The following is a 50,523-nucleotide window of genomic DNA, read 5'->3' on the forward strand; positions in this document are numbered from 1 at the left end:
TAGGAGACATTTGCCAATGTCTGGAGACATTTTTGGTTATCATAATTTGGGGGGAAGGAGTGTATTTCAGGCATCTAGAAGGCAGAGGTCAGGGGTGCTGCTAAAATTCTACAATGCATGGAGTAGCCTCTTAAAACAAAGAACTATCCAGACCAGAAAGTCAAAAGTGCCAAAGTTGAGAAATTCTGCTTCAGAGTGACCCAAACTAGTTATTTAAAAGCAATGCAATTTTTAACAGAAGTTGAAAGAAAGGTTCATGCTATTGGCCTAACACAGATTCAATGATATTATTTGTAGAATGCTCTGATCACCAACTTTATTAGATTTTAAATAATATATCAGTATTTGTTTACATGTGACCCAGGATTAAGTGCTTCACAAAACAGTTTAGAAATATAAAGTTATAACTCTAAGATCATTTCTTGAACCTTAACACTAGAAATCAGAATTATATCTTGCCACCATAATATCGAATAATTTATATGCCTATGTATATTTTTATATAAGAAAAAGCAGCTTTATCTTGAAGTGAGTTCAGAGAATTGGCAGCCAGCCGCCTAAGTGAATCACACCGTTTAAAATTCAATTTAAAACAGATTCAATAGAACTCACTGAAATTTTTATACAGCTGATGATTCAATAAATATAGACAATCATAAAGATACTTTGTAAGAAAAGGGCCTGTGAAATTTGTACCTGGGTTCTAGGCCCACTGGGGATACAAATTACCTACAACTTCACAAAGTTATTTACTTTTCCTGGCTTCAGTTCTTTGAACCCTAAGTGTACTGGCCCATATGACGTGTAGTCTCTCCTAAGCTTTAAAATTCTGTGAGTCTAAGTTATGGATCAATTTTTATGGTGAATAAATTTTAAATCTCTTTTAGATTATTTTAGGATTTTTAAAAAAATTATTTACTTTATTTTTGGCTGAATTGGGTCTTCGTTGCTTTTAGGATTATTTTTATGCCTTATTAATAGGACATGGGGGAGATTGTTATAAAATCACTCAATTTTCTAACAGTTTGGCTTATATCTGGACTGCATGAGTAAACGACGCCCCACCTATAAACCCTGATGTTTAGTCAGCATTGTCACACAGAGTAACAGTTTCCACAAAATCTTCATTTAATTGTATCATGGAATAAATGAGCCTGACTCACCTAATGTCTTCATGAGACACTTAGGGGGTTCATTTAATCACTTTGTTCATGTGTTCTATATGGTTGGTCCTCAAAATTTATATTTATTAAATTAAAACAAAAACTATTGTTTCATGGTTGCAATAGTCAGGCTGTTGCTGCAAGGCTTAGAAGATAATTGGCTGCAGCAATACACAGGAATAAACTTTTTCTTTCTGTGTGAAAGGATAATGCTCATTAATTCTTCAACATATGAACAAATTCTCATTTTTTCTAGGCATTTAAGCGTACAACAATAATGTACAAAGCTGCCTCCTGGTGGTCCAAACATGTAAACGCATCTATAAAATATCCAATTTTTGTGCCATTTTTTTCGGACTGCTCATGAAGTTACTATCACCTTCCCCCCAATTTTTGTAACAAAAATACATCTTTGATTAGCTAATTACTGTATATATTCATTAAGCAGGCTTTTTCTGGGTATATCTGAAGGTAGGGATATTCTGTGTGTGTGTGTGTGTGTGTGTGTGTGTGTATGTTAAAGAATCACTGAAAAATTAGGGAGATTTTGCAGCAAAGGTTATAAGATCTCTGGCTTGATTTATCACCATATTTTGTTTCCTAGATATAACTTTTAAAAAAATTAGGATCCCTCCAATGGGTTTATAAATTGAAAGTATGGAAAATTTCTTTGGAAAATCTGTAAGAACTAGAAAAAAGTATTTGTGACCTCTAGAGAAATGATAGAAAATTATGTAAGGGTTTCCTAAACTCAGAGTTCAAAAAGTTTCTCACTTAAGGGAAAAAGACACTCTAAAAATCATACAGATTATCCTCAAAAATTTGCATTGCTCCTCTTTTATACTCTAGCTTGCTGATTTAAAGAGCTCAGTATCTCTGCTGTATTTTTCAAGCCAGGCTAAACTGACCCACTACCTTATAAATTTAAATCCTTTACAAATTGGCTATGGGATTTTGATTGATTAAAGTGATTCTGAAATAAAACATATCATTTAATCTCACTTCATTGTACTACAACCACAGAATATATGGATTCTCATACATGTATGACCTGCATACAGCTCTCAATGTTTAACTTGTAATAGTGAATTAGAGGCCCGTTCTTGAAGTAATCCAGTTTCGGTAATAAGCCACTTTTGTGTAGACTCCAGGTTTGTTCTTTTGCCCACAGTTATCTCCCCAGCTCACAATTCCAATGAGATACCAGGTATCTTTAAGATCCTTTCCAACTAAAGGTCCCCCAGAATCACCCTGAAAATAAAAAAAGAAAAAAGAGAAAGAAAATTAGCTAAATGTAAAACTTGTTACTTAAGATAGTTTAATGAACCACATATTTTATTATTAGACAGTATATGTATAGATTACCAATTCTAGGATAATTAGTTGAAACATGGGTTTCAAAAGTTATAAAATTCAATTTCCACATTTTATTTTTTCAACTTTATAGATGAATAATTCACAAATAAACATATATATTTAAAGTGTACATCGTGATAATTTGACATATATACTTTGTGAAATGATTACCACAATCAGGTTAATTAACACACCCATCACCTCACAATACTTTGTGTGTGTGTGGGTGTATGTGTGTAGTAAGAATGCTTAAGGTCTACTCTTAGCAAATTTCAAGTACACAACACAGAAAGTCAATCTGATGTTAGTTTTTTCTGACTTCAAGTAAGGTGCCTGAGCTTCTGTTTTATCAGACAAAGCACCTCCCGATGTACCCCAGTAGCAATCCCTGTATTCCTGCTTAGACCCCTGTGCCTGAGTCACTTCCTCGATAACTTCCCCAATTTTTCTATGACTAGAGCTTTGCCTTATTATGTACTGAACAGTCATGGGGCAGGAATCTTACCTCTGCTCCCCAGTCCAGTGAAAGCTCTTTATGACCACCAGTCTTTCCAGAGGCTTATCACTGATCTTACTGTTCATCTAGATTCTCATTTTCAGTGTGTTCCTGTCACCACCTCCCACTTGCCTGTCATGGCATGAACCTCTCTTTGGATTCCCTGAATTTTAGATGCCTCCTCCACATTCTCAGCAACTGGGGCTAGATTCTGCTCTTGCCCAGCGTGTATGCTTGCAAAACTCCCTGCTATTTTTCTGACAGAGGTTGTCTATGTTGTGTAATTGGTGGGACTCTGTGCAGGGCTTTCTGCCACCTGATAACAATACAATTCCCATCATTTTAGCATGTGGAATCACCTCCTTGGAGTTTTCAGGAATCTCTCATTATAAAGCAAGTGCCTCCAGGAAGAAACACACTTTACTCCTTTGTCCAAAAATATACATGCAGGATAGATGCTGGACAACAGAGTAGGCCACTGGAAAGGGGACTAGATATTCACACCATGGCCTAATCCACCTACTCAGCATTAACAGCTTCTCACCTCTCATCCTCCTTAGGCTGAGACCCAACAGAGTACTTGGAGTTGCCTCAAATATGAATTATAATTTCACACCTTCAGAATTTTAGCTATGCTTTTTCTCTTTTCTATAATATTCCCCTCTTATTCTATAGGGTAAGTGCTCTTTATCCTTCAGGCCTCATTGAAGTATCGTCTCTCTAATACTTGTTCCAGAAATGTTCCTTCAAGCTAAAAATGTTTGTTCTCCACACTTGAAACTAATACAATATTGTAAATCAACTATACTTTAATAAAAATTTTTGTTCTCTGTTATATAATTTATAACATTACATCATAGTTCATTGTTCATGATTGTTTCCTTTCTAAATGTGAGCTCTTTAAGGAAAGGGACTCTGCTTTATGAACCTGTGGATTTTTGGTATTAAGAAAATTTAATTTTATTGGTTGGTTGATAGCATCAAAGAAACTCTTTGCTTATTTTGTTTTGCTTAATAAAACATTTAAAAATATGTGTTTGAGATTTGCATTTATAAATTTTTGAACAGACAAGATCTCTGTATTTTACTAAAATAAAGAGCATTTTAAGCCAGATACATTTTTTGAGGTCATGATATCAAAATAATCTCTCTCCACCTACCATACAGGCATCATAAATTCCTTCCAGATAGCCAGCACAAAACATCCCAAATTTTATATGTCTGCCATACATATGTGGCTGCTTGCATACATCATCACTTATGATTTTCAGTCTGGCTTCATGAAGATCATTTTGGGATTCCCCTTAAGGAAAAACAAAGTAATTTTAGTGTTTACAGTAAACATCTTAGCTAGAATGAAGTGTGGACCTTTTCCCGATTTTTTTTTCATACTAAAATTGTTGATACAGGATGAGGTTAATGTAAGCAGTTCGTAAAGAAAAAAAATTCTGTTTAATATCTGGTATATGTAAATGATAATCGTCCTTATCTCATTTTTATAAATACCTATACTAGCAAGAAAAACATTTTGTTTCTTTTTCTGGAACCTTTGTACCTTAAAAAACAATCAGTTAATGTATTTAGGACGGCATTTTTAATTTTTATTTATTTATTTATTTTATTTTATTGTTATTTTTTTTTGCGGTACACAGGCCTCTCACTGCCGCGGCCTCTCCCGTTGCGGAGCACAGGCTCCGGACGCGCAGGCCCAGCGGCCATGGCTTACGGGCCCAGCCGCTCTGTGGCACGCGGGATCCTCCCGGACCAGGGCACGAACCCGTGCCCCCCGCATCAGCAGGCGGACTCCCAGCCACTGCACCATCAGGGAAGCCCAGGACGGCATTTTTTAAAAAATAAAGTTTGTATTTCTAGATTCCAGATTGTTCCCAGAAACTTTTCAGGCCTAGTTTGCTTCCCTGGCTTGATAAAATAACTATATACATTTACTTTATCCTTTACATTTTATGAAGAACTTTCACATACATAATGACATTTAAAGGCAATGATTTCATTACCTCTTACAATTTTGGGACTCCAGATCATAAACTAGATCCTGAGTTATAGAAACCAGTATTAATGCAGAAGACAACTATTTATGATGGAAAACAATAATATCACAAGCATTCAGAGTTTCTTTATATCAACCATATGCTGATTGGGAAACTGACCCTGTAGTAGACAGAATTCTACTATGATCCCCAAGATTCCTATTTGATCTCCTTTCTCTGAGGTATGGGTGGGATCTGTGAATATTATGGATGTCATTCTCATGATTAGGTTATGTTCTGTGGCACAGGAGAGGGAATTTTGCAGATTAATTAAGATGTAGTCAGTCTGACAGTGAGTTCATAAAAAGGGAGATTTTCTAAGGTGGGCCTGACCTAATCCTGTGAGCCCTTTTAAAAAGGGCTTAGGCCTTCCCTAAGTTCAGAGAGTTTTCGCTAATGGTGTTGGAGAAGCAAGATGCCATGAGCTCTGCAGCTGCAAGAAACTGAGTTCCATCAACAACCAGCTTGGAAGAGAACTCAGAGCTGTAGATGAGACCACAACCCCAGCCAGCACTTTGATTGCTGTTTTGTGAGACCCTGAGAAGAGAACCCAACTAAGCTATGTCTGAACTTCTGACCTATGGAAACTGTGAGGTAATAAATGTGTGCTCTTTTAAGTTGTTAAATTTGTGGTAATTTGTTACACAGCAGTATAAAACTAATATAGATACTAATTTCTGTAGAATGCCAATTCGGGATTTATTTCTGGACAGGTGTGTGCTAAAATGTTTTAAAAATGCTCAAATTATTCTGTTCTTTGAATATAATTGGTGTAATTTTTTTTGCCTACTACATTATCAATTAAAAATAATTCATGTCGGGCTTCCCTGGTGGCGCAGTGGTTGAGAGTCTGCCTGCCGATGCAGGGGACATGGGTTTGAGCCCTGGTCCAGGAAGATCCCACATGCCACGGAGTGGCTAGGCCTGTGAGCCATGGCCGCTGAGCCTGCGTGTCCGGAACCTGTGCTCCGCAACGGAAGAAGCCACAACAGTGAGAGGCCCGTGTACCGCAAACAAACAAACAAAAATTCATGTCCAGTGCCGGGAAGGGTTGAAATGCATATTGTAGGTGACAGTGTAAATTCATAAATTTTTCATAAAACTAGTTGGCAAAAAGTTATAAAAATTATAGTCTAACACAACACTGTAAATCAACTATACACCAATAAAAATTAATTAAATTAAAAAAAAACCCATAGGAAACAAACAAACAAAAAGTATAGCCTATAAGTCCTATACATCCCTGAACTGTTTCTCAACTATTGTGGGAATGCTTAATGACATTTCTCGGAAAGTGTTGATTTTTTTCAAAGAATCAGCTTTTTATTTCATTAATTTTCTCTATTTTTTGCTTTTGATAGAATTCATTTTCACTCTTACCTTTATTATTTCCTTCTTCCTGTTTATTTTAGGTTTATTTTGCTCTTCTTTTCTAGTTTCTTGAAATGAGAATTTATGTTATTGATTTGAGACCTTTCCTGTTTTCTAATGTATGCATTTGCTATGTTTCCCTCTCTCTTTACTGTTTTAGATACATCCTGCATGTATTGATATTTTTTCATTTTCATTTTATTCTATGTATACTAACAATTTTCTTCAAGATTTTCTCTTTGACCTATGAATTATTTAGAAGTGTATTGCTTAATTTTTAAGCATTTAGAGATTTTCCTGTTATCTGTTACTGGTATCTAGTTTGATTCCATTATCATCAGAGAGCATACTATGTGTGATTTCCATTCTTTTACCCTAACTAATCCAACCAAACTGTGTGGAAAAGTCTGACAGAATAATATTGATGGACATTAAATCACACTGCCATAAATACGGCTTAGTGCTCCATGATTCATTTTGGGATACCCACCACCATGAAAAAGTGCTCCAAATCCTGTGACATAGACAGTTGAATTTGGTTGGAAGGACACAGAGGCTTCTGGCAAACAAACTCTTCGGATCTCATCAGTAAAGGTGACGCTGGATGATAATTGCACAACAGCAATGTCGTATTCTTTTGCTGGGAAGTGATATCTCTCATGGACAATAATTCTTTCGATATTTCTTTTCACTAATGGAGGGTTGATTGTTGTTCCAAAGCTAACAGTCCATTGATGTGGATTTGATTTACTGGAAAAGATTAGAAATGAACAGAATATATGAAATTCATTACAATAATTGCATGCAGGCTAATAAAGGAGAAAATTCCACCCTAAAACACTTGGTTGCAATGATAGTTTTCTTTGACCATATAGTCTTTTGCTACTGTTTTGAAAGATAAAATGTATACAAACGGCATCTTTGAGCTGAAATTCAGTATAGAATTATTGAATTTTAGAACTGTAAAGCACATAAAATATTATTCATTTATTTCTTCAGCAAATATTTATTGAACATCTACATGTTGAACCTTATTTGAAGTGCCGGGGATAAAGTGGCAAACAAGATAGAAAGGTCCCTGCTGGTGGGTGTATTTGATTTCAGTGAAGGAAAAAGAGCAAAACAAATTAATGAATAGATAAATAATTTCCCACAGTGATAAAGTCTATGAATAAAATAGGGCAATGGAATAGAGTACAAGGGGGTAGTTAGATAAGCCTCGAGATCATGGCATTTGGGTTGAGACACGGTTGATGAGGAGTCATCTGTGAGAAGGTGGGGTGACAAGTTTTCAGGCAAACATCTCAAGGGTTTAGACCAGACAGGCTGCAGTTCAGGACACAAGGGAATTATGGTGGGGGATGAGATCGGCGGGGTAGGCGGGGGCCAGATTTTAGAGTGTCTTATACGTCGTGAATAAAGTGCTTAGATTTTATTCAAGTGATATGGCAATTCACTGGATGATTTTAAGCCAAGCATAATGTAGTCTCATGTTAAAAAAAAAATCACATTGTTTCTTTCCAGAGAGTAGATTGTTAGAGGGCAAGAGTGAATGAGGCAAAGTTGTCATAAGTCCTATGAGAGATGACCAAGTGTGGGTGACTTCTAGCTTATGGGCTTGAGCAGCTGGTAGATCCTGGCCCATACAGGGACTGGGAAGGTCATCTAGTAATGAAAGGTCCTCTAGTAAAGGCTTTGTTTTATACTTAAGGAAAATAGGGCCTAGATGGTTTAAATTATATGCCTAGTATCACATGTCTGCTTGTCTCTCTCTGTTCTTTATAGGACACCATCTTCCACCAAAATGTATTATTAATAATGAGATTAATGTTCCTTAACTAATTAATTGAACTAACATCATCCAAGAGGGATAAGCAAAGAGACAGGTACTGCCGATATAGATACTTGTTTCTTAACCTAATTATTTCTTTTTTTTTAAATTGAAGTATAGTTGATTTATAATGTTGCAGGTATACAGCAAAGTGATTCATTTTATATATATATATATATATATATATATATTCTTTTTCAGATTCTTTTCCATTAGCGTTAATTACAAGATATTGATTATAGTTCCCTGTGCTATACATAGGTTCTTGTTGTTTATCTATTTTACATATAGTAGTGTGTATCTGTTAATACCAAATTCCTAGTTTATCCCTCCTCCCTTTCCCCTTTGGTAGCCATAAGTTTGTTTTCTATGTCTGTGAGTCTATTTCTGTTTTGTAAATAAGTTCATTTGTATCTTTTTTTTAGATTCCATATATTAGTGATATGATACTTGTCTTTCACTGTCTGACTTACTTCACTTAGTATGATAATCTCTAGGTCCATCCATGTTGCTGCATATGACATTATTTCATTCTTTTTTATGCTTGAGTAATAGTCCATTGTACATATATACCACATCTTCTTTATCCATTCACCTGTTGATGGACACTTAGGTTGTTTCCATGTCTTGTCTACTGTAAATAGTGCTTCTGTGAACATTGGGTTGCATGTATCTTTCCGAATTAGAGTTTTCTCTGGATATATGCCCAGGAGTGGGATTGCTGGATCATATGGTAGCTCTATTTTTAGTTTTTTAAGGAACCTCCATACTGTTTTCCATAGTGGCTGCACCAATTTACATTCCCACCAACAGTGTAGGAGGGTTCCCTTTTCTCCAAACTCTGTTCAGCCACAGTTTCTTTATTTAAAACCTTAAGGACCTGATACTAGGATAATGACTACTACCCCTACTGACTTTCCAAATAAGTGTAAGTGTAACACAATTTTAGAAAAGAAACTGAAAGAAGTTTTTCTCATTTTACCTCAGTAATATTTGGGGACATTGATTATTACTCAGAAGATGATAAAACTCAGAGGTTTTTTTTAAGCAGTAGTAGTAGCAGTAGTAGTAGTAAGTTAACGTCAATCACTTACATCCTAAAGCAGTGCGCTGCGGTAACAAGCCACGTATTACTAATCAAGGTGGCGCCACATTGATGTATGTCATTACGCTGAAGGGAAGCTTGCCAAGGCCAGGAAGACTTGCCTGCAATCTCTCCGGATATTATTCTGTTCACTATTAATGGAACAGCTCGTTTACCACAACCTGAAAGAGATGACATCATTAGATTGTAAGAAACATCTCTATAATCCCTGATACAGAGAAACTAGTAGAGTACTGCAGTGCAATATTTGCATGTCATTATATAAACATGTACAATATTAATATCCATCCTCTGTATTTCCTGATAGTTGATGTTTTGCTTACTCCCTCCCTTTATAGATGTGGATATATATTGCCTACTAAAGCTATGTAAGGCTGTAAAGTGTTGACACACCAAAAAGTGTATGTCCTGAGGACCTGCAGTGTCAATTATCCAGATGTTCTGGGAGCTCCTACTAAAATTATTGTTTCCCAGTTTTAGATGTTCCCACCATGTTACTTTGACATGAAGCCCTCACCAAAAGAACTAGTCAGAGAAGTAATTGCTAATTCCTTGGAACTCCTACCCCCATACAGTTTTCTGAGTGACTAGTTCCTAAAGTGAGCACGGGTTAATGTATCATGACCAGTCTCTTACTCTTCGGGATGGAGGGTTCTGTGTTTCCACATAAACATCACATTCACTATTGGTAGGAATAAATATGTACTTTATTATGTGCATCAGATCAGAGATTAGTTTGATGCTTAGGGTTCCTGCTAAGAATTAAACCTGTTTAAAGCATGGTGCTCATAAAGAAAACATGGTAGGTTCAATTCTTGTTCCAACAAATTAGGTATCAAAAAGGAAATTCACTTTACTGGTACTGATTACACTCCTTCTGTGGCCAGTCATTTTAGAAATCCCCATCACTCTGCCATCTCTAGTTTAGACTACCATTTTTCTCATCTGAAGGACTACAATAGCTTCCCTGTTCATCTCCCTGCCTCCAGCTTTGCTCTTCCAGTCCATTCTCCACACTGAAAACTGAGTGACCTTTCTGATGTGTGTAAAACCCTTCAGTGACTTCTCGTTGCCCTCCAAACAAGGTCGAAATGTTTCAGCATGGTTCTGGTCCTTGATCATTATTAATCACACCCCTTTCCCATGCCCACCCTATTCTATATTACAGCCACACTGACATTTTTCAATGACAAGAAATGACCGTGTTCTTGCTTTTCTGAAGACATTTTTACATTCTGCTCCCCCTGCCCGAGACACTCATTCCACTTGTCACTTGATTTTCTGTCTTTCCTTTCACCTCAAGGATCACTTTGTGACCCCACAAGACCAGGTTAGCTGGCTCTGATTGACTCTCATAGCACTGTGCTCTGTCTCTGTCATAGCGTTTATCACACTGTTTTAACATTTCCTGATTTATTTATGTCTTCCCCTACCTTCATACTCCTAACTTTAGAGGAGGAATCATGTCTTATTGACACTTGTATTCACTTTCTGGCACTTGGTAGATGTTAAAAAATTATTTATTGAATGAATGAATAAAATGTATAGTGTGTTTGCAAGACACAGATGAAAATGAAAGAACAACTTTCCTAAAATTCATCACTGCTATTATAAAATCTTTCAAAATTTAGGTCACAGTGATATAAAGTGAGTGAGTGGAGCTGCTGTCAACCATCAAGATGGGTATAATAAGTAAATTTTATAGGTCAGTCACAAATTATGGGGTCTATCTCTTTCCCATTTATCACTTTCTCATTTTATTTCTCAGTAGAAAGCATATTTCATAGCATTCGAAAAATTAGCAAGGCAAGTTTATTTATTCCAAACCAGAAATATATAATTTCTTCAAACTGCCCCCAAATTCCCACCATGTAAAATGTTTTTCTTGAACATTACAAAAAGATTGGTCTTAGGGAAAAAAAGTATTTTCACCTCTTACTCAATTGTTATTCTCTCCCAAAGAAAATGTGGGACATGGGTGGGAGATTATGAGGTAATATTTGAAGATATTATCCTCCCTGATATGGAAATTGAACTTGTTTTTACAAGCTAACTAGACTTACATGCTTGGACAGTTAGCTTCCCTGTTGATGAGCTCATTGCTGAAAAACAAAATAGAGCAAAGAATGATAATTTGATATTCTTCTGGTTGGTCTCAATGACCAGAAATTATCAGAGGATACTGACCACATATGGATTCTAGAAACTTGAGCATATAGATCAGTCAGGAAAGTGGTTATCTGATATAACAGAATATGTGTACAGTTTTTGTAGAGATTTATAGGCAACCGCTGATTAGGTGGGTAATACAAGTAGTAGGTAATTAAGGCACAAATATTGGATGATCAAAACTCACAAATCATTTGTATTAATACAGAACAGTGGTTTTCCAATGGTGCAGGATAAAGCTTCTTTGGATTTTATTTAAGGAAATAGAGAAAGAGGGGAAAGAGGGAGCAACTAGATGGGGTCTTCAGGTTCAAACCCAGGCTCAACCAGAACAGGTCTGCTTTTATCTCTTCTCTTTTTTTTTTTTGTTACCGGTACGCGGGCCTCTTACTGCTGTGGCCTCTCCCGTTACGGAGCACAGGTTCCAGACGCGCAGGCCCAGCGGCCATGGCTCACGGGCCCAGCCGCTCTGCGGCATGTGGGATCCTCCCGGACCGGGGCACGAACCTGTGTCTTCTGCATCGGCAGGCGGACTCTCAACCACTGCGCCACCAGGGAAGCCCTATCTCTTCTCTTTATTTAAGATTTCGCATAAGCCTTTCTTTGGTCAAAGGGTTTGGGAATGGAAAAAAAAAAAAAACTTTGAAAACTACCACATAAACTATATTTAAAATACTTCTAAAACATGGTTCCTAAATTATTAAAATTATTTTTTTCTGAGGTATAAACTACTGTATATTCTTATCAAACACCGGCTGAATATTGGTAAAGGCCAATTATTGGACAGAATCTAAGATTAAATTCTGTCATTTCCAACAAAGTTAGGAATCTGATAAAGGAAATACAAACATTTAAACTTAAGCTGACGGACAGTTGCATGAAAACTGTGATGTTTTTCAAAATAAAAGGGCTTAATGAGTAGAATGAGGGTAGATTGGTTTTACTTATTTCTACCAATGCCATGTTTCTCAGACTCATATTCTTTGTATCTAATTTCTCATTATACACAATAAGAATGTTTCTTTCTACTTACCTTCTATAAATTTCACTTGGGAAACTAGTGATAATGAACTCTACAAAGTGGGAGCTCTTGAGAATATCCAATTCAGGGATACCCTTAAAGGCATACCTAAATCATTATATGGTGAAGAATCAATTTCTCAGGTCAGATTCTCAGTACTTACTTATGAAAGGAACTCAATTTTCAGTCAAATACAGTTTTAAGGTAGTAAATTTCTTATTTTATGTTTTTAAATGTAGGCATACCTTGGAGATATTGTGGGTTCGGTTCCAGACCACTGCAATAAGGTGAATATTGCAATAAAGCAAGTCACAAAGTTTTTGATTTCCCAGTGCATATAAAAGTTTACTTTTACACTATACTGTAGTCCATTAAGTGTGCAATAGCATTACGTCTTGAAAAAACTATATATATATATATATATATATATAATTTTAAAATACTTCATTGCTAAAACATGCTAAAAATTATCTGACACTACAGCGTTGCCACAAACCTTCAATTTATAAAAACACAACATCTCTGAAGTGCAATGAAGGGAAGTGAAATAAAAAGAGGTATTTTAATATGTCACATGTTAGTAATAAATTAAAATGGAAAATAGTATAATGTTAGACTTCTTCAGTTAAAACTTCTTCAGCTTAGTTTGAGCAAGATGCAAATCACCCCTTTCCAGGAATGATACCAGGGTGAGTGTAATAGTTGGGAGTGTAATTGAATTTTTAAGGAAAGAGAATGATTACACCTGGAACTAAACTACCCATACACAAGTAACTAGCTGTTTCACATTTCCAGTTTTGACCAAATGCTTTTACTTTCCACGTCTAGAAGTGAAAAGAAACATTAACACCTTAGTTTTGAAAGTGACCCTCTAACACACTTCTGAGTTGGGAGTAATCATATTCAGGTCAGTACATGCTACAAGTAACATGATGATAACTGGAACCCACATCAACAACAGGTAGGCAGTGAGCCGCTCTTCCACAGCCATGGTGTTTGCAATTCAAAGGAGCTGATTTTAATTTTGCTCTGACACATTACATCACGTGAAAGACCCACACCACACACTTATTTGTCAAGCCAAAACACAGATTCTTGACAAATTATGGATAAATCTTGGGCTGCAGGGTTGTTTCTAGACTTGGTCTAGAATTTCTGTGGTTCTCCATTCATTTGAAGTCCCCCAAATTAAGTTTTGCTGGAGAGCAATGTTTTTGTCTGTAAGAATTGCCTTGAGGATTCTACTGAGCTTTCTACTAAATGGGCCTTTCCTAAGTACTAGTAAACACTGCTCTTTTTATATTTGGAAATTTGGAAAACTTCAAGGTTATAGCTTTTTCTACCACCAGTTACTCACATTAATGCTTTCAGGTTTCCAACGCATATGCACAATTTGCTGGCTTTCTAAGAGGTTATGGCCTATATGTTCCATATTCTATTTTCCTGTGTATCTTCATGGTATTTCTGTGACTTCAGGAATAACAAACATTATCATTGCAAGTTTATAGATGAGAAGATGGAGGCAAAGGCATGGGCCAATTACTTGGGTGTTCCTGCAGTGACTCAGTGGAGTTAGAATTAGGTAACTCTCAAATCAGGTTCTCCATCAGCACATCCTGCCCTTTACTCTACTGTAGTCATTAAAATAAGCTGCAGGTCACAAACTGAACCTATAAGAAACAAAGAGCCCAGACAACTGATGACCATTTCATACTTCATTTCTGGTTTCAGATAGTTCAGGGTTTTAAGTTCCTGGCAGATTAACTGGTTGTTGGAAATTACATAGAACACATCATGTAATTTATCAGAGCTTCCACTATTTCACAACCTCGATTCATTTGTTTCCCCACAAACAAGAAAACAAAGAAGGTGGATTAAGCCCTTGACAGGTTCTTCCCCCCTGGGTTGGGAGAGGTCCCCAGGTTTATTCCCTGACTAGCTGACTCTTTGTCTCATCAGCAAACTCCTGCCCATCCCATTCCTGCAGATTTTCACTTCCTGGTCAGGTTTCCTCTTAAAGGGTCAACCAGACCCTTGCAAGGGCAGGGCCTTCTGTTTCACATCTGATATTAATCACACTTACTCTGAATCTCTTCTGTGACTCATAATTCTGGTGTCCCCTGGAATTTGTACGGGAAATCTGCACTTGTCTTCCAGAAATAGATGCTTGTGGAAGCAGCTTAATGTACAGGGTTAAACAGGTTTCTGTCTAGCTGGTCTCAGAGTCTTTAGTATGCTAATATAAGGGATGAATTTCCAAGAGGTGAATATCATAGACTGAATTTCTGAAATGTGTTTGACCACACCCTTTTTCACAAGCCTCTCAAGAAATTAGTAATCTAGATTTGAATGTTTGCTCCTTTTTTTAAAAAAGTTATTCATTTATTTTTGGCTGCACTGGGTCTTTGTTGCTGCACACGGGCTTTCTCTATTTGCGGCGAGTGGGGGTTACTCTTCGTTGTGGTGCACGGGCTTCTCATTGCAGTGGCTTCTCTTGTTGCTGAACACGGGCTCTAGGTGCACGGGCTTCAGTAGTTGTGGCATGCGGGCTCAGTAGTTGTGGCTTGAGAGCTCTAGAGAACAGCCTCAGTAGTTGTGGTGCACAGGCTTAGTTGCTCTGTGGCATGTGGGACCTTCCCGGACGAGGGCTCGAACCCATGTCCCCTGCATTGGCAGGTGGATTCTTAACCACTGCACCACCACGGAAGTCCCGAATGTTTGCTCCATTTAATTATTGGAGTCCTTAGCCTTTTTTGCCCCTCTTTCACATCTATAAAGGTGAATTTGCCTAATTCATAAGAATATAGAAACTAGACGCTGCATGTAAAGGATATAGAGAAGGGCCTTGATAAAGATTACTTCTCGTTCCTATGATTTCTTTTCTAGTTTAGTGATTTTTAAAGCATTACTTATAAGAAGGCTTTAGTGGCTCCAAAATTGATTTACCATTTTCTCAAATGCCCATAGGAAAAAAAGTTAACATAAACTCCATAATTTCACTGTTTACAGAAACTATTCATATTTTTAAAAGGCAACAAATGAGTTTATATTTTAGAAACAGAAAAACAGTTTTTGCTAAACACTTGGTATTTTCACCTGCTTAGTCATGGAGGAAGTGGCTGGCTCAGATTGACTATGTTAGTGGTAAAGGTTTGATTTTATTTCTGGATGAGTGCCAGTCAATTACTACAGAAAAAAATCACTTGACAACTAACTTCAGACATGCTTTCATCAGAGAATAACAAAACCTTTAAAAGTCACTTTTTTAACTTGAAATTTTTTCCATCTGAATTCTAGCCATTATTTGGAATAGAAATAATGGTAAATAAGTTTATGATTAGACAAAAAATGGACTTAATAGAGAACTTCACATCACATAGAAAGGCACCTACTTACCATTAACTTCAACTGACGAGGCATTTATTGACAAAGCTCTGGTGTTACTTATCTTCTTACATAACATGCTACGGATTTTCCTTTTTCTCACTGCCCTTGACTCAGCAGAGGGGAACTGGAACACCATAATCACATCTACTGTCACACCATCTTCCTCTGGACTGTGACACACAAGAGAAAGGTACTTGTTCAAAAAATACATCCAGTATTATCTAACTCTCTTTTCTGTATTGTCTTCTCCTGAATTATGCCTCAGTTGTTGAAAGTGTCAAGAACTAATCATCTCACATTGATAACTCATATATGTCACTTTCTGACTCAAGATCATTTCATATGTTCCCTCTTCAAGTTTTCATTATGTTCTGAGTGAATTTTCCCCATTAATTTGAAGGCTTGCTATAGCATTTGAGTTAGACTCAGACACCAAAATTTTATCATCAAAATTATAAACCCTGAGAATTGGAAAAAACTTTAATGGTGTCTTTGGCCAGTCCCTCGTGTGATACCTTCATCAGCTCTACAGCTTCCATGATAAGTGGTCATCTAACCCCAGCACAGTAATTAAAAAGATTTACTTCTCTAAAGAGGGTATTTCTCTTTGGTCAGCTCTGATTTTAAGAGAGCTCTTCACTTGGAGTTGAAATATGTCTCCCTAAAGCTTACATTCCATAGGCTTAGGTCTACCAATTGGGACATACATAAAACATCAGTTCCCTCTTCCACATAAAATATTTGAAGACAGTGATATTCTTGGTGTCTGAGTCTTCTCCAGATTACACATGTCCAGTTCCTTGAACTTTTTTCATATACACAAGTTCAAGCCCCTTCACTTGTGGGGTTGAATTTTTCCATACTCTTAAAGTAGGAAAACCAAACAATTAAAGGACTTTAAGAAAAATGGAAACCTATGTGTTGATCTGCCATGTCTTTTATTTTTACATTTCAAAAGATCCAAGCTCTAAAAACCACTGAAGCCCTATTTTCCTGAATTCTTCGATTTAAAAAAAGAGGGAATCATATCAGTTTAAAGGCATTTTATATATTGTCGTTCATTTTAGGCTTTGGAATGTGAAGATATAAATAAACAGAATTTTATGTCAAATTGGTAAATATACAATCTAGTAATTTTCCTTGTTTTTAAATCAGAGGGAAAACATTGTTTACCAAGTGGGATTTCCCTGGACCCACACAAAAGCTTACAAAACGATAGTGGCTACAAATTCAAAGGAGTTCTTAAGACTATGATAATTTTGCTAGGATGCTATGGCAAGTCAGAATTTAAAAACGGAGGGCATGAAATCTAGAAAGTTTTGGGAAATACATGCTTTTTATCTCCTAAATATTATAAAATTTATCCAATATATATTGTAAAATCCTTCTGGAGGTCACTAGTTACTCGATAAAGGTATAAGGAACTTGGGGTAAGTCTGCCAATAAAGCATTAGCCTATTGATGAGAAAACCGATTATTATTTCCTTCAAATAGATCTGTCTGACTATATTCATTTTCTTTAAGAAGATGAGTCACACAGGCCCATATGTTTGTATCTGTTACGTATATGTTCTGCTATGAGCTTTCCAAATAACACAATTGAAACCTCTGAGCAATTTCTGCAAATGACAGGAGTCTTCCCTCTCCACCACAACAAGCAGAAATTCATTAAAACAGGAACATCTTTTTGTTTGGGCATGGCTCCTCTAACTAGGGCTTCATTACAGGTAAGACTTATGATCCCATTTTGTAGTCAACTTTGCCTTCTTAATACTTTTGAAATGACATGTGTATTGAAAGAATACAGCTTGGTGCATTCAGTGACATGCTGCTGGGTTTTCCCAAAGCTATGGTTTCTGGTAGTCCCAGGCCTTATAATCAGTTGATGGGATTTGAATCCTGGTTCTGTCACTTGCGGAATTTTGAACATATCACTTAAGCTCCCAGAGTCTTAGTTTTTATGTTTACAAACTGGTGATCGGCCCTGTATCTTGAGACTGTTGTCGAAATAATATTTATAAGAAATCCTAGCCAAAAGCCAAGCTCATAGAGGCAACAGTATATGAGGGTTCCTATCTCTTTTGCCCTTTGTCACTCCAGGATGTGAATCCACCTTTGCCCAAACATACATACGTCAGTTTGACTACTTGGTTCTTGATATAATGCTTGTTCAAGGCCGAATCTATAAATGTATCATCCACCTGTTATTACAATAAGAGAGAAACTATGTGTTAATAAGATATTTTATAAGAAGAATATACCCCTGATTAAATGTTAAAGCGATAGAAAAATGTTTTAACATGAGTAATATCATGATTTAAACCAGTGGTTCTCAATTCCAACTGTGCAACAGAATCATTTGCAGAATTAAAAAACAAAAAATGACTTAAGATGCTGGGGCCCCTCTTCCAGAATTTTGGTTATAAATTGTCTGGATGGAACCTAGGCATTTGTATTTGTAAAAATCTCTCCAGGTGACTCTAATGTGCTGACATAGGTATCTGGGGTAAAGGTTATCTTCCTAAAACTCCACAGAAGGTGAAGCAGAAAGTTGCAGAGCAGAGATGGGACATGGAGGGAGGCCTTGAGAAGTGGTGGAGAGAACCGTGGCTCAGTGCTGGGTTTGAAGCCTGCTTATCCTGCTGCTCTTGAACTGGGTGACCTTGGAAAAGTTGCTGAACCAAGCTGAGCCTCAGTATCCTAACCTCTAAAACAAAGATATTGCTATGCTACTGATAGGGTTGTAAGGATTAAACACATATAAAATGCTGGGTATATTTTGGTAGTAGACTGCCGGTGGATCAGGTTAGCCCCCATTCTGGCATCACAGGTCTCAGATTTCTCTGCAGGTCTTTGGCTATAAGTACAGGGAAGAGGCATTAGAGATTTAGGAAAGAGCTAAAAATTTTCTAATTGTTGATTCTGAGCCCTAGGGTAGGTCAGGAAGGAAGAAAGAGTAAGGTGGTTTTACAGGTTTAGGTCAAAGTTGTGTTCCTCAGTTTATGTCAACAGGGGAGGAGAACAAAAACTACTGTTTGGGGTCCATTTGCACAGAATTTTAATTGCCTGCCTAGACATTATGATGCTGTGACTTATCACACCTAGATTTTTGCTTGCAGTATCCCCCAGTGACCACCTGGTGGCAACAGTGTCATCTGAATGCAGGCACTGCATTTCATATTTGATAGTAGATGAGCCAAATGTGCTCATCTATTTAGGACAAAAATTATGTCCTAAATCCTTAAGAAAGAGACAAGAAAACCACCTCTCATTTTGAAAAACCCAAAGAATGGAAATAAAAAAGAAGACTGTTTCAGAGATCAAGGAACAAGTTGTGACTTCCTTAGCAGTATCAGGCATTCATAAAAAGCTTAATTGGGAAACAAAATATATATCCCCTTTACTCCTTATAATAACTGTATGAAATAAGAATTATTTTGATTCTTATTTCATTTGAAGAGGAAACTGACACTCGGAGACATCATGTGAATTTCCCTAGCATCATGTGGATTAGTAAACTGGGACTTAAATCTAGGTCTTCTGTCTCTAGGTCCATCTCTTATCAATCACACAACCTCCTTGTTAAATGTGATGTACATTTTACTTCAATTTCTTTCATAGAACATACAACAATAAGTTATAACATAAACAGTCGATTGACTTAAAGTATAAAACTTTTAAACATATATTTGGTAATATATTTTTAAACTTTAGATCAAAGACAGTATTTAGAAAATAGAGAAATTGCTTGTATCCAGAATATACACTTACTTGTACTTAAATAAGAAAAGCTTAAATGGGCTGAAGAAATGTGGGGTTTATATGTTAGAAATGAAATTATTTTGTAAGTTATGTTTTTGCAAGACCACTAATTGTTTTAATCATTTCTCTTCCGACATACACAGCCAGTCCTATTACTCAGTATCTGGGGGAAATCCAAAAGAAAAGAAAAGACTAACCAAAACAAAGGGGAGAAAAATGACCAGTATTAAAAGGAAAAAAAAGTAAATAGTGTTTGGGTATCTAAAGAAGTTTGGTTTGTAATTATCCTCTGAAATTCTACCCGCAATAGATCCCTTGGCTGTTTGTGACTTGTTGGTGAAGGTACTGGATTAAGTTTTTGACTCTGGATGACATCATTCATCTGGCAAAATACCTGCTGAGAAGAATATCTAGCCCCAGCATCCATTCCATCTTTGAATAGTTCAGGTGTCTGGGAAGATAGGAGCTGAAAGAATAACATAAGAAGATTCTAGGTAGAAGTAACTTTGGTAATCACAGAAATATAGAATTCTCTTCTCTATAATTCAAATTCCAGGACCGTGTCCCTATAAAGCCTCATTGGTTGGGTCTGGGGTGAAGCCCAGGATCTTTATGTTATCCTAAAAGATGCTGGGGCACAGAGACTAGCTAACAGCGTTCCTACACTAAAGGAATTTAAAACAGGGAAATCAGAGAAAACATGAACGTAAACTTTATTGCTGAATGGAGTTTATGTAAGAACTAGCTTTCTAGAGACCCCACCCAAAAATGTTTCCCTGGCAGATTAAGGCCTATTTCATCAGAAACATTCTGCCAGCACTTTGGCATTCTAATTCTAAATTCTCAGAAGTTTCAAAGGACACTTTTTTGAAGCTGTGTGCCAAGTTGTTCTAAGTTTATTATTTACATATCTTAATAGAGTTAGTGATTTATAAATCTATCTTGCTCCCATTTGGAGCCATTTGTAGAGTCTTGTAGTTGGAGTTAGTCCCTCATGTTGAACAAAAGACCTTCTTTCAAGGTAGTACCTCTTTATATTTGATGATTTTGAAATGCTGGAAGTTGCACTAAGTTCTAAGAGGGCAACTGCAGGTTAGTTGGGTGTTTAATGGAAGAGTTAGGGAGAGGCCTTCAATTCAAACAAACAGACGGGCCCAGCAATTTAACTCTCATTCCCAGACTACCTCTGTTCACACATGTAGCCCGCCTTTCAGTTTAGATGCTTCCCAGCTTGCTCCTCTCACAGCAGTCTTTGTACTCACATAGGGGTGTTTCAGAGCTGAGACCACTAACTTCAGAGAGATATGCCACTGAAGACTGGCCAATGGAATATGAAGGCAGTTTCTACCAACATCTCACCAGATGAGTGCCTGATAACTAAAAGTTTAGAGCCAAAACATGCCAAAAAAAAAAAAAATTCAGATCCTGTTGCTTTCTCCTAGTTATAATAAGAGTGGCACACAAAGGATGGTATAAGAGATGCTTTTAAAAAACACACCTTTAACCTTAAATAAGGTTCAATTGAAGTTGCTTTACTCCAGGGCTGAACTCAAGGTAGAAATAGAGATTAGAGCACAATTGCATTTGAGTCTCTGGTCACAGAGTCATATGTTCAAGGGCCTCACCATCTGTCATTCATCCCCACACCCACAACCCCCATCAACACCACCATTACCTTTCATGCTTGGTAGTGCTGTTTTCAGGCATGTCCTGTTTCCCTCTGTACTTGCCCTTCTCAGGCTATTCCTTTGGTCTGTAGTCCCCTCTATGATTCTGCTGGCTCTGCTTTTCTGAATCACAACTCTCCTTCAAAGTCTATTTCAGATAAGACCTACTTTGGGTTTATTCCTTGAACCTTGAGGAAAGAGTAATCTTTCCTCTTCCTGTCCTAATTGTTCTTATTCCTCTTATATCTTCTACTCCTTAATATAGTTATTTATGAAAATATATTATCTCCTCTACTAAACTGCAAACCTTTTATGGATAGGGACAATCATTCTTCTTTTCATACTCTACAATATGTAAGAATTCAGCATGCTTTTTTGAATGAATTAATAAAAGGAAGTGAAAATTTGTTTATCAGAAAGCCTTGCATTTATCAGGAAGATTTTATTAGTGCTTTTAATGAGATTTACATCAGATTGAGATCAGTGCTCCTAGAGAAAAAAGAAAACTGCACATGAAGTATTTGAGGGGAATTTTTTCTCCTTGTTGACATTTTCAGTAATTTGATTCCTATGGATTAAGAACTCCTACCCATTGATATGTACAAGCAACATGTAATGGTTACCCCTCTCCAAAGGCAGCCTATATTCTTTGCCCTCTAAAAATAAAGACCATAATCTTGATCGTTCTTATTGCAATCCTTTAAAGTTGTTATTCTATCTATTTAAAATCCAGATTTTTGGCAAAACCCAAGATTTAAGAAGTCAGCTGTGAATCATTATCCTAAGCCTATGTAGAACATGGCCAACCTGAGCACTGATGGTGCTCACAGGATTTTGATGCTTATTGGTCTTTTGATCTCTTTACCCCTCAAGGAACTAGAAAAAGAACAAACTAAGACCAAGGCTAGCAGAAGGAAAGAGATAACAAAGATAAGAAAAGAAATAAATGAAATAAAAATCAGAAAAACAATAGAAAAGATCAACAAAACTAAGAGCTGTGTTTTTGAAAAGATTAACAAAATTGACAAAACTTTAGTGAGACTATCTAAAAGAAAAAAGACTCAAACAGAATCAGAAATGCAAGAATAGACATTATAACACAAAAATACAAAGGATCATAAGAAACTACTATGAACAATTATAAACCAACAAATTGGATAATCTAGAAGAAATGGATAAATTCCTAGAAAAATACAACCTACCAAGACTGAATCATGAAGAAACAGAAAATCTGAGACCAATAATGAATAAGGAGATTAAATCAGTAATCAAAACCCTCCTCAAAAGGAAAAGCCCAGGACCAGATGGTTTCACTGGTGAATGTTACCAAACAGTTAAATAAGAATTAATGCCAGTCCTTCTCAAACTCTTCCAAAAAATCAAAGAAGAAGGAACACACCCAAACTTATTTTGTGAGGCCAGCATTACCTTTATACCAAAGCCAGATAAGGACACTACAAGAAAATAAAACTTCAGACCAATATTCCTGAAGCAAAAATTCTCAACAGTGTATTAGCAAACTAAATTCAACAGCACATTAAAAGGATCATATACCATGATCAAGTGAGATTTATCTCTGGGATGCAAGGATGGTTTGACATATGCAAATCAATAAATGTGACACAACACATCAATAGGATGAAAGCTAAAAGTCATATGACCATCTCAATAGATGCAGAAAAAGCATTTGACAGAAAACAAGGTTCTTTCATGATAAAAACACTCAACAAATCACGTGTAGAAGGAACATACCTCAACATGATAAACTCCATATATGACAAATGCACAGCTTACACCAAAACTCAACAGTAAAAGATTGAAATCTTTCCCTCTAAGATCAGGAACAAGATAAGAAGGGTGCCCACTCTCACCACTCCTATTCACCATGTTACTGGGAGTTCTAGCTAGAGCAATCAGGCAAGAAAAAGAATAAAAGGCATTAAAATCAGACAGGAAGAAGTAAAATTGCCTTTATTTGCAGATGATATAATTTTATATATAGAAAATCATAAATATGCCACCAAAACACTGTTAGAACTGACCAATGAATTCAGTAAAGTTGCATACATATCAAGAGAAATCAAACATATAGAATCAACATTCATAGTGTATAGAAATTAGTTGTGTTTCTATACAATAACAACAATATATCTGAAGAAGAAATAAAGCAACGCGATTCATAATAGCATCAAAAACAATAAAATACTTTGGGGTAAATTTAACTAAGGAGGTAAAAGATCTTAACAATGAAACTTCAAGACTTTGGTGAAAGGAGCCCTCGTGCACGGTTGGTGGGAATGTAAATTGGCATAGCCACTGTGGAGAAAGCATGGGGGTGTCCTCAAAAAACTAAAACTACCATCTGAGCCAGCAATCCCACTTCTGGGTATAGATCCAAAGGAAATTAAAACAGGATCTCAAGAGAGATATCTGCACTCTCATGTTCATCACAGTATTATCCACAATAGGCAAGATACGGAAACAACCTAAGTGTCTGTCAAAAAATAAATAGATAAAGAATATGTATATACATATATATACAGTTGACCCTTGAACAATGTCGTGGTTAGAGGTGCTGCCCCCTGTGCTGTTGAAAATCCCCATATAGCATAACATCCCTCTGTATCCACAGTTCCCATATGGTTCTCTGTATTCATGGTTCTGCATCTGTGGATTCAACCAACCATGGGTCAAATCATATAATCCTACAGTATTTACTAATGAAAAAAAATCTGCATATAAGTGGACCCTTGCAATTCAAGCCCATAGTGTTCAAAGGTCAGCTGTATATTCCTCAGCCAGGAGAAAGAATGAAATTCTGCCAACATGGATGGATTTTGAGGGCAATACACTAACTGAAATAAGTCAGACAAAGACAAATACTTTATTCCAGTTTTATGTGGAATCTAAAAAGCAGAATTCATAGAAACAGATAGTAGAATGGTACTTACTAAGGCTAGGGGATGGGAAAAATGGAGAAATATTGATCAAAGAGTACAAACTTCTGGTTGCAAATTAATAAGTTCTGGTATCCCATGTACATTGTAATGATCATACCTAATGACACTGTGTTATATACTTGAAAGTTGCTAAGAGAGTAGAACTTGTGTTCTCACCACACAAAAAAAATGGTAATTATGTGACATGATGGAGGTGTTATAGTGGTAACCATTTTGCAACATAAATGTAGCATATCATCACATTTTACACCTTAAAATTACACAATGTTATATGTCAATTATATTTTAATAAAGCTGAAAAAATTGATACAAGGAAATGAAGAAACTAAGAATGAAGACATCTTTATATAATTAGTAATGTAATCCCAATGTGTTGGCTAAGTAAAAGTGGTCTGACAGAGCATATAAATTTATAATCTTTATGGATTTAAAAATTAAATGGGAGAAGAATTGATGTAGAACTGAACTTCCTATTATAGCTTAGTCCCTTCCTGACAAATAGAATAATTTAGTGGAGATGGCACCTGTTGGAGTTAACCTATATGGCTTCAAATCTCCCCTCCTTGATTTACCAACTGTGGACCTTATCTTCAGAGGCTTAGTTCTCTTATCTATCTATAAAGTGTGAATAACAATGCCTCCTTTGCAGTGTTATATTGAAGATTAGACATGAAATATACAATAGTTAGCTTTTTCTTTCAGTATTCAAATTTAGCACGTTGAAGGCAGAGGTTATGATACACATTTTCCTCTTTTAGTCATACCTAATCTTCAGTTATGAAATGAACGTGAGTTTGAGCTCCCAAGTAAGAACTCAGTCACATTCTACACCCAATTTTTCTAACCTCTGAACACAAAGGTTTTTTTTCGTTTTTTTTAAAATAATTGCTACTTATTTTCTTTTCTAAGCTTTCAAATAAGCTTTCAAATTCATCTCTTCTCTGAGCATAGGACCATAGGCCTACACCAGACATTGGGCCTCTTACTTCTCTTACATTATGCAACTCCAAACTTTAGGTAGTCTAATACCTTTGCTAAGTTGTTTACCTTGACCCGGTTGCCTTTTCTCAAGAGAAGAGCTTCCTGCTTCAGAGAGCCAAGTCTCTCATTGGTGTCTTCAAGTTCCTTTAGAGAGTGTTCCTAAACTATATTATCTCCTTACATCACTTCTGTTTCCAAGTTCTTTGTCTCTACAACTCTAGACAAATAGTCCAAAGGATAGTTTGAGGATCATTTCAGGCACTGTTTCTGGTGTTCCTGGGCACAAAGAAGATAAAATTTAGGACTGCTTTGGGCACAGGAGAAGTGAGTTTTTTTGGAGACAACACTAAGAAAATTCCTAACTGATGCCATTGTTAATTCAGATGGTGGTTACTGGCACATGCTAATACTATACAGTATTCAATGACCATTGAACCATGTGGGGGGTTGGGTCAGAAATCTGCATATAACTTCATAGTTGGCTCTCTGTATCCCTGGTTCTGCATCTGTAAATTCAACCAACCACCAATCATGTAGTACTGTAGCACATATTTGTTTATTTATTTATAGCACGTATTTATTGAAAAGACTGCATGTAAGTGAACCTGCACAGTTCAAACCCATGTTGTTCAAGGGTCAACTGTAACTGAAAGAGAATAATGTACCAGGGATAATTACTTGATTTCTGGTGTTTTGTGGGATGGTAGATGGGAAGTAAAATCACACAGATGATTCTTATGGATGACAAAAATGTATTAAGAAAATGTAATCTAAAACCCTAACTATATCGTTTACTAGCTGAATGATCTTGGGTAAATTAACTTTTGTGTACCTTGATTTTTCAATTTGTAAAATTGTGATAATAATTATACTTACCTCATAAGTTTGTTTTTGAGGATTAACTAAAATAATACAGATATAGTGCTTAATGTGCTAAGCTAATTGAGTGCTTGGCATTTAGTATATGTTAACTAGTGTTATTGCTATAGTGTTACAAGTTTTTAACTTTCACATTTGTAATGATCCTATACTTTAAAAATATTTCTGAAATATATTTCTTCAAATGAAGTGCTCGCTCAGTCAGTGATCCTACTCAAACTTATAATAAAAATGACCTACCTATTTAGGAATATCATGGTGTCTGGTTACTGGAGTATTCTCTGAAGAATGGTATGAAAGATGAGATATGTCTGTGCTGCTATCTCAAGGAACTTGAATGGGTTTTAGCAGTATCTGAGCATGAACTCATTTTATATTTGCATCTCTGTTTCCATTCAAATCAGTGAATCCCCAGTTATGAGGAAGAACAGGACCTACAACCTGTATTTCGTGGCTGTCTAATTAGCACACACATAGGTCAGAGAGAAGAATCTGGTTTCACTCATTGGGATTTAGCAACAATAAAAAGGAGTGGCTCAGGATGAGGCATGAGCACTTCCTGTAATTCTCCTGAAGGTAAATTGGTGGGGATTGGAGGGAAAGGGACATTGTCTCACTTAAACAGGGCTAAAATAATACACAGCCTTTCCTGACCACGTGAACCCTAGTTGATCTTCCTTTTCTTTGAAGTTCTTCTGCACTTATAGTCCTCAACATACAGTTTAGTCCTTAACCATATCATGTCATGCTGTTCAGTTTCATGTGTGTTACTATCATCTCTCCAAGGAGATGGGAAGCAGTTTGAAGAGATGAGGATCATCGTTTTTTTTCTGTAAGACTCAGGGGCTAAGAAGTGTCATAAGCTGAATAATCATACCATATATTGGTGAGACAGATTGTTTAGTTAGTTACATTGGGAAAACTGGATCACTACCTGGGTTCCTACTTAATATCACATTCAAAGGTGGACTTCAGATGCATTAAAAACCTTCTGTAGAAGGTAGAAGTTTAATAGTTTAATAGAAGAAAATACAGTAAAATAGTTTTATAACTTAAAAGAGGAAATAACTTTTAAAAAAAAATCTTTAAAAACACAACCATAAGGCTGAGAAAACTGATAAGTATGATTACTTTAAAATTATGGATTTTTGTTTTATGAAGGGCAATATGGTCCAAATTAATAAAAGATGGAATGGATAAGTGCAATGTCTACTACCAACAAACTGTTCCTATCTAGAAATCATAAAAGTCAGAGCAGAAATAAATGAAATAGAGATGAAGAAAATAGAAAAGATCAATGAAACTAAAAACTAGTTCTTTGAAAAGATAAACAAAATTGATAAACCTTCAGCTAGACTCATCAATAAAAAGAGGGAGAGGGCTCAAATCAATAAAATTAGAACTGGAAAAGGAGAAAGTTATTATACAATGGACACCACAGAAATATAAAAGATCTTAAGAGACTACTACAAGCAACTATATACCGATAAAATAAACACCTAGAAGAAATGGACAAATTCTTAGAAAGGTACAATCTCCCAAGAATGAACCAGGAAGAAATAGAACATATGAACAGACCAATCACCAGTACTGAAATTGAAACTGATTAAAAAACTCCCAGCAAACAAAAGTCCAGGACTAGATGGCTTCACAGGCAAATTCTATCAAACATTTATAGAAGAGTTAACACCTATCCTTCTGAAACTCTTCCAAAAAAATTGCAGAGGAAGGAACACTCCCAAAATCATTCTGTGAGGCCGGCATCACCCTGATACCAAAACCAGACAAAGATACCACAAAAAAAGAAAATTACAGGTCAATATCACTGATGAATATAGATGCAAAGATCCTCAACGAAATACTAGCAAACTGAATCCAACAATACATTGAAGGGGTCATACCCCAAGATCAAGTGGGGTTTTCCCCAGGGATGCAAGAATTTTTCAGTATCTGCAAATCAGTCAGTGTGATACACCACATTAACAAACTGAAGAATAAAAACCATATGATCATCTCAATAGATGCAGAAAAAGCTTTTGACAAAATCCAACACTGATTTATGTTACAAACCCTCCAGAAAGTGGGCATTGAGGGAACCTGCTTTAACATAATGAAGGCCATATATGAAGAGGTGCAGCCTTTGGGAGGTGATTAGGTCATGAATGGGATTAGTACTTTAGAAAAGAGACCCCAGAGAGCTCTTTAGCTCCCTGCTCTGCACCATGTAAGGATACACCAAGAAGTCTGAAGTCTGCAACAAGAAAGAGGGTTCTTGCCAGAACCTGACCATGTTAGTGTCATGGTTTCAGACTTCCAGCCTCCATTACTATGAGAAATAAATTTCTGTTGTTTATAAGCCACTCAAACTACGATACATTTTTATAGCAGCCCAAACTAACTAAAACAAGGGATTTATAACACAAAGAATAAATTAAAGCCATGTGCTCTGCACAAAACAAGAAAATGCATTTTTGCAAGAATGAATACTAATAAAAGAATACATGTGAAATACAGTATGGTTGTCTGCAGGGGGAGGAGAATGAGAGTGTGGTATGAAAATAAAAGAGAAGAAATAAATAATGACAACTAGAGAAAGACCTTGTAGGTCCTTATGATGATAATGTTTCATCACGTAACTCAGCCTTTGTACCTGAGGTTCTTTCACACCTAAAAACGTGTGCTTTAGTGAAGCTTCAAAGTTCACCTTCAAACACATACCTCTATAAGTGAATTTCTTTCACTTTTTTAAAAAAGACCTACTTCATTCCTGTCCATTTACTTCAGTAGAAACAATGTCTTAGTTAGCCTAAAACAATGCCAACAATATTGGCTGTAAAACATAAAGAAAACAAATTTTAAACTTTCCTGTTAAATTATAAATATTTTTTCAACAGTCAAAGAAATTGTATATCTTTTAAACTAAGATTAATTAATTTATTAATTTATTAATTTTTAAATTAATAAATAATTAATTTATTAATATTTTAACATTGAGGAGGTTATGTGGAGTCACTCAGGGTCAGAGGAATAAAAGAGGTACTAGGGTATGTATCCAAGTTTTTTCTGGCATTCCTCAAGAAATGATCACAAATGCTATTTTCTAAGGTGCTCTGAATATAAAAGAATGGAGGATATATATCAATCTATAAATGTAATTATTGATCTGGGGGGATGAGACTGCAAAATAAAAAAAATTGCATAATTTAATGAGAATTGAAAATATAGATTAAAAACTCCATTTGTGATGTGGCTGTGAATATGTTGCAACTGGGTATGCATGTGGACAAAGATCAAATAGTGGCATGAAAAAATGAAAATGGTTTGAGAAAGAAAGGAAATGTTTTGAGTAAAAAATGATTCTTTGAGTAAAAATGATTCTTTGACTAAAACAAACCAACACCTGACATTTCCACCCTTTTAAGATAATTTTATGCTCTGTGCTTCTTTGTCAAGGCAGTTAACTTGACCTTAGTTTTTGAGTGAGGGTTCACACACATCGTGAGCAGAGCTGTTATGCAACTGAGTTTACTTTTTAGGGGGGGTGGGGGTGGGGACAGTCTTGTATTTCAGTTTTAACAAAATCGTTAGCAGTTCATTTGAATATTGCACAATAGGTCTGGGTATTTTATCTTAATTAGTGTGTTTTTGAGATAAAATGAACATTTATAATCCTCTTTCCTTTTTTCATGTATTTAAAAAATATTTTAAGTCCTAAAATGTGGTCTAACAAAAAAAGCATGTGGTTTTACCAATAACCACTTCTGGTATGTTTAAGCTTTTCAGTTGGGTAGTATCGTGGTGGAAGGGGGGAGCGAAGGGCTGGGATACCTTGGCTTCCGTTCTCTCACTTTTAAATGAGGTGGTTTAAAAGTGGTTTATCAGAATCACCAATCTGCTAGAATGCAGATTCCCTTACTCCTCTCTCCCTACCCACCCACCCCATCAGACACTGATTCAGAAGATCTGGAGTGGGACCTGGGAATCTGCAAGATGATTCTGATGCAAATTGTCTGAAAATCATGTTTTAAGAAATAGTGGAGAAAATGATTCACAAAATCCCTTCCTCCTGCAATATTTTATGATAGAAACAATTTTATCTGACTTACCAAGTTTTCACTCATCTCCTGTAAGTCCTTAAGCTGGTATGGGCTGCTTTGTCCAGAATTACTTTTGACTCGTAGATCTGAAATTTTAAAGGTGCCATGATAATACTCCATTTTCTGGCCTGTGATGAAAAGAAAAAGTAGGAAATTAAGTGGTTTGAGGGTAGATTTTGGGATCTAAGGCCCAACTATAATGGGGCTAATATGAAGTCTTGAATATATCTCTGAGACTTTAATAATAAATATAATAAAAATAATGATTAATGTTATATGTTAATAATAGTAGCTGGTATTTATTCAGTGCCTACTATGTGCCAAGCTCTGTTCTGGGCACTTTATATGTATTAATTCATTTGACTCTCACTAAGCTCTCTAAGACTGGCATCACCTTCATTTTACAGATGAAGAAAGTGAGGCAGGAGGCATTAAGTAACTTGCTCTGTGCTATACAGCTAGTTAGTGGCCTCTCCAAGTTTAAACCCAGACAAGTGTGGCTCTAGAGCTGGAATATTTAATTACTGTATTGCTTCTTGCTGCGGTGAAATGTATACCACCTTGTACTCTACTGGAAGTAGAGGTAAATAAGTGTTCTTGTAAATTTTGGTTTTTAATGGAAGAGCCAGGCACACTAAGAAAGGTGTGAAAAGAAAGGCAGGGAAAAAACTGCCTGAGGTGGGAGGTGAGAACTGTGTAAAAGGGATGAATCAATCAGATTTCTGCTGTCTCTCAGGAAAGGTTATAAAAAACAGAGCAGTGGAGGAGTGTGGTAATCTTAGGAGTATGGCCCTGGTGGGGCAAGAAATCTACAAAGAGTTAAAGATAGAAAATGGAGCAACCACAGAAGCATATCTCTCCTTGCGAAGCTGTGGATCTAGGAAAGAAAGAGGACCTCAGGATGGTCTGTCTCCTAGGGACATCTCTGGACTCTGTAGTGCTTTTTTGGTCCCCCCGATTACTAATCTATATAGTCCATTTGTAATTGAACCCTCTACTCATAGAAAAGGGGCTTCTATACATTAAATTAGCTGACCCGAGAATCTTTTGCCATTGGTGTAAACTACAGATGGGGTAGTTATATGGGCCCCAGAACTATGTTCTTAAGCCCTTTAAAGCTCCTAAAAGAATCTGGATTCCCCCATCAAGTCTGAGGAAAGAGACAACAGATAAGTCCATTCAGGTAAGTCCCCTGAACTAGTTGTCTTATCACATACATCTGTGTGAGATTGACATTGTGGACATTTGTCAAAAATGTAAATGGTTTGCACTCTGCAGAGTGATGCAATGTAAAAAGAGAATTCTGCAATGAATTTTTGTGGGATTATAAATATATCAGGCAATAGAAAAATCTCTCGATATTGTTTTGGAAAGAGTAAAATTTTTTCTCTAAAAATAAGTAATAGGGGCTTCCCTGGTGGCGCAGTGGTTGAGAGTCTGCCTGCCGATGCAGGGGACACGGGTTCGTGCCCCGGTCCGGGAAGATCCCACATGCCGCGGAGCGGCTAGGCCCGTGAGCCATGGCCTCTGAGCCTGCTCGTCAGGAGCCTGTGCTCCGCAACGGGAGAGGCCACAGCAGTGAGAGACCTGCGTACCGCAAAAAAAAAAAAAAAAAAAAAAAAAAAAAAGAAAAAAAGTAATAATACTGTATCATATTTATACTTTACCAATAATTTTAAAATTCATTATTTCATTGGACACGTGCTTTTCTTTTTCCCTAGAAATGTTAGTGGGCAGAAAATGCTGAGTAAAAGAGCCAATTTTAATAACTAATTCATCATAATTTTTCACTTGCATATACATGAATGATTAGAGTTTATTGTGATTACTAGTAAATTTTAGACAATTACTATTTTGGTCTTTTGTATAGATTCTGAAAAGAATACTAGACTGTGAGCTCCAAGGAGGTGGCAAATTTATCTGCTTTGCTTAATGCTGTTTCTTGAGTGCCCTGAAAAGTACTTGGACATACTAAACATTCAGTAGTTATTTGTTGATGAAATGACTGAATAAATTAAAAAATTCAAAATGTGGACATTTACTAGTGAAAGTACATTATTTTTGGATGGAAATAAATTTACATTTATTCATATGAAGCTTTACAGAAAACTGAAATCAAACTGAGCAAAATCCACAATTTTACCTACCAGAGACTAAGAAGTAAGCCAGAAGACCAGTGGCCACAGTTACCACTGTCAGTAATAACACAATAAGGGCAATCATCCATGGTTTCAAACCTCTGCTTTGGGTGCCAAATCCTACCGATCTGCAAAAAGGAAAACTCACCAGTTACTCTCATGTTGTAACGGTTACAGGCTTTCTGCTGCTTCTTGGATAAGTGCACGTTGCTTTAGCCCACCTTTCCCAGCAAGAAGACATTTGTCTTCAATTTTGGTCAAGGTCATCTAGGCATGAAGGGGGGTATTAAAAAGATCAGTATCTGGGAATCCATGCTATTGCTCCTGGTTTCTATTTCTAGAGGCATTGGGTGGATCTCTGTGGTGGCCATTCCTGACTTCTCTTAGCAGTGTGGTCCAAAGTAGCACATATGCTTGAAAAAAACCATTCCTTCTTTCTCCCACAATTTCTTTAAAAAAAAAATCTCTTTTATCCTTTTAAAGTTTACAAAGTGATTTCAAATATATTCTCATTTATTCTTTATCTTTCATTTTTAACTATTATGAAACTTTTCAGACACAGAAATTTAGAAAGAATGGTATAGTAGAACACCCCTATATTCATCACATCATTTTGTCAGTTAACATTTTTACTATAATGGCTTCATTCATTATTTTCTGCTGTATTTTAATGTAAAATAGGACTTCATGAGTTTTTACCAAATCATTATTATAAGCAATTAGGATATTTACAATATAACCACAATACCATAACACTCTTAAAAAATTAACAGTATTTCTCTAATCTTTTTATCTTCTAAACAAAATCCATCTTCAGATTTCCTTTATTGTCCCTATTTACAGATGGATTGTACAAATCAAGGACCTCATAGTACCTTGGTTGTTATGTCTTTTAAGTCTTTTTTAACATAAAAGAGTCCAGCTTGCTTTTTAATTTTTAATGGCATTGACTTGTTGAAGAGATCAAGCCAGTTTTTCTTTAGAATGTCCACCTTCTGGACTTGTCTGAATGCTTTCTTGTGATCTCATTTAACTTGTTCTATCCCCCTCATTTCTTATAAGCTTAAATTTAGATCTAAAGGTTTGATTAGATTTAAATTAATTTGGCAAAAATACTTCAAAAGTGATGCTATATACTTTATATTGCATCACCTCTGGATTAGAGGAAATTTCCACAGTTTAGGAGAAAAAAGGTAACTCTTTGCTCTTCCTCTAGTTATGCTCAACAATAGCAATAATCACATTGTAGTAACTGTTTATTTTCAAGTATATTAACCTATACGTAACAGTGAACTCAATGGGTTAAACTAGTCATGTTCATCTTTTAATCATTAAGACCTAATAAGGTGCCTGGTACAGAGTAGGAATTTTATAAATCCGTGAGAATCAGGCAGGTATTATACCAACCTTACATATGAAACAACAGAGGCTGAGAGAGAAGATGTCTTATTTATTAGAGCCAGGAGACTTAAAAGGACCCAGGTCATCTAACGCATTTTCTAGTGCTCCTTCTCTGCAACTTGCCATTGTAGTCAACTTAATTTATCTCTTTCATTAGAATTTATCTTTTTGTGTGTGTATTGAAAAGCTAATTCTTTGGGGGCAGAGGTATTTTTCATGTTTCACAATATTTAGTGCATTGATTTACTCTAAGTAGACTTTTAATAAATATTGATTGATTTACAGGAATTTTTTTAATATAAAATACTTTTATACATAAATGCCAGCATGAAAGATATAAACTGTTTGGACCTAAATAGTTAAGAAGGTAATAATTTTGGCATAAGTAATACATTTAGCCAATAAACTACTTAATCCTATATGAATAAACTTTCAACATAATATCAACTTTTATGAATGTGAACAAGCAATGCATGAAAGCAAATATGCATCCTCAACCTCCCATTCTGGAGAGGTCCTATTAGTGATTTGCATAATATCACTTCAGATTTGAAAGGAAATATACATAGTAAACCCTTTGGAATCTAGCCTGTTTGTAGGTAGAGATGCTCAAGCATTCTTTTCCTGCTTTACCTGCACCCATAAAACAAACACTGGTGTATTAATCTTCTGTTGCTTGCTGTGTAACAACTTACCACTAGTGAAACTTGAGAGACCTGAATTTTGTTGTGTATGGAAAATACTGACAATGCACATTGACTGATTTAAAAGAATCTAGACAACTGGCTGTCGAAAGGCAGTTTTGGATGGACAAGACCTAAGGTTCCAGAACATAAAAACAACAAACAGGAGGAGCTTCAAGATGGCGGAAGATTAAGACTCGGAGATCACATTCCTCCCCACAAATACATCAGAAATACATCTACACGTGGAACAACTCCTACAAAACACCTACTGAACGCTGGCAGAAGGCCTCAGACCTCCCAAAAGGCAAGAAACTCCCTATGTACCTGGGTAGGGCAAAAGAAAAAAGAAAAAACAGAGACAAAGAATAGGGACGGGACCTGCACCAGTGGGAGGGAGCTGTGAAGGAGGAAAGGTTTCCACACACTAGAAGCCCCTTCGTGGGCAGAGACTGCGGGTGGTGGAGGGGGAAGCTTCGAAGCCGCGGAGGAGAGTGCAGCAACAGGGGTGCGGAGGGCAAAGCGGACAGATTCCCGCACAGAGGACCGGTGCCGACCAGCACTCACCAGCCTGAGAGGCTTGTCAGCTCACCCGCCGGGGCGGGCGGGGCTGGAGCTGAGGCTTGGGCTTCTGAGGTCGTATCCCAGGGAGAGGACTGGAGTTGGCGGCGTGAACATAGCCTGAAGGGGGCTAGTGCGCCACAGCTAGCTGGGAGGGAATCTGGGAAAAAGTCTAGAGCTGCCAAAGAGGCAAGGGACTTTTTCTTGCCCCTTTTGTTTCCTGGTGCATGAGGAGAGGGGAATAAGAATGCAGCTTAAAGGAGCTCCAGAGACAGGGGCGAGCCGAGGCTATCAGCGCGGACCCCAGAGACGGGCATGAGATCCTAAGGCTAATGCTGTAGACACCAAGAAACCTGTGTGCAAGCACAGGTCACTATCCACACCTCCCCTCCTGGGAGCCTGTGCAGCCTGCCAATGCCAGGGTCCCGTGATCCAGGGACAACTTACCCGGGAGAACACATGGCGCACCTCAGGCTGGTGCAATGTTAGGCGGCATCTGCCACCGCAGGCTCGCCCCGCACTCCGTGCCCCTCCCTCCCGCGTGCCTGAGTGAGCCAGAGCCCCAGAACCAGCTGCTCCTTTAACCCCATCCTGTCCTGAAGAACAGATGCCCTCAGGCGACCTACACGCAGAGGCAGGGCCAGATCCAAAGCTGAACCCCGGGAGCTGTGCGAACAAAGAAAAGGAAATTTCTCCCAGTAGCCTCAGGGGCAGCGGATTAAAGCTCAACAATCAACTTGATGTACCCTGCATTTGTGGAATACCTGAATAGACAACGAATCATCCCAAATTGAGGAGGTGGACTTTGGGAGCAACGATATATATTTTCTCCCCCTTTTTCTCTTTTTGTCAGAGTGTATGTGTATGCTTCAGTGTGTGATTTTGTCTGTATAGCTTTGCTTTTACCATTTGTCCTAGGGTTCTGTCTGTCCGTTTTTTTTTTAATTACTTAAAAATTATTTTTCTTAATAATTATTTTTTATTTTAATAACTTTATTTTATTTTATCTTCTTCTTTCTTTCTTTTTTTTTCTTCCCCTTTTATTCTGAGCCTTGTGGAGTACAGGTTCTTGGTGCTCCAGCCAGGAGTCAGTGCTGTGCCACTGAGGTGGGAGAGCCAAGTTCAGGACACTGGTCCCCAATAGACCTCCCAGCTCCATGTAATATCAAACGGTGAAAATCTCCTAGAGATCTCCATCTCAACGCCAAGACCCAGCTCCACTCAACGACCAGCAAGCTACAGTGCTGGACACCCTATGCCAAACAACTAGCAAGACAGGAACACAAACCGACCCATTTGCAGAGAGGCTACCCAAAATCATAATAACAGACACCCCAAGACACACCACCAGACGTGGAACTGCCCACCCTCAAGACAAGATCCAGCCTCATCCACTAGAACACAGGCACCAGTCCCCTCCACCAGGAAGCGTACACAACCCACTGAAACAACCTTAGCCACTGCGGACAGACACCAAAAACAACGGGAACTACGAACCTGCAGCCTGTGACAAGGAGACCCCAAACACAGTAAGTTAAGCAAAATGAGAAGACAGAGAAACACATGGCAGATGAAGGAACAAGGCAAAAACCCACCAGACCTAACAAATGAAGAGGAAATAGGCAATCTATCTGGAAAAGAGTTCAGAATAATGATAGTAAAGATGATCCAAAATCTTGGAAATAGAATGGAGGAAAAACAAGAAACGTTTAACAAGAACCTGGAAGAACTAAAGAGCAAACAAACAGTGATGAACAACACAATAAATGAAATTAAAAATTCTCTAGAAGGGATCAATGGCAGAATAACTGAAGCAGAAGAATGAATAAATGACCTGGAAGATAAAATAGTGGAAATAACGACTGCAGAGCAGAATAAAGAAAAAATAATGAAAAGAATTTAGGACAGTCTCAAAGACCTATGGGACAACATTAAACACACCAACATTCGAATTACAGGGGTCCCAGAAGAAGAAGAGAAAAAGAAAGGTACTGAGAAAATATTTGAAGAGATTATAGTTTAAAACTTCACCTAATATGGGAAAGAAAATACTTAATCAAGTCCAGGAACCACACAGAGTCCCATACAGGATAAATCCAAGGAAAAACACGCCATGACACATATTAATCAAACTATCAAAAATTAAATACAAAGACCAAATAGTAAATGCAGCAAGGGAAAAACAACAAATAACACACAAAGGAATCCCCATAAGGTTAACAGCTGGTCTTTCAGCAGAAACTCTGCAAGCCCAAAACGAGTAGCAGAACATATTTAAAGTGATGAAGGGGAAAAACCTATAACCAAGATTACTCTACCCAGCAAGGATCTCATTCAGATTTGATGGAGAAATTAAAACCTTTACAGACAAGCAAAAGCTAAGAGAATTCAGCACCACCAAACCAGCTTTACAACAAATGCTGAAGGAACTTCTATAGACAGGAAACACAAGAGAAGGAAAAGACCTACAATGATAAACCCAAAACAATTAAGAAAATGGTAATAGGAACATACATATCAATAATTACCTTAAATGTAAATGGATTAATTGCTCCAACCAAAAGACATAGACTGGCTGAATGGATAAAAAAACATGATTCATATATATGCTGTCTACAAGAGACCCACTTCAGACCTAGGGACACATACAGACTGAAAGTGAGGGGATGGAAAAAGATATTCCATGCAAATGGAAATCAAAAGAAACCTGAAGTAGCAATTCTCATACCAGACAAAATAGACTTTAAAACAAAGACTATGACAAGACACAAAGAAGGACACTACAGCATGATCAGGGGATCAATCCAAGAAGAAGATATAACAATTGTAAATATTTATGCACCCAACATAGGAGCACCTCAATACAGGCAAATACTAACAGACATGAAAGGGGAAATCGACAGTAATGCAATCATACCAGGAGACTTTAACACCCCACTTTCCCCAATGGACAGATCATCCGTAATGAAAATAAATAAGGAAACACAAGCTTTAAAAGATACATTAAACAAGATGGACTTAATTGATATTTATAGGTCATTCCATCCAAAAAAAAACAGAATACACTTTCTTCTCAAGTGTTCATGGAACATTCTCCAGGATAGATCATATCTTGGGTCACAAATCAAGCCTTGGTAAATTTAAGAAAATTGAAATCATATCAACTATCCTTTCCGACCACAATGCTATGAGAGTAGATATCAATTACAGGAAAAAATCTGGAAGAAATACAAACACATGGAGGCTAAACAACACACTACCTAATAACCAAGAGATCACTGAAGAAATCAAAGAGGAAATCAAAAAATACCTAGAAACAAGTGACAATGAAAACACAATGACACAAAACCTATGGGATGCTGCAAAAGCAGTTCTTAGAGGGAAGTTTATAGCTATACAAGCCTATCTTAAGAAACAAGAAACATCTCAAATAAACAAACTAATCTTACACCTAAAGGAATTTGAGAGAGAAGAACAAAAAAAACCCAAAGTTAGCAGAAGGAAGAAATCATCAAGATCAGATCAGAAATAAATGAAAAAGAAATGAAGGAAACGATAGCAATGATTAATAAAACTAAAAGCTGGTTCTTTGAGAAGATAAACAAAATTGATAAACCATTAGCCAGGCTTATCAAGAAAATAGGGAGAAGACTCAAATCAATAGAATTAGAAATGAAAAAGGAGAAGTAACAATTGACACTGCAGAAATACAAAGGATCATGAGAGATTAATACAAGCAACTCTATGCCAATAAAATGGACAACCTGGAAGAAATGGACAAATTCTTAGAAATGCACAACCTTCTGAGACTGAACCAGGAAGAAATAGAAAATATGAAAAGACCAATCACAAGCACTGAAATTGAAACTGTGATGAAAAATCTTCCAACAAACAAAAGCCCAGGACCAGATGGCTTCATAGACGAATTCTATCAAACATTGAGAAGAGCTAACACCTATCCTTCTCAAACTCTTCCAACATATGGCAGAGGGAGCAACACTCCCAAATTCATTCTGCAAGGCCACCATCACCCTGATACCAAAACCAGGCAGAGATGTCACAAAGAAAGAAAACTACAGGCCACTGTCACTGATGAACATAGATGCAAAAATCCTCAGCAAAATACTAGCAAACAGAATCCAAAGGCACAGTAAAAGGATCATACACCATGAGCAAGATGGGTTTACACCAGGAATGCAAGAATTCTTCAATATATGCAAATCAATCAACGTGATACACCATATTAACAAATTAAAGGAGAAAAACCATATGATCATCTCAATATGCAGAGAAAGCTTTCGACAAAATTCAACACCCATTTATGTTAAAAACCCTCCAGAAAGTAGGCATAGAGGAAACTTTCCTCAACATCATAAAAGCCATATATGGCCTTTATATGGCCGTAAAACCCACAGCCAACATCGTCCTCAATGGTGGAAAACTGAAAACATTTCCACTGAGATCAGGAACAAGACCAGGTTGCCCATTCTCAGCACTATTATTCAACATAGTTTTGGAAGTTTTAGCCACAGCAATCAGAGAAGAAAAAGAAATAAAAGGAATCCAAATAGGAAAAGAAGAAGTAAAACTGTTTGCAGATGACATGATACTATACATAGAGAATCCTAAAGATGCTACCAGAAAACTACTAGAGCTAAGCAATGAATTTGGTAAAGTAGCAGGATACAAAATTAATGCACAGAAATCTCTTGCATTCCTATACGCTAATGATGAAAAATCTGAAAGTGAAATTAAGAAAACACTCCCATTTACCACTGCAACAAAAAGAATAAAATACCTAGGAATAAACCTACCTAGGGAGACAAAAGATCTCTATGCAGAAAATTATAATACACTGATGAAAGAAACTAAAGATGATACAAATAGATGGAGAGATATACCATGTTCTTGGATTGGAAGAATCAACATTGTGAAAATGACTCTACTACCCAAAGCAATCTACAGATTCAATGCAATCCCTATCAAACTACCACTGGCATTTTTCACAGAACTAGAACAAAAAATTTCACAATTTGTATGGAAACACAAAAGACCCCGAATAGCCAAAGCAATCTTGGGAAAGAAAAACGGAGCTGAAGGAACCTGGCTCCGTGACTTCACACTATACTACAAAGGTACAGTAAGCAAGACAGTATGGCATCTGCAGAGAAACAGAAATATAGATCAATGGAACAGGATGGAAAACCCAGAGATAAAGCCACACACATAGGGTCACCTTATCTTTGATAAAGGAGGCAAGAATATACAATGGATTAAAGACAGCCTTTTCAATAAGTGGTGCTGGGAATACTGGACAGCTACATGTAAAAGAATGAAATTAGAACAGTCCCTAACACCATATACAGAAATAAACTCAAAATGGATTAACGACCTAAATGTAAGGCCAGACACTATCACATCTTAGAGGAAAACATAGGCAGAACACTCTATGACATAAATCACAGCAAGATCCTTTTTGACCCACCTCCTAGAGAAATGGAAAGAAAAACAAAAATAAACAAATGGGACCTAATGAAACTTAAAAGCTTTTGCACAGTAAAGGAAACCATAAACAGGACGAAAAGACAACCCTCAGAATGGGAGAAAATATTTGCAAATGAAGCAACTGACAAATGATTAATCTCCAAAACATACAAGCAACTCATGCAGCTCAATATCAAAATAACAAACAACCCAATACACAAATGGGCAGAAGACCTAAATAGACATTTCTCCAGAGAAGGTATACAGATGGCCAGCAAACACATGAAAGAATGGTCAACATCATTAATCATTAGAGAAATGCAAATCAAAACTACAATGAGATATCATCTCACACCGGTCAGAATGGCCATCATTAAAAAATCTACAAACAATAAATGCTGGAGAGGGTGTGGAGAAAAGGGGACCCTCTTTCACACTTGGTGGAAATGTAAATTGATATAGCCCCTATGGAGAACAGTATGGAGGTTCCTTAAAAAGCTAAAAATAGAATTACCATATGACCCAGCAATCCCACTACTGGGCATGCACACTGAGAAAACCATAATTCAAAAAGAGTCATGTAGCACAATGTTCATTGCAGCTCTATTTACAATAACCAGGACATGGAAGCAACCTAAGTGTCCATCAACAGGTGAATGGTAAAGAAGATGTGGCACATATATACAATGGAATATTACTTAGCCATAAAAAGGAATGAAACCTAATTATTCGTAGTGGGCTGGATGGACCTAGAGACTATCAAACAGAGTGAAGTAAGTCACAGAGAAAGAAACAAATACTGTATGCTAACACATATATATGGAATCTAAAAAAAAAATGATAATGGTCAGAAGAACCTAGGGGCAAGGCAGGAACACAGATGCGGACATACTAGAGAATGGACTTGAGGATACGGGGAGGGGGAAGGGTAAGCTGGGACAAAGTGAGAGAGTTGCATGGACATATATACACTACCAAATGTAAAATACATAGCTAGTGGGAAGCAGCCGCATAGCACAGGGAGATCAGCTCGGTGCTTTGTGACCACCTAGAGGGCTGGGATAGGGAGGGTTGGAGGGAGGGTAATGCAAGAAGGAAGTGATATGGGGACATATGTGTATGTATAACTGATTCACTTTGTTATAAAGCAGAAACTGACAGACCATCTAATAAAGATGTTAAAAAAAACCCAACAAATAGAAGCTTCATGGGATATGACATTATTTAGCTTCTTAATTGGCTTAAAACCTAGATTCAGAAGTGAAGCATAATTTAAAGACTATTTAGTACAATGTAACACATTTTCCAGTTGGGGAAGTTGAGCCCTAGAGATGATTAAGTGCCTTCTCCAGTATAATAAAGCTAGTAGTCATCTCAAACTCATGTCTTCTAACTTGTAGTATGCTATTTTTTCTCAGTGCCAGAGTACCTCCCCATTGATTGCATTTTAATTCTTAACTAGATTTATTATTTATATATTCATCTCTTCACTTATTCATTCTTCATTTATTTTCTTAGAGAATCTTATCAGTGTGTCTTCAAGTCATTCAAAACCAACAATGGACCAAAGGAGAAAGGCTAGACCTCAAGCAGATTTACAAGCTTTCAAATCTATCTTCCCATGATAACATAGTTCCTCTGAGTAGGACAAATGGAGAAAGTAGATGCAGGAAGATCACATCCCCGCCACCAAGATGCACACAAACTCACACTATTACAGGCTGTGAGACACTAGGCAGAAGAGTGGTTCAACACTCACTGATACACTGCCTCAAGTGCCATGGAGGTCATGTCCAAAAATGCAATACAAGGAGCTGTTAACATCTTGCGGGAAATGGTGGCCAACAAACAGGGGTGATCAGCTGTCAGAAGTTTCTCCTTTTGAGAAAACTTTTGGGGAATGTAACAGGTGCACAAGACCAAATTATAAATGCTGCAGGAGCCATGGGTTAAAGCTGTAACTACTTAACCCTATATGAATAAACTTGCAACTTAGTATCAACTTTCATGACTATGAACAAGCAAGGCATGAAAACAAATATGCATCATCAACCTCCCATTCTGGAGAGGTCCTATTAATGATTTGCATAATATCACTACAGATTTGAAAGGAAATATACTCAGTAAAGCCTTTGGAATCTAGCCTGTATGTAGGTAGAGATGCTCAAGCATTTTTTCCCTGCTTTACCTGCACCCATAAAACAAACACTGGTATATTAATTTTCTGTTGCTGTGTAACAAATTACCACAAAGTTAGCAGCTTAAAACAACAGTCACTTCTTCACTCACAGTTCTGTATGTGGCATGGTTGAGTTCTCTGCTCAGGATCTCAGGAGGGTGAAATCAAGGTGTTGGTTGAGGCTGCAATCTCACCTGACGTATGTGACCCTCTTCCAGGCTCACTTAGGTTTGAGGCAGAGCTCAGTTCCTTGAAGCTGAATTGGGGTTCCTGTTCCCTTGCTGGCTGTCAGTCAGAGGGCTCTCAGCTGCTAAATGTCACCCACATTCTTTGCCATGTAGCCCACTCCATCTTCAAAACCAGCAATGGGGAATCTCCTCCCATCAAATTTCTTTCACATTCTGAATCTCTTTCTCCATGTAGAGCCTTGTTCTATTTTAAGGTGTCACCTGATTAGGTTAGGCCTACAAATTAGAATCTCTTCATTTAAAAGTCAACTGACTTGAGACCTTCATTATATCTGCAAAAGCCCCTCACAGCAGCACCTAGGTTAGTGTTTGAATAATTGGGTGAAGGAGTGTATACCCCAAGGGTTGGGAATCTTGGAGGATCTTAGAAGTTTTTCACAACTGAAAATATTATGACTTTCATAAAAAGGGACAGAAATCTACAGCTTTCAAAGAAAAGCATGTGAGATTTAAAATCTTCTCTAATTTTTGTGGAGCTGGGGCAGAACTATTTCATTAAAAGGGAATTCTATTTTAAGCATAAAATTAGAAGACGACTGTTTTATTCAAGTAACAACTTGGGGGGAATACAAAGTGAACTCTTCTAAATTAAAGTAGGAAAAAAGCTAAAAGTAATCCCTGATCATGACCTAATTAGCACTTTGCATTCCTTTAAGGAGAGGGCAAGTACAGCAGATATTTATTCAGAGTAGTAACCTATAATCTGCGTGAAATCCAATTTATCATATCCATTACACCTTCATTAACTTTGATTATTCAGTGTTTAGAAGGGTGTATTTATGGCATGATTTTTCCAAAGATGTTATCAATAAAAACATAGTGATAATATGAATAAATTTGTGACTTTGTCTTCTGCAATCTTGAAGACCGAAAGATATACACCTTGAAGAATATATAGAGCAGTATGAATTGTTAATGATCAGAGTTGAGATATTCATTTCCTTAGTAACAAAACTCTAAGCTGAGGACTTCCCTGGTGGTCCAGTGATTAAGACTCTGCGCTCCCAATGCAATGGGACTGGGTTTGATCCCTGGTCAGGGAACTAGATCCCGCATGCCACAACTAAAGATCCCACACGTGGCAACGAAGATTCCATGTGCCGCAACTAAGACCTGGCACAGCCTAATGAATAAATAAATATTTAAAAAAAAAAACCCTCTAAGCTGATGACTTCTATATATGTGAGTTCAAAGATGACTTGAGTTAGCAGAAGACATCATGGACCCCCTATTCCACATGGATCTTCCCTTTCCTATAAAGACCTCCCTTGAAGGCAGTAACTTTGGCTCACTCCACAGTCAACTACATGCCCTTTATCATTTTTGCTATAAGCTCCAAATCTTCCCTTTTCAGGATTATTTTTCTGCTTTCTTGTAGTTACATTTTACCATTATACAAATGTAGATACATGTGATTATTATAAAAATGCCAATTTACAGACAGGTTATGTTCCCATAAATCTTCACAGAAAGAGTTTTCTGGTGTTTAAGATATACTATCTGATTTAAAAAGAAATTATTGGTTAGTTTCCCAGGCCAACCTACAAGTCTACTGAACTCCTAATATAAACTGTCAAAGATGCTAAATGCACTGAATTCCTGGGAGATGGTGCAGAAAATTTGCTTCTCTTTTCCTAGCCTGGCTCCCACCCCTGGAGGAAAGTTCTTATAGAACTAAAGTGCCAAACTCTCCTTCCACCAGTGAAAATTGTCATTCCCTTTGAGTGGCTGAACTCAGTCATTTGTTACAGAAAAGCAACCTTTTGTGGTGACCTAATATGCTCTGATATTCCTGTGACTATTTTAGAATGACCATTTAGTACTAAAAGTGATAAGAACAAGAGCTACTATTTAGTAAGTGCTGACTTCGTAGGATGTGTTGATTTTATCCTTTAAATGCTCTTGTCAGTAGAATGATTTCTCTTCATTTTACAGGTGAACAACCTGCTCAATTCATGCAGCCAGAAGCAGAGGCAGAACCTAGCTCTGGCCACTGTGACTCAGAAGCCCTTTTTTTCTGTAGTATGATATTTTCTTTTGAGAGTGATTTTTTTCCCTTTTACAGAACAGACTTCCTATTAATCCAAATGAATAATGTGTGGAACATCAAGAAGCATAAAAGGCAGGTGAAGAGTTTTATGAAGTGAAAGCAAGGGTTGGTTTACTGACCAGAGGGACCACCCACGTCCATTGTGGTCAAGTCTTGAATTTGTTTTTGCTTTCACTTCTTCTTCCTTTCTACTGGCTTTAAATTCTTGTGAACTCTCAAGAAGTAAGTATTCCCTTATCCCTCTCCAGACAGTAGCAGAGGTCATCTAGAAGGGAGGAGGAAGGAAAGAGGGCTGTGAAAGCAGGCATGTACGAGGAGAATTAATTACCATATTTGGGCTTGTCTGTAAACTTTGGAGGCTTTTATTTAATTTGACACTTTTTCCATGCTGCCATATGTTCCCTATAAGTTTTATTTCTTGAGATATTATGTGTACACCTATCTTCTTGCCCCAAAGTGCGGAAGATCTTGAAGACAGTGAGTAAGTCATATACAGCATTGAGGCATTTCTCAAGAAGTGTTCCCAGGTAGTGGGGTAAAGGGAGGTTTCCCATATTTAAATAGGTTTGGAAAAAAATGGGTTAAAGAAAGTTAAATAGGATTCTCACTTCTAGAAGTCTTAGAGCCTTTAATGGTTTTAAAAGGGAGTAAAGGGGCTTCCCTGGTGGCGCAGTGGTTGAGAGTCCACCTGCCAATGCAGGGGACACGGTTTCGTGTCCCGGTCCGGGAAGATCCCATATGCCACGGAGCGGCTGGGCCCGTGAGCCATGGCCGCTGAGCCTGCGCGTCCGGAGCCTGTGCTCCGCAACGGGAGAGGCCACAGCAGTGAGAGGCCCGCGTACCGCAAAAAAAAAAAAAAAAAGGGAGTAAAGGTGAGGCAGCATTTCTGCTTTGGCTTTGCATATATCCTGTTAACTGATACAACCCCAGTACCAAATACATTATCTGACTCTTGGTAAATACTTGAATACTATTTAATGAATTGGACTGAAATAAAAGTTTTCCAAATGTGCTCATTAAAAATCACCCTATCTAGTGGTATCTCATGGGAGTCTGATGTTCCACAGAACACAGTTTTGAAAACATGGCTCTAGATATATTTACACCAGTGTGCTGCTCCATGGAATGCTTTATTGTCAGGAGGTTAAAAAAAAAAAAAGAAGAAACAAAGAAAACTTCTGATTTTCCTTCTATATTTAACTTCCAGATATGAATGGAGTGAGGGTTGGGACAAAGAGAGAAGGGCAAAATTGAATAAAATACCACTGTGAGTCTAGACCAAAGAACATCTTCTGTAGAAAATAATGCAGAGTTTCAGGCTGAGCTGAATTCAGGGGACTGAGAAAAAGAAAATGAGAATGCCAGAAAAGACAAGACTCAACTTCTTCACATATCTAGGGTAATGCCTTCATCCTGGTCCCAGGGGTGGAAATTAGGCACACTGGCAAAAAGGGAGCATAACTGAGAATTTTGAGCTGGAAGAAGAAAACGTGACCTAAAGGGGATTGAGAATACCTCTCCTGGATTCCGCATGGATGTACTTCTTCCTCTTGGAGGGATATTCCCACCCCTGACAATTGCTGACGGGAACACAATTATTCATTCTTTATCACATCTGACCTGCTGGGCTGGATTTACTCCAAATCCTGGCAGCTCTGTCTTTCCTCTAGCATCTACCCAGCCCTAGTGAGTTAAATTAATTTCAGATTCTTATCCCTTCTAGGTTTCCCTGTCCTGGTTCAGTAAGGAGGCATTCTCTAGCTTTATTCTAAGAAATGACTGGCATTTAATTCTCTCACCTTCATATATAAGCAAAATAGGGAGTTTTATTGTGCTAGTTTAGCACAAAGTCTTTCATTTTATTTTATTTTATATTTTATTTTTTTTTGGCTGTGTTGAGTCTTAATTGCAGCATGTGGGCTCCTTTTTGCAGCATGTGGGATCTTTTCGTTGCGGCACAGGCTCTTTGTTGTGGCACACGGGCTTCTCTCTAGTTGTAGCATGTGGGTTTTCTTTCTTTAGTTGTGGCGTATGGGCTCCAGAGTGCATGGGCTCTGTAGTTTGCGGCACGTGGGCGCTCTCGTTAAGGCGCACGAGTTCAGTAGTTGTGGCACGCGGGCTTATTTGCCCCCGCGGCATGTGGGATCTTAGTTCCCTGACCAAGGATGGAACCCACGTCCCCTGCATTGGAAGGCGGATTCTTTACCACTGGAACACCAGGGAGGTCCCACATAGTCTTTCTTAAATGGTGTTGAACTTAGATTTTGCGTTAGAGGTAGAGCATAGTCACATGTTAGTTTAAATTAATGCAACATGATTGAACTCACTTCTACAGGGGGTGGTATAGTATTAAGGATAAGAGCCCAATCTCTTGAGCTGAACTACCAGAGTTCAAATCCTAGCCCTGCCACTTGCTAGCTCTGTAATAGGTGGCAACGTATTTGTCCCTTTTTTGTTTTAGTTCCCCCATTTGTAAAATGGAGATGAAATTAATACCTACTTCACAGGATTTCCATGAAAATTAAGTGCATTAATTCATGTGAAATGACCAGCACATTGTAAATGCTATATAAATATGAGCTATTATCAGTATTTTTGTTCTTCTTAATATTACACACTTGTTAGAAATTTGCCATGCTGAGAAAGTTGGCATTTCACCCTGAGAATATTCATGGTAGGTAATTTTTATACCAGTAGCATTTTGGAATTTAGGATCATCTTGGAGTGGCCCTGCAAGAGAAAGCTTAGATAGGTAGTATATTAGGAAATCCCCCAAATATTTTAAATGCAATGTTAATCAACAAAAATGTGTCCTTGGGTGGCCCTGAGTGACACAATGAAATAGAAATCCTGTTTTACAAGTACACTATTAGTAAGGGAAAAAGAGATTCAGTAACAAAACAGAAATTTATTACAGATGTTCTAGTTTACTAGAAAAGGTAGACAGCACCAGATGTTATGGAGTTGTGTGATGTGTGTGTTTGGTTTAGTCTAGCATGTTTTTGACGCAAAGTGCAGTCCCACCTATTAAGGTTTGTAAAATATGTCTCAGGTTAGAGGTTAAGGTCTAGGCTAGGAGTCTATGCATGTGTGCAAAATGAGTTGTTTGTATACAAATGCCTGGATCAGAGCCTTATATACCATAAATATGTCCTAGCAAACTACTGAGAATTACTCATATATTGCAATATTTCTTATTCCTCCTTTGTCCTTTAATTTGTCCTTTTATGTATCCATTCAACTATTCATCCATTTGTCCATTTACTCAACTATTTTTCTTTTCCACAATGGTTCATTGAGTCTTTATTATGTTTTAAGGAATCATGCAGGGCTTAGGGAGGCAAGGATAAATAAAATATGGTTTCTACCCTCATGTAACTCATGATACAACATATAATGCTTTTGTCTCAATCTGTGCCATATGGATGATAATAATTAAGTATTGTAAACTTCTTTTCTATAAATATTTAAAATATCACAAATAATGAATTTCCATTAAGGTAACAAAAATGAGAGTTAAAGATTATGAAATAATAGAAAATATATATATTGGTCTCTGCCCCCAGTTCCTTCTAAAACCTTTGTAATTTCCCAAGTGATGAAGAGCACTTGGAACATCTTTTGTTCTAATATTTGGTCTTTGGCCCCAGTTCCTGAGATAGAGGTCTTAAAGCCCTTGGAGTTTCCTGGGTGATAGCAGTGTCTTTTATTCCAGTTAGATACTCTTGATGGGCTCCTAGATGGCTTCAAGATGGGGGCTAGTCTTTCTGGGGGCCACAAAGACGAAGCCATGATTAGAAGCTTGGAACTTTAAGCTCCACCACCCGCTTCTATCCTCTGGGAAGAGAAGGGGGCTGGAGATCGAGTTAATAATCATTCATACCTATGTGATGAAGCCTCCACAAAAATCCCAGTCGTATATGATGAAAGAGCTTCTGGGTTGGTGTACACATCTACGTGCTGGGAGGAGGGAGCATCTCAACTCTTTGAGGACAGAATCTCCTGCATTGGGGACCCTTCTAGACCTCACCATATATATTGTCTCATCTGGCTGTTTATACATATCCTTTAATAACCTTTGTAATAAACTGGTAATCTAGTAGGTAAACTGGTTTCCTGAGTTCTGTGGTCACTCTAGCAAATTACTCAAATCAGACGAGGGGATTGTAGGAAGCTCCATTTTATAGCCCACCAGTCAGGAACACAGGTAACAACTGGGACTTGGGATTGATATCTGAAGTGGCAGCACGGGCAGCCTTATGGGACTGAGCCCTTAACCTGTGGGGCCTGCACTAACTCTGGTTAGTGTCATAATTGAATTGAATTGTAAGATTCCCAGCTGGTGTTGGAGAATTGCTTGGGGGAAAACCCTACCCAGCTGATGTCAGAAGTATTGTGTGTGGTAATAGTGTGATAGTAAAGAAAAACACAGTTTTTCCAATACAAAGATTTTTTTTTAATTCCTTTAAGTTTTTACCTGCCTGGACAAACCTTCTCTAGGCCTATTTGTATTGCAGATCTGCCCTACCTTTTAGAGTCAAAGGACTTTGGCTTCAGTCCATGCTTATAACTCTTTAACATGTATCTTGAGAAGTTAATGAAACCTCTCTGAATTTCAGTTTTCTCACCTGTAAGATGGTGATAATAAATACTACCCAAGGATGTGAGGTAGTGAAATGAGTATATGAAAGACTCTAGCACATATCAAATTCCTACTCTGGGTCAGGAGTTTTCATAGGAGCTATCTGATGTATTTGTTGCCACAGCTTGGTGAGGTGTGTCTTATCACCATTCACTAATAAGGAACTGAGGATCAGAGAGGAAAATCAACACAGGTTCCAAAGCTAAGGGGAGGCCTTATCTTTCTGACTTCGAATCTATCAGTACCATTCGTAACCAGGCCACTCTGATCATGAATGTGAAAGCCTTTAGTAGTACGCTGTTCAGTTGTTGCTTATATTATTTTTGTATCCGTAGTGGGTCAATTTCCTGTCGTTGCCCAGATGTTTCAGAGGCACAGTTATGAATGTATTGGGGGTAAGATGGTGTGTATAGCTTGGGTTTAAAGCTCAATAACTCTATAATCTAGGGCTGCTTTCTTTTTTTGTAAAATGGAATAATAATAGCTAACTTATATGAGGATTGTAAATAAATGAGATAATATATGGAAAATGATGAATATTTTGTAAATAGGTAATAAATGGTAGATGCTATTACAGTAATTACAAATAAACTACCACCTACTATAGATTCATATATGCTTACCTGAACATAAATTTCTATTATCTTGGTTTCCAAGTATTTTGTATACATATTTGCCAGCCTCCCTATTTTATCTACAAATACATTATTCTTTGTATGACAGACAATTGGAAAGAAGAAAAGCAAAAGAAAGAAGAGGATGCTATAAACTAGCCTTTAAATTTCAATGATTTTAATACATATATAGATAAAGCTTTACTGCATAACTAACATTATGAATCTCT

General features: G+C 37.2%; 1 protein-coding gene across 1 annotated transcript; it reads right to left on the reverse strand.

Moving 5' to 3' along the window:
- Positions 1-2,252: 2,252 nt before the first annotated feature.
- LOC309961123 (transmembrane protease serine 11A-like) lies at positions 2,253-32,698 on the reverse strand (the record flags this gene model as incomplete). Its single annotated transcript, XM_082838152.1, has 11 exons — positions 2,253-2,414; positions 4,176-4,318; positions 6,925-7,184; positions 9,360-9,531; positions 11,434-11,472; positions 15,957-16,117; positions 18,081-18,148; positions 20,104-20,175; positions 30,303-30,421; positions 32,441-32,559; positions 32,607-32,698. The coding sequence occupies 11 exons, from the start codon at positions 32,696-32,698 to the stop codon at positions 2,253-2,255; spliced, it is 1,407 nt and encodes a 468-aa protein (XP_082694278.1).
- Between the last annotated feature and the right edge of the window lie 17,825 nt (positions 32,699-50,523).

Source organism: Leucopleurus acutus (assembly GCF_964270905.1).
Source record: "Leucopleurus acutus genome assembly, chromosome: 4".
Classification (NCBI taxonomy): domain Eukaryota; kingdom Metazoa; phylum Chordata; class Mammalia; order Artiodactyla; family Delphinidae; genus Leucopleurus; species Leucopleurus acutus.